A 72,089-nucleotide genomic window follows, 5' to 3' on the forward strand; every position below is an offset into this window, starting at 1 on the left:
CAGGAAGTTTTAGTGGTGTTCCATCTGGAGTCACCCTAGAGGGGGAGGCCGATCAGGTGGCTGTCATGCCCGATTCTATGCTATTCCGGCCAGACCAGATGCTGTTTCTTTAAACGTAGTGATCACAAGTATTGTCTCAGTTTGCCACGGAGAGGCCTTTATATTATTTGACTTTAGTTCCACTTATTTGTATGTCTCATCATATTTTGCTCATTATTTGGATATTTCTCCTGAGTCCTTAGTCTCATCTGTTAATGTCTCTACGTTCGTGTGTAGTGACCATTGGGAGTCTGGAGATTAGAGTTGATCTTTTATTGCTTAGTATGATTGATTTTGATTTGATCTTAGGTATGGATTGGTTGTCTCCATGTCATGCTGTTATAGATTGTCACTCTAAGACTGTGACGATGGCGATGCTGGGGTTGCCGAGGATTGAGTGGAGAGGTTCTCTAGACTATGTTCCCAGTAGAGTGATTTCATACTTGAAGGACTAGCGGATGGTTGAGGAGGGTTTTTTATCTTATTTGCCCTTTGTGAGGGATGTTAGTGCTGATACTCCCACTATTGATTCTGTTTTGGTGGTGCGAGAATTTTCGGACGTATTTCCTGCAGACTTGCCGGGCATGCCGCTCGATAGGGATATTGACTTCGATATCGACTTGGTGCCGGGCACTCAGCCTATTTCTATTCCACCATATCGCATGGCACCAGCTTAATTGAAGGAATTGAAGGAGCAGCTTCAGGAACTCCTTGATAAGGGATTTATTTAGCCTAGCGTGTCACCCTGTGGTGCACCAGTTCTGTTTGTGAAGAAGAAGGATGGTACCATGAGGATGTGCATTGATTATAGGCAATTGAACAAAGTTGCAATCAAGAACAAGTACCCTTTGCCGCGTATTGATGATCTATTTGACCAGCTTCAAGGAGCGAGGGTGTTCTCCAAGATTGATTTGAGGTCTGGATATCGGCAGTTGAAGATTCAGGACTCGAATATTCTAAAGACAGCATTCAGGACCTGTTATGGTCATTATGAATTTCTTGTGATGTCTTTTGGGCTGACCAACGCCCCAGCAATGTTCATGCATCTAATGAACAGTGTGTTTCAACCTTATCTCGACTTGTTTGTTATAGTGTTCATTGATGATATCCTGGTGTACTCTATTAGCCATGAGGAGCATGCCCAGAATTTAAGGATTGTGTTGCAGTGGTTGAGGGAGGAGAAGCTTTATGCTAAGTTCTCCAAGTGCGAGTTTTGGCTCAGCTCAGTGGAATTCTTGGGACACATGGTGTCCAGTGAGGGTATTCAGGTGGATCCAAAGAAGATAGAGGTGGTTTAGAGTTGGCCCAGACTGTCCTCAGCTACGGAGAATCGGAGCTTTCTCAGCTTGGCCGGTTATTATCGTCTCTTTGTGGAGGGTTTCTCATCTATTGCATCACACTTGACCAAATTGACCCAAAAGGGTGCTCCTTTTAGGTGGTCGGATGAGTGTGAGGAGAGCTTTTAGAAGCTCAAGACTGCCTTGACCACAACTCCAGTTCTAGTTTTGCCATCGACTTCAGGCTCTTATACAGTGTATTGTGATGTTTCTCGGATCAGCATTGGGTGTGCGTTGATGCAGGAAGGTAGAGTGATCGCTTATGCTTCACGTCAGTTAAAGTATCACGAGAAGAATTACCCTATTCATGATTTGGAGTTAGCTGCCATCGTCCATGCATTGAAGATTTGGAGGCATTATATCTATGGTGTGTCTTGTGAGGTATTTACGGATCATCGGAGTCTCTAGCACTTGTTCAAGCAAAAGGATCTAAATTTGAGACAACGAATATGGTTGGAGCTGCTAAAGGACTATGATATCACTATTCTGTATCATCCCGGGAAGGCCAATGTGGTGGCGATGCCTTGAGTAGGAAGGCAGTGAGTATGGGTAATCTCGCATTCATTCCCATTGGGGAGAGACCATTTGCAGTTGATGTTCAGGCTTTGGCCAGCCAGTTCGTGAGATTGGATATTTCGGAGCCTGGTCGGGTTCTAGCCTGTGTGGTTTCTCGGTCTTCCTTATATGATCGCATCAGAGAGCGCCAGTATGATGATCTATATTTACTTTTCCTTAAGGACACGGTTCAGCACGGTGATGCCAGAGATGTGACTATTGGGGATGATGAGGTATTGATGATGCTGGTCAGATTTGTGTTCCCAATGTGGATGGGCTACGTGAGTTGACTCTTGAGGAGGCCCATAGTTCGTGGTATTCCATTCATTCGGGTGCCGTGAAAATGTATCAGGACTTGAGGTAGCACAATTGTTGGAGGAAAATGAAGAAGGATATAGTGGAGTTTGTAGCTTGGTGCCTTAACTGTCAACAGGTGAAGTATAAGCATCAGAGACCGAGTGGATTGCTTCAGAGATTAGAGATTCCAGAGTGGAAGTGGGAGCGGATCACCATGGATTTTGAAGTTGGGCTCCCACGGATATCGAGGAAGTTCGATGCTATTTGGGTGATTGTGGATCAGCAGACCAAGTCCGCGCACTTCAATCCAGTTGGTACTACTTATTTTTCTGAGCGGTTGGCTGAGATTTACATCTGAGAGATTGTCCTCCTTCACAGTGTTCTAGTGTCCATAATTTCAGATCGAGGCATGCAGTTTACATCAAAGTAACACTTCGGGTCATTCGGAGGCCGATTTGCTAGGCAAAGACATATTGAAGTAGGGATTTGCCCAAATTGAGGTACGTAATACTTCTAAACTTGGTTCTGAGGGTTCGATACACCAAATGTATGTGTTATGTGATCAGCATTGAGGTGACGCACATGCCAAGTGACGGGCGTGGACCGTGAGAATTGTGACCTGGTCAATTTCATGGCACTGTATAGTGTTTCTATCTTGTTGATATCCGTGTTTTTATCATGTGATAAAGTAATTGAGATGTCACTCATGCAAGATATCATGTTTAGGCTTTATGCCAGTACTGTTGGGACCTATAGTGGTCGTTTCTTACTGTTGTCTTACTGATTTCATTGATATTTCGTACTCAGTCATATTCATTCATTTCATATCATATCTCAGTGATGTATATGTTCCATGATGGATCTTTCCTGGGCCATATGGGCCATATACAGTACTAACGGATTGAGCATTTGAGAGTGTGAGCACATGAGGTTGTCATCATGGTGTGTCAAATACAGCATGTGCATTGGCATGTAGAAGTAGAGAAGTTATATTGTTCATATCATTCAGATTTGCTCCATTTTACTGTTTTGAGATATCTATCGAACTTGAAAGCATGTCTACCTTTCTGCACTGTTATTTTCTATATTGAACTGTGCCGGTTGAGTTCGTTAATACTTTCATTCCAAAGTTTGGATTTGTTACTTATTGAATTGGTTGTACTTACTCTATACCCTGCACCTCGTGTGCAGATCCAGGTGCTTCTGGTTACGGCAGCTGCTGAGTGAGGAGTCGAGATCTTGGAGACTATCGAGGTAGCTGCATGGCATTCGCAGGCCTTGACTCTCCTTCATTATCTTTATTTGTATTTCAGTTCTTATTACTCAGACATTGTAGTAGGCTGTATCCTGGTATAGATGCTCAAGTACTCGCTGACACATCGATTTTGGGAGAGATTTGTATTGCGTTGTGATTTTATTTCGGTTTTCAAAGGGTTTTTCTTAAATATTAACTGCTTCCGTTAAATTTTCAAAGCTTTTAGTTGGTTGACTTGGTTGAGTAGTTGGCTTGTCTAGTTCCACGATAGGCATGATCACGACGGTTGGTTTTGGGTCGTGACAGTAAATTATTTAGTGTATGCACTCAAGAAGGTTTAGCTTTATGTAATGAGATTAAGCTACATCAAGAGATTAAGAAACACCGTCTTAATGAGAGACAACAATTAGGGGAATATTGTGAACAATTTGCTATTGATATTCCTGCAAAAAGAAAACATTCTCATAAGAAAAAGAATTTTCATAGAAAGAAAAAAGGATCTCCTGAAAAAAGATATCAAAAGTCTAAAAGGAGAAAAGATTTTCATAAAGCAAAAAAAAGGTTTTATAAAAGCAAAAAACTCTCAGGCCTGTTATAAATGTGGTAGAGTAGGCCATTATGTCAAGGATTGCAAAGTCAAGGATAAGATCAAAAATCATGACTTAGATGATAATATCAAGGATTCTTTATATAAGATATTATTAAATTCTTGTACCAGAAATAGTCCTGAAATAGTGATAAGGAATCATCAACTGATGAAGACTTACGAGTCCTTCAAGAAGAAAATTATATTTCATCTTTTGAAGATGAGCAAAGACCCTGTAATGAGGGACAATGCTCGAAACAGTGTTGTAACACTGATGATGATCTTTATAATCTTTATTCCTAGTTTTAAGACATGAAGGTCAATCTCTTGACCAATGACAGTATTCTAGAATTGTTAAGGGTGATTAAGGACCCTGAATTAAGATCCCGGATCTTAGACAAGATACCTACAAATACAGAAGTAGGTACGGAGATTGAAGAAATTTCATCTCAAAAGGGACCTTATATTATGTCTGACATTAGGAAAATGTTTAAAGAAAATCACAGCGTAATAGGCTGACTACCGTCCAAGATTTAGGTAAGGAGATTAATAATCTTAAAAAAGAAGTCTTAGAGTTAAAGGCTTCTAATGTAGCCTTAGACAAAAGAATTTTTAAATTAAAAATTCTGACACTGAGAAAGGATTCAATATTGATATTACTGATAAAGGAGACGATATAAGTACGCCAGAAGATGCTGAGAAGAATAAATGTTTAGGAGCTATTGATTTTGCAGAAGATGAATTTTTGCAAAAACTCCTATATTTTACTACCCAAAAATTTTTAATAAAAATAACTCTTTTAATCGATTACAATTTTAAAAGAGAATTTACCCCTTCATTTGACAGCGGTGTTGTCACGACCCAATTTCGCCTATAGGTCGTGATGGCGCCTAACATCACAGCTAGGTAAGCCAACTAGTGAATTAAACATATATTTCCTCATTTAATAAATTTTCGAGTAATTAAACTCTTTTTACTTGCAAGATTTGAGAAAAATATAAAAGGTTCTAATTAAAAAAAAACCAAGAAAATAATTCAAACCACGATTCTACTATGTGTGCCAAGACCTGGTGTTACAAGTATATGAGCATCTAGTAGATTATACAAAAGAAATCCAAAATAATGTATGAACACAAAATAGAAGGAAAAACAAATACAAAGGGAGACACTAGGTGATGCGGAACAGCTCAGGAGAAGCAGCTCACCACTAGGCCTCGGGATAGCGTGGGTGCACACTGGTAGGACCGCCTAAGGTTCCTATCTCAGATCCTGCACAAAAAGTGCAGCAAGCAAAGCATGAGTACGTAAACCCAGTAAGTATCAAGCCTAATCTCGAAGAAGTAGTGACAAGAGGTCGAATTTGACACTCACTATGGGTCAATAACATTAAAATAAAAATATTTAAATAGACATGGATTATTGAATAACAATAATCTTCTTAACAAGCGAGAATAAATAGTTCTTTCAAATTCAATAATTTCCAATTAATCATTTATCTTCACAAGCTGCAATAGGATGTCAAGGTATCGTGTAATTATTATTATTAAGCACGATTTCTGCCGAGGTCGTACGACCCGATCTAGAGTGTCGTGTACACTGCTGAGGGACGTGCGGCATGATCCATAGATACATCTATACTGCCGAGGCGCTCGACCCACTCCACAAGAAAGGAAGACATTTTCTTATGAACCTCCGGAATAAGAAGTTATTATAAGGCTAACACATAAGGATGTACAATTCTATTAACAGTCAAGTAATTTGCACAAAAATTCAAGTATGTGAAATTTCGGTCTTTTTACTATTTCCTCTAACAATTTCCAATATAATTCTACTACTTTAATTAAATAAAGGATGCAATTACTACAAGTAAGTCATGATTTGAGTCCTAAACTACCCGGACATAGCATAATTAGTAGCTACGCACGGACTCTCGTCACCTCGTGCGTACGTAGCTCCCACAATTAGCAACAATTATTAATTTAAAATACGTATGGGATAAATTTCCTCTTACAAGGTTAGACAAGAGACTTACCTTGTCTCAAAGTTCACTTCCCGATCACAACGTCGCGTTAATGCATCAATTCGGTGCCGAAAAATCCGAAACTAGCCAAATATCATATAAAATAATTAATACATGCTTAACAATTCGAATTTAGAGTATAAGACTAATTACTCAACCCAAATTGATAAAATTCCAAAAATTCACCTCGGGCGCACGTGTCCGGATTCCGAAAATTTTGGAGGAAATCGTTATCCATAATCTCAAGAATTCAAATATACAATTTTCATCCCATTCCATAACTATTTTCGTGGTTAAAATCTCATTTTTATCAAAAACTAGGTTTTTCATCTAAACCATTAATTTTCACAATTTACATGTTATAATCTACCCGTAATCTATGTATTTAACTCATAATAGATAGAATTAACTTACCTCCAAGTTGTTAGGTGAATACCCATCTCAAAAATCCCCAAATTCGCCGAAGAATGGAGAAAATGGGCTAAAATATTGCTGAGCCCCGTTTTAAAAATACCAATTTCTAGGGTTTTCTTCAAAATCCCAAATTTCCAAAACTTTTCAAGTCTAGATCCATATATAATCCAAGTATTTAATTTTCAATAGGTGGTAATCACTTACCTTGACATAGATGACTAAAATCTCCCTTCCAAGAGCTCCAAAAATCGCCCAACCAAATGAAAAATAGAGGAAAAATGGCCAAATCCCGTCTTTAAAACTTCACTGCCTAGGTCCGCCCTTCTTCGCAATCGCGGAAAGACCATCCCGATCGCGAAGGCCAAAGAAACAATACCTCCAATTTCCTCTTCATGTTCGCGCCCAAAGTCTGGCGTTTGCGATGCCTTCGGGCCCTACTACTTCACATTCGCGGTTGAAGCTTCGCGTTCGCGAAGGCTAAATGACTCCAGGCCACCGCTCCCTCTCTCTTCTTCGCGTTCGCGTAGCCTTGGCCACATTCGCAAAGGCCTTCCCAACTACTGCCTCAAGTTCGCGTCCACTGCCTCGCCTTCGCGAAGGCGAAATCCCAGTAACCTCAAAGTTCCTCTTCGCAAACGCGGGACTCCCTTCGCGTTCGAGAAGAAGGAAACTAGATACCAGCAACAGCAGTTCCAAAATAGCTCGAATTGATCCGAAACAACCCCAAAACACACCCGAGGTCCTTGGGACCCCGTCCTATCACACCAACCAGTCCCATAACATAGCACGGACCTGTTTGAGGCCTCAAATCACATAAAACAACATTAAAACGATGAATCACACTCCAAATCAAGCTTAATGAGCTTTAGAACTTCAAACTTCTACCTTCGATGCCGAAACCTACCATATCACATCTGATTGACCTCATATTTTGCACACAAGTCATAATTGACATTACGAGCCTACTCCAACTTCCGGAATCAGAATCCGACCCAAATATCAAAAAGTCCACTCCCGGTCAAACTTTCCAAAAACCTTCAAATTTCCAACTTTCGCCAAATGACCTCGAAATGACCTACGGACCTACAAAACCATATCCGAACGCGCTCCCAATACCAGAATCACCATGCGAAACTATTGGAACCTTCAAATCCCGATTCCAAGGTCTTTTACTCAAAAATCACACCTTAGTGAATTCTTCCAACTTAAAGCTTCCGAAATTAGAGTTTTCTTTCTAAATCAACTGCGACTTCCCGAAATTTAATTCCGACCACACGTACAAGTCATAATACCCGAAGTGAAGCTACTCATGGTCTCAAACCGCCGAACGACGCGCTAGAGCTCAAAATGCCCGGTCGGGTCGTTACAATCTCTCCTACTTAAACATACATTCATCCACAAACATGCTAAGAACTGCTCTGGAGTTGTCCGAAATCATTGTTTAACACCTCGGGCACCTACCCGTGCTACCACAATTCAGTTGAGCACATTATCTCGAGCAAATCTGAAGATTCTCCTTTTTATTTAGTCAAATTAGCCTTAGAGCAAAATTCTAACATCTGAAATTCTCTGTCAGGCCTGTTTCCAACATATGAATGATGTATTAATCACTACATGATGCACCAATACATCGTTGCATACCTTCGCAGAATCCACACCATGCACCGCATAATTCACATGACCATAATAACATCCCCTAATAACAACAGCCGAAATCCCACGAATCTGATGCTCACAACACACCTCACGAAGCATATAAGTCTCGTTTCAACTCTCGCAATACTGCCACAATAGAAGGGATGTGTAGAAATTCATAACCAACTTCTGAGTTGATAAATCATTGAGTCCCTTCTCCTCACAAGCATCATTACCCCATTATGAACCAAATAATGATATTCGCTTTTTAATATGCCTCATATAATCTAATCGCACTGATCCCAGGTGCAATATTCTCGTCTCACCCAGTAAAAGTTGTTCCGGCAATAAGCCACCACAAACACTACCAAAGTTCTCATATGATGCCACCATGTGCCAACAATCTACAAACCCGTCTGTGATACATAAGGAAAAATGAACTCCAGAAGGAACTGCTCAACCCACGTGACTAATTAAACAATCGAAAAGATGTTATGAACCTTCCTTAGAAAATGAGAAGCAAAACACACAAAAATAGGTACAAGGAACTATACTCAAGATCACACTGTTGCGGTGTGCAACCCTATCCAACCATGATACCGTTGCGGCATACAACCCGATCCAACCATGATACATGTGGCGGCGTGCCACCTGATCCAAACAACATACCCGTGGCGGCGTGCCACCCGATCCAACCGTATACCCGTGGCGGCGTGCCACCCGATCCACACATGACAATAAATTGGGAAGTACCCATCAAGACAAAATGCTTATACCTACGAAATACTCGAATGTCAACCACAAGCACGCCAAGTGCACAATACCATCCCTGGGGAGACAGATAGTGCCATACGCTACAAAACTCGAGCACGACTAAGGTGCAATAAATGACCTACATCTTGGGAGCCATCATGCTCATATAACACCACAAACTATATGGGATCTCAATACGAGTGCGAATAATCAAATTGCCTCACAACCCACATGGCACAATAGAGACTATACGGAAAGGCCGAAAACAATTTCATCCAAGGCCCGAAGACCCCTCCGAAAACAATACTATGCTAAAATGCACACATCCGGCCTGATATAGAGCCCACATTCACATTTAGATCCATCCATAGACATCAAGTCAATTCTGATTGTACCGCACTGGGCTGATAACCTTTCAAGGATCCACAACACCCATTTTCTTATGACACACAAGAACAGCCGTCAAATCCGGAACAAACTTCGACAATTTACAAGGGTGTATAAGAGTGGTTAACAAGTATTAGAAGTTAAACGAATCAAGGATGTTGTAACCCGTATTTTCGGGTAACACTAGAGGTGATTAATTGTCCCAAGAGGTGATGTTTTAATGTATTTGAATCATATAATATCCATATCATAAGTCTTGAAGTCAAGCGAGTTATGAAACAAAGTCGATAAAAGTTGTCGCAACTTACGTTTATAATTTTACTTAAACTTTAGGTCAAATGTTACTACATTTTTCTCCCAATATACTTAGAATTATGGGGTGATCTACCTATCAAATTGAAGATCTATGAGTCTAGTTTCCAATGCATTAAACCGTTTGTCGATACAATCTCAGAATAGAGAGATATTCGCGTTTTCGTGAGAGTGCGCCATGCAGCTATCTATGGAGCCCACATAGGCGGTTTAAGACATATGGATATATATAAGATACCTCAACCCCGTTTTAAGTCATTATTTTTCAGTATATTCAGACCTTAGAACCCTAAAAACAGTCTCTCAAGGTTCTCTCATGATCCAAGACCCAAACAAAGGGCAAACAACACAAATCAAATGTCGGAAATCCCGTGGCGCTAGTAAGTTTCTTATTCTTCTTGTTGTTGCTGATTTTTTTGTTGTTCCAGCTCGTGTGGGAGGTTGTTTTAAGTGTTTTATGTTCTGTGAATACACCTTCAAGTTTTTAATATCAACCCTAGGTGATTTCAAGTCTTCTAAAGTAATTCTAGTGCCGAAAAATCCGAATTAATTGCTAGTTTCGCTTCCTTGTTCTTGTGGCAGAATTGAAGGGATATTTCGTGGAAAATTAAGGTAAAATTGGAGTTGTTCTTTCTGTTTAAAGGTAAGGAACCTCTTACTCTATATATATTTAAGATTATCCAAGTTGTGGCTAAGTCGTTGATGCTAGAACTTGTGAAATATATATCGAAAGGCTTGGTAGTAATGTTGTTAGTTGGTGGACTGTTTTGGAGGCTCAATATGATTATTAATGATGTTGTTTGGGCTGTTTGGTGATTGTATTGACTTGTGGGAAGTCATATAAATAGGGGAGGTGCTGTCCGTTTCATCGTAAAATAGGTTGCGGTCGATACATAATAGTTACGACGCTTAAACGATAATGATAGTGTCATTTCTCTTATTGTAGACTAAGGAGTCGTGACATTTGCATAGCTTGAGGTTGGGCAGTATATACAAGGTATGTGAGGCTATCCCCTTCATTCTTTTGCACGACTCCGATTGTACATAATGTAATGAACGAGCTCCCAAAGATACTCTACTCTTAGAAGCTAGCAGTACTTACATTGCTGCCCTTCTTATGAAACGATTGATATTGATGTTACTTCTCTTATTCTTATATTATCAATGTTGTTGGTAGTTCCTGATTCTTATAAGATTCTTGATGAAGAGTTAATCCTAATAACGTGTACGAAGGATACCGACCTTACGTCACTCCGAAAGGTTCAAAATGTGATTCCAATGAGTCCAGCATGCATCATATATATGTATCTATTTTACTCTACCGAGCCGCGCTATAGTCGGCCGGGTATGGCACCTATTGTGCAACCACTGATCAGTTGGGTTTTACCGAGCTCCACGTGGCCGGGTACGATTCTACCGAGCCCTATGATGGCCGGGTACGTTTTACCGAGCCTATTATGGCCGGGTACGATATGATGATGGTGATGCCCACAAAGGCGTATGTTTTAAAAGTTTATGTATATATATGTATGTATCATGTATTTCATGTCAGTAGCCCTCAGAGGTACCCAGATGTCACAGGTTGTATATTCTCTATCCCTGTTTACATTACTGTTCTTACTTATGCTTTCTTGCCTCACATACTCAGTACTTTATTCGTACTGACGTCCTTTTTATTTGTGGACGCTGCATGTCGTGCTGCAGGTCCTGATAGACAGGTAGACGTAGCTCCCCCACCACAGTAGGCTGTCCAGTTCAGCGGTTATTGGCGAGATCCCTTCTCCAGACTTGCCGTGGTCTTGGTATGCATTTTTGTTATAGACATTATGGGTATGTCGGGGCCCTGTTCTGGCAATGTTGTAGCACTTATGTTCCTTTAGAGGCTCATAGACAGGTGTCGACTTATGTATGGTTTAGAATGCCTTGTCGGCTGATTTTTGTTGTATAGTCTTTCATGGCATCATGTTAGCTCGTACCTTATATATAGTTTCTTAACAGTCTTGTCGTCCCATGTTATGTATGTTCATGACATTATCTTTCATTGTTGGATGTTCATGATCCATGTCTACTATTTATATTGATCTTGTAGGCCCTTAAAGATAATAAGGAAGGTTAGATAAAATGTACGTTGGTGCTCGGCAAGTATGGCCCGGGTGCTAGTCATGACCCTCCAGTTGGGTCGTGACAAACTTGGTATCAGAGCAAGTCTGTCCTAGGGGATGTCTATGAGCCGTGTCTAGTAGAGTTTTGATTATGGATGTGTAGCGCGCCACATTTATAATCAGGAGGCTACGTGACATCTAGGGTTGTTACCTTCTTCCTGAATCTAGATCGTGCGTAGAGTTGAGTAGTAAGTGTTCATATCTAATATTCACCTTGTTTTCTTTCAGCGATGCCTTCGACTAGGAAGCAAGCAATTAGTAAACGGCTTGATACAGCTGTGGGAGAGGGTAACATTCAGGTGCCTCCAGCCAGAGCAGGCCAAAGTGAGGCTCAGAGTGAGATGCCGTCTCATACCTCTCCGTCTCCTCCAGAGGATATTAGGAGGCACCCAGTACATCCAGTTCCTCCGTCTGGCACTACAGACCACGATATGCACAGTGCGGTGCAGTTGTTGACTAGCTTGGTAGCTGCTCAGGCTCAGAGGCAGAATACCGGTGCTGCTGATAAACCAGTTAGTGCGAGAGTTTGTGATTTTATTAATCTAGACCCTCCAGTGTTTACCGGATCAGACCCCAAGGAGGACCCGCAAACATTTATTGATCAGGTTCATTGTACATTGCGGGTTATGCATGCTAGTGATACGGAGGCAGTAGAGTTGGCTTCTTATCGGTTACGGGATTTAGCAATTTTATGGTATGATAGTTGGGAGAGATCTAGGGGTCTGAACGCTCCTCCAGCCATGTGGAAGGAATTTTCTGAGGCCTTTCTTCGTCACTACTTGCCAGCTGAGATACGACGAGCTAGAGCTGATAAGTTCTTGAACCTTCGACAGGGTAATATGAGTGTACGAGAGTATAGTATACAGTTTGATTCTTTAGCAAGGTATACTCCCCATATGGTGGCCGAGATGAGTGATAGGGTGCACCTGTTCGTGAACGGGTTGGGACCACATCTGATAAATGAGTGCACAACAGCCTCTTTGGTAGAGGGCATGGATATTTCCCGTATTCAGGCTTATGCCCAGACCCTTCAGGATCATAAGTTATATGCTAAGCTCTCTAAATGTGAATTCTTGCTGAACTCAGTAGCATTCCTTGGCCATGTGATATCTGATGAGGTTATTAGTGTCGACACTCAAAAGATCGATGAAGTAAAGAATTGGCCGAGACCTACAACACCGTCAGAAGTCCGCAGCTTCCCGGGGCTAGCAGGATATTATAGGCGGTTTGTAGAAGGGTTTTCCTCTATATCAGCACCATTGACTATGTTAACACAGAAAACTACCAAGTTCCAGGGGTCTGATGCTTGTGAACATAGTTTTCAGGAGCTAAAGAATCGATTGACATCCGCGCCAATGCTCACTCTCCCAGAAGGAACAGAAGGTTATGTGGTATATTGTGATGCCTCAGGTATATGTTTGGGGTGCGTATTGATGCAACGTGGCAAGGTGATTGCTTATGCATCAAGACAATTAAAGAAGCATGAAAAGAATTACCCGACTCATGATTTGGAATTGGCTGCAGTAATATATGCTTTGAAGATATGACGACACTACTTATACGGCGTCCATGTTGACATCTACATAGATCACAAGAGTTTACAATACATCTTCAAGCAGAAGGAGTTGAATTTGAGGCAGCGTAGGTGGCTTGAATTACTGAAAAACTATGACGTCGAGATATTGTACCATCCCGGTAAAGCCAATGTTGTGGCAGACGCTCTCAGCCGTAAGTCAATGGGAAGCTTAATACATATTGAGGCAGGTAGACAAGGGTTGACCAAAGAGCTTCACCAGCTGGCCAATATGAGAATCAGATTGTTGGACTCTGATGACAGAGGTGTTACTGTGCAGAATACAACAGAATCATCTTTGGTAGCCGAGGTAAAAGCACGGCAATATGAAGATCATACCTTAGTAAGATTGAGAGAGGGAATTCAGTATTGTAAGATTACAGCTTTCAAGATCGGAGGAGATGGGACACTGAGATACCAGGGCCGATTATGTGTACCTAGTGTGGCAGGGTTGCGAGAGAAGATTATGATTGAGATTCACCAGTCCCGATATTCTATCCATCCTGGCTCGACAAAGATGTATCATGACGTTAAGGAGCAATATTGGTGGGATAACATGAAGAAGTCTATTGCAGAATTTGTAGCCCAGTGTCCTAATTGTCAACAAGTAAAGATCGAGCATCAGAAACCCAGTGGATTGATTCAGAATATAGAGATTCCGACCTGGAAATGGGAGGTGATTAATATGGACTTCATTATTGGATTACCTCGCTCTTATCATAAGTTTGACTCCATCTGGGTGATAGTTGATCGACTTACAAAATCTGCCCATTTTCTACCAGTTAAGACAACTTACACGGCTGAAGATTATGCGAAGTTGTATATCAAGGAGATTGTTAGGCTTCATGGTGTGCCGGTATCTATTATATCAGACCGAGGAGCTCAATTTACGGCTAACTTTTGGAGGTCTTTTCAGAAGGGTTTAGGCACACAAGTAAATCTCAGCACTGCATTCCATCCGCAGACTGACGGACAGGCTGAACGTACCATCCAGACGCTTGAAGATATGCTACGAGCATGTGTTCTAGATTTCAAGGGGAATTGGGATGACCATCTGGCACTTATAGAATTTGCCTACAATAATAGCTACCATTCCAGTATTAAAATGGCCCCGTATGAGGCACTGTACGGGAGGAGATATAGATCACCAGTTGGATGGTTCAAAGTCGGTAAGGCAGAATTATATGGGCCAGATTTGATTCACCAAGCCATTGAGAAGGTGAAAGTGATACAAGAGCGACTGAGGACGGCACAAAGCAGACAAAAGTCTTATTCCGATGTCCGACGTCGTGATCTGGAATTTGAGGTTGGTGATTGGGTTTTCCTGAAGATCTCGCCGATGAAGGGTGTTATGCATTTTGGGAAGAAGGGTAAGTTGAGTCCGCGGTATATTGGGCCGTACAAAATTCTTCGACGAATTGGACAGGTTGCTTACGAGTTAGAATTGCCATCTGAATTGGAATTTGTCCACCCGGTATTCCATGTATCTATGTTGAGGAAATGTATTGGAGACCCTTCTCGGGTCGTCCCTATCAAAGATGTACAAGTTACAAAGGATCTATCATATGATGAAGTGCCAGTGGCTATATTAGATCGACAAGTCCGCAAGCTGAGAACAAAGGATGTAGCTTCCGTGAAAGTATTATGGAGGAACAAGAATATAGAAGAAATGACATGGGAAGCAGAAGAGGAGATGAAGTCTAAATACCCTTACCTATTCCAGAGTGAAGATAACGAGGATGCCGGGGGAAAGAAGGACGCATTATAAGGTGAAACGGCTCTATGAGGTAAGCAATAGCTTGTGAATACTCTTTTTTTTAATACAAAATGGTGATATGCAGATAATGTACATATCCATAATGCTTTGTATAGTCTTGTAAGGCCATAGGTTAGGTTTAACTGCTTGCAAGTTTGGCTAGTGTCCATTTTATAGGGGAAGCTCAGCCGGAAATTTCCGTCGGAATCCACGATGAGTTAGACACCCCATAAACCCTTACATTCGAGGACGAATGTTCCTAAGGGGGAGAGGGTGTTACAACCCAAATTCGCGTACCTTAGATCACGCCGTAACTTAGTCGACATAAATCCAAGAAGAGATTATCTTTGAGATGATAAGAAGTTAATCCTATTGGTCTTAAACGATACAAGGGTGTATAAGAGTGGTTAACAAGTATAAGAAGTTAAACGAATCAAGGATGATGTAACCCGTATTTTCGGGTAACACTAGAGGTGATTAATTGTCCCAAGAGGTGATGTTTTAATGTATTTGAATCATATAATATCCATATCATAAGTCTTGAAGTCAAGCGAGTTATGAAACAAAGTCGATAAAAGTTGTCGCAACTTACGTTTATAATTTTACTTAAACTTTAGGTCAAATGTTACTACATTTTTCTCCCAATATACTTATAATTATGGGGTGATCTACTTATCAAATTGAAGATCTATGAGTCTAGTTTCTAATGCATTAAACCGTTCGTCGATACGATCTCAGAATAGAGAGATATTCGCGTTTTCGTGAGAGTGCGCCATGCAGCTCTCTATAGGGCCCACATAGGCGGTTTAAGACATATGGATATATATAAGATACCTCAACCCCGTTTTAAGTCATTATTTTTCAGTATATTCAGACCTTAGAACCCTAAAAACAGTCTCTCAAGGTTCTCTCATGATCCAAGACCCAAACAAAGGGCAAACAACACAAATCAAATGTCGGAAATCCCGTGGCGCTAGTAAGTTTCTTATTCTTCTTGTTGTTGCTGATTTTTGTGTTGTTCCAGCTCGTGTGGGAGGTTGTTTTAAGTGTTTTATGTTCTATGAATACACCTTCAAGTTTTTAATATCAACCCTAGGTGATTTCAAGTCTTCTAAAGTAATTCTAGTGCCGAAAAACCCGAATTAATTGCTAGTTTCGCTTCCTTGTTCTTGTGGCAGAATTGAAGGGATATTTCGTGGAAAATTAAGGTAAAATTGGAGTTGTTCTTTCTGTTTAAAGGTAAGGAACCTCTTACTCTATATATATTTAAGATTATCCAAGTTGTGGCTAAGTTGTTGATGCTAGAACTTGTGAAATATATATCGAAAGGCTTGGTAGTAATGTTGTTAGTTGGTGGACTGTTTTGGAGGCTCAATATGATTATTAATGATGTTGTTTGGGCTGTTTGGTGATTGTATTGACTTGTGGGAAGTCATATAAATAGGGGAGGTGCTGTCCGTTTCATTGTAAAATAGGTTGCGGTCGATACATAATAGTTACGACGCTTAAACGATAATGATAGTGTCATTTCTCTTATTGTAGACTAAGGAGTCGTGACATTTGCATAGCTTGAGGTTGGGCAGTATATACAAGGTATGTGAGGCTATCCCCTTCATTCTTTTGCATGACTCCGATTGTACATAATTTAATGAACGAGCTCCCAAAGATACTCTACTCTTAGAAGCTAGCAGTACTTACATTGCTGCCCTTCTTATGAAACGATTGATATTGATGTTACTTCTCTTATTCTTATATTATCAATGTTGTTGGTAGTTCCTGATTCTTATAAGATTCTTGATGAAGAGTTAATCCTAATAATGTGTACGAAGGATACCGACCTTATGTCACTCCGAAAGGTTCAAAATGTGATTCCAATGAGTCCAACATGCATCATATATATGTATCTATTTTACTCTACCGAGCCGCGCTATAGTCGGCCGGGTATGGCACCTATTGTGCAACCACTGATCAGTTGGGTTTTACCGAGCTCCACGTGGCCGGGTACGATTCTACCGAGCCCTATGATGGCCGGGTACGTTTTACCGAGCCTATTATGGCCGGGTACGATATGATGATGGTGATGCCCACAAAGGCGTATGTTTTAAAAGTTTATGTATATATATGTATGTATCATGTATTTCATGTCAATAGCCCTCAGAGGTACCCAGATGTCACAGGTTGTATATTCTCTATCCCTGTTTACATTACTGTTCTTACTTATGCTTTCTTGCCTCACATACTCAGTACTTTATTCGTACTGACGTCCTTTTTATTTGTGGACGCTGCATGTCGTGTTGCAGGTCCTGATAGACAGGTAGACATAGCTCCCCCACCACAGTAGGCTGTCCAGTTCAGCGGTTATTGGCGAGATCCCTTCTCCAGACTTGCCGTGGTCTTGGTATAGATTTTTGTTATAGACATTATGGGTATGTCGGGGCCCTGTTCTGGCAATGTTGTAGCACTTATGTTCCTTTAGAGGCTCATAGACAGGTGTCGACTTATGTATGGTTTAGAATGCCTTGTCGGCTGATTTTTGTTGTATAGTCTTTCATGGCATCATGTTAGCTCGTACCTTATATATAGTTTCTTGACAGTCTTGTCGTCCCATGTTATGTATGTTCATGACATTATCTTTCATTGTTGGATGTTCATGATCCATGTCTACTATTTATATTGATCTTGTAGGCCCTTAAAGATAATAAGGAAGGTTAGATAAAATGTACGTTGGTGCTCGGCAAGTATGGCCCGGGTGCTAGTCATGACCCTCCAGTTGGGTCGTGACATACTCACAGGTGATTCTATGTCACCGTAAATTTAACATGGGTCCGACAATACCATCTCAGTGAAGATTATTTCTTTTATCCACATTTATAAGCTTTAAAGCCAATTCCTTACACTCCAATAAATTTCAAATGCCTGATTTTTTTCATATTAACACACTGTATTAGTCTCAACCGGTTGTAGCAATTTTGTGCCCGCACACACATTATATGTATGCCCATAACCACATCTCTGATCATAATAGCCGTTCATAATTAATTCTAGCCTCCTCAATTAATCTCATATTAATCAAAATCTCGTTTTAAATTTTCACAACACTGACAGAAACACGCGAGGCATGAAGACTCCTCATAATTATTTATCCGAATTAACGAGTCACATTTAACGCCACCTGGCAACTCACCTTATATGCTAAAACTCAATATTTACAGCATGAATATGGCTAAATATGCACAGAAACACATAAAAGAATTATCAAATAAGCCTAACAGGCGTGACTATCTATTAATACTATAGTACAAAATTAATTTCACAAAGGGAGAATTTAAACTCATAAATTTTTCACCACAAGGACCTCATCCTTTTATAACTTCCACCGCGGCTTGTAGCCCAGTTTAATATTTCACATCATATAAAAATGCGAGGATCTCGTCCTCTACTCTGAATCACAAGTATTTTGCACATTGTGCCACTGAAATTTTTCATTCCCTTTCTTTCTTATTTTTAATAAAGTCCGTAAAATAATTTCATAACACATAATGGACCCCATACCGGTAGGGCATATAATTTATAAAATTGTAATCAGTTATCCCAAAATTACATCAAAACCCACTGTAGAGAGTAATAAAAAGTCACTTTTGGACGCATAGCCCACAATAATGTACAAAACAAAAATGATACACACGGGCTAACACTATAAAATCTCCCAACAGGGATAAATATGGTAGTGGATTATAGATTCACTAATCCACCATATAAGGAGCAGGAAAGGAGTTCTCACCTCGATAATCAGAATCGAATCAAAATAAGAATAATGCTTCTTTTGTTGTAAATTAATTCATACATGTAACGACACTATCTGGTGTATCGAAAGGCCCTCTACCCGCTTGTCGCCCACCCCTATTTGGCTGTACACGTGGAGTATTAACTGGAATAAAGCATGTAGCCTGAGTGTTTTGATGAAATTCGCCTCTCCCAAGTCTGGGACAATCTCTCATGATGTGCCTGGTATCACCATACTCATAACAACCCCTCTGAGGTCGCGGCTGCTCGTACTGAGTCTGTGCCGGATAACTGGAATAACCACTTTAATAACCTCGTTCTGGTGGTGCACTAAAAGTATTAACTCGAGCACTACGAGTACTCTGTATTGCGGACTAGACTGACCAACTGCCCGAGCCTCCGCCATGATGAGTCATAGCTGCAGAGTAGAATCCACTGAATCCTCTAGAGTTCCGAGACTTTTGGTCTCTTTAGACTCATTTTCCTCACTTTGAACACGTTCTAACATCATAGCAATCTCTACTACTTGCTGAAATGGAATATTAGTCTTCAATTCTCGAGACATTATTATTGTAAAATCATAATCGAGCCCTTCAATGAATCTGCGAACTCGCTCTCTAACTGTAGGAACCAAGATAGGTGCGTGTTGGGCTAACTCACTGAACCTGATAGCATATTCTGACACAGTCATGGTGCCCTGACGCAACCGTTCAAACTCTGTGCGCCATGTATCCCAGAGAGTCTGGGGAAGAAACTCTTTCAAAAACATTTCAGAAAATTGAGCCCAAGTTGGTGGTGTTGCATCGGCTGGTCTGCCATCTTCATAAGCTTGCCACTATCGATATACTGCTCCTGACAACTGAAATGTAGTAAAGGCAACTCCGCTCACTTCCACTATACCCATGGTGCGGAGAATACGGTGGCACTTTTCTAGAAATCCCTAGGCATCCTCGGTAGCTGTGCCACTGAAGGTAGGTGGACTATACCTCTTAAATCTCTCAAGTCTCTTTTGTTCTTCTTCTGATGACTCTGGCCTGACCTCAGGCTGAACCAGAATAACAAGTTGTACTGGTACTATACCCGAAACCTGACAAATGTGAACTTGTTGCACTGGAGTACGGGCGTTAGGTGTCTGAACTCCTCCCCCAATCTATGAAATATTTGGTGAAACTGAGATCAATCCCGCCTGAGTCAATATACCAAACATGTTTAGGAACTGTGCTAAAGTCTCCTGGAGTCCGGGGGTAACAACAGGTGTCTCTGGTGCCTGTCCCCCAACTGGAGAAACTTGCGGCTCCTCAACTGCCCCTCTAACCCATGTTCTAGCTATGACACGTGCCCTTCCTCGGCCTCTACCTCGGCCACGGCCTCTTGCGAGCCTAGAAGTATGCGCGTGTGTCTGCTCAGCTGATCCGGTAGCACGTGTCCTCACCATCTGTGAGAGAATAGAGATACAAAGGCTCAAATTCCAAATTCAACAAATTTTGCACGACCGGAATAAAGATAAGTACAGACGTCTCTATACCGATTTGCAAGACTCGTTTGTGACTCGTAGAACCTATGAACCTAGAGCTCTGATACCAACTTATCACGACTCAAAATCCCACCTCAGGTGTCGTGATGGCACTTAGTCTCTAAGACTAGGTAAGCCAATTTCAATTTCATTTCTACAATTACTTTTAAATAGATAATCGAAACCCACAGCGGAAATAATTATAACAACCTCCCAAGACTCGTAATACTAAGTCACGAACTCTAACTGAATACATACAATGATCTCAAGGATCGAATATACAATACTGTTCGAATAAGAGTTGACAGTACAATAAAATAGAAAGACTCAATGGGGCTGCGACAACCAAGCAGCTCTACCTTGAATCCTTGCGATCAACACACTAACTCTGCCCGAGTCTGATATCTCCAATGCCTGGCTCTGCACAAAAATGTGCAGAAGTGTAGTGTGAGTACACTACAGTCGGTACCCAGTAAGTATCAAGACTAACCTCGGTAGAGTAGTGACAAGGTACAGTCAAGACACTCACTAGTTTAATAACCTGTGCAATATAGTAAACAAAAATAATGGAAAATAAATGGCAGTGATAGCAACAATAATCAACTAGTGATGTAAACAACAAGGCAACACGAACATCATAATTATTACTCAATGTAATGACCCAACCGGTCATTTTGACTTTTAGAACCCTGTTTCCCTAAATAAAACTCCATGTGTGTGCTTTTATTAATTTTATGACTTGCGGGGATGGTTGGTTCGGGATTTGAAAGTGTTCGGGTTGAAATTGGAACACTTGGTTCCTTAATTTGATTTTAAAAGCCCAAGTTTTACTTCGGTCAATATTTTGAGAAAATTACCCTGGAATCGGGATTTGATGGTTCCAATAGGTTTGTATGATGATTTTGGACTTGGGCGTATGTTCGAATCGGTCTTTGGACAACCGTGGAGAGTTTCAAAGCTTAATAGTGAAAATCAACTATATGAAGGTTTAATGTTCTTTAAATTTGGTTTGGAGTAGGTTTTGGAGTAATTGAAGTCCGTTTGGAATTCCAAGCCTGAGAATAGCGCCGTATGGTGATTTAAGACTTGCACGCAAAATTTGGTGTCATTCCAAGTAGTATAAATATATTTCGGCCCGTTCGGAGTAAGTTTGAAGAATTTGAAAGTTCTATGTTAAATCAATTTGGTCTGAGGTATGTTTCTTAGTTTTGATATTATTTTACATGTTCATGAGGGTTTGAGCGAGTCCGTTTTATGATTTTAAACTTGTTGGTACGTAAGGCGGGTCCTCGGGGCCTTGGGTGTTAACCGAACAAAGCTCGAATCAATATTGGACCTTGGAGCAGTAGCTGAAGCTTCCAGCTTCTGCTGCAACCGAACCTGCGCTTAGCCAGCCGCAGGTGCGAGGCCGCAGGTGCATGAAAAGCACCGCAGAAGCAGACTGGGCGTAGATGCGCAGGTACAACCGCAGAAGCGAACGTGGCCGGCTTAGGGGGAAGCCGCATCTGCGACGCATTTTCCACATATGCGGAGCCGCATAAGCGGCTTGCAAGCCGCAGATGCGAAAGGGTTGTTTGGCAGAACCCTTAAAGAACGGGGAAACATCCATTTTTGCCCATTTCTCACCATTCTTGGGCGATTGTGGAGCTTTTTGAGAGGGGGATTTCAACTAGCAACTTGAAGGTAAGTTAATTCTACAAACTTTGAGTTAAATACATAGATTATGGATAGATTATAACCTGTAAATTTGTGAAAATCAAGGGTTAGAGGAAAAACCTAGATTTGTAAAAATGAGATTTTCACTACGAAAATGGTTATGGAATTGGATGGAAATTGTATATTTGACTTCTTGAGATTATGGGTAACGATTTCCTCAGAATATTTCCGGAATCCGGGCACGTGGGCCCGGGGTGAATTTTAGGAATTTACCATTTTTGGATAGGGTAATTTATTTAATAGTATAATTTCGAATTATTGAGCATCCATTAATTATTTTATATAATTTTGGATAGTTTCGGATTTTTCGGCACCAAATTGACATTTTACGCGACATTGTGATCGGGAAGTTGGCTTTGAGACAAGGTAAGTCTCTTGCCTAACCTTGTAAGAGGGAATTTACCCCATAGGTGATTCACATTAATAATCAGCTTGTAAAGTTAATTGATAAATTGGGAATTATTGAAATGTAAGGAATTAATTATTTCTGCTTGTTAAGAAAATTATTGTTGTTCATCTAAAAATCATGTTTAATTCAATATATTATTGACCCATAGTGCGTGTCAAAGTCAACCTCTCATCACTACTTCTTTGAGATTAGGCTTGATACTTACTGGGTACACGTTGTTTACGTACTCGTGCTACGCTTCCTGCACTTTTTGTGCAGGACCTGAGACAGGTACTATTGGAGGACCTATCAGCGCGCACCCACGTTATCCAGAGGCTTAGTGGTGAGCTGCCTTTCTGAGCCGTTCTGCAGCAACTAGTGCCTCTTCTTGTATTTATATTATGTCTATTTTATTTCAGACAGTATTTAGAATTTTGTATAATCTACTAGATGCTCATACACTTGTGACACCAGGTCCTGGCACGCACTAGTAGAATTTGTGGATTTAATTATTTTACTTGGGATTTAATTTATCTTATTTTCTCATATCTTTCTTAATTTTTGGAATTTCGAAGAGTTTGATTAGTCGGAAAAGTTTTAAAGAAATGAATATATGTTTAAATCATTAGTTGGCTTGCCTCGCTGGGATGTTGGGCGCCGTCACAATCTATAGGTGAGTTTGGGTCGTGACAACATGGTATCAGAGCACTAGATTCATGTAGGTCTCACAAGTTATAAGCAGGTCTAATAGAGGCTTGCGGATCGGTACAGAGACATCTGTAATTATCTTCAAGAGGCTATAGGGTGTTAGGAAAACTACCTTTCTTCATCTCCCATCGTGCATATAATGTAGTACTGAATATCTTTCTCTTACTCTCTTACAGATGGTGAGATCGTGCTCTAATGAAGTCCCAGACCAGGGAAGAGCTACTCCCCATGATGTAAGAAGCTGGGGCAGTGGCCGAGGGAGGGCTCCAGCCCGTGGTAGGGGACGAGAACGTCCCAGAGTTGTTCCAGTTATGCCACAAGTGGGTCGAGCAGAGGATCCTATTATTAAGGAACAGGGCGAGGTGCCCGTAGCAGAGCCAACTCCTGTGGATTTTACGTCTGCACTGGGATTCTAGGAGGTCATGTGCCGTATGCTACGGTTCATGGACACTATGACTTAGACCGGTTTATTTCCGGGAGACCCAGCCACATCTCAGGCGGGCGGGGGAGCACAGACCCGTACCTTACAGGCTCATGGGTAGGCATATGCTGTTTATTAGACCAAGGGTGCACTACCCGTGGGTGTAGTCCAGCCAGTGGCAGCAGCAACACTTGAGCCCAGACCAACTGCGACTGCCGAGCCGCAGAAGCTATTGGACCGATGGACTAGACTACATCCTCCTATCTTTGGGGGTGAGCGACATGAGGACCCCCAGGATTTCATTAATCAGTGCAGAGACAGACTACATAACATGAGGATATTGGAGTCTCATGGGGTAGACTTTGCTACTTTTTTCAGCTGAAGGGCAGAGCCCAATGGTGGAAGTCTTATCTTCTTGGCAGACCAGCAGATTCTCCTCCCATGACTTGGGATAGGTTCACCCGTATTTTCCTGGACATGTGCATTCCACCCACCTAGACGAAAAAGTTGCGGTTTCAGTTTGAGCAGCTCCAGCAGGGTCAGATGTCAGTGACCGATTATGAGGCAAGGTTCTATGAGTTATCTCGCCATGCACTTATGATACTCCTTACTGAGGTGGAGAGAGTGCAGAGGTTTGTTGCGGGTTTACTTACTGGCATTCAGGCCACTATGGCCCGAGAGGCTGTGATGGGGACTTATTATAAGTTGGTTGTGGAGATAGCCTGAAGGATTGAGGGTATGTGTCAGCGTACTCGAGAGCAGGTTGTGAGGGATAAGTGATTTAGATATTCTGGAGAATTCAGAGGCCCCCATATCCAGCACCACCGCATCGTCGGGGTGCCCTAGTGCGACCTTATTTCAGTGCTATGCCAGAAAGTTCTTATCGCCTACCAGCTATTCAGGGTTCTTCTAGTGGGTATTCAGGTTACCAGGGCCAGACTTCTAGTCAGAAGCCCATCACACTGAGAAGTTATTATCAGTGCGGGGATTCGAGTCAAATGCGGAGATTCTGCCCCAGGCTTCGGGGTAAACCAGTGCAGCAGGGTCAGCAGCCTATGATTACCGCACTAGTTGCTCCACCAGTCATCTGACCACCCATAGGTGGAGGGCAGGTGGGTATGGGCCGTCATAGAGGTGGAGGCCAGCCAGGTGGAGACCAGCCAATTTGCGCTCCAGCCCGGTTTTATGCTTTTCCGGCCAGACCAGATGCAGAGGTCTCAGATGCAGTGGCTACATGTATTATTTCTGTTTGCGGCAAAGATGCCTCCGTATTATTTGATCCAGGATTGATGTATTCATATGTGTCCTCTCTATTTGCTCATTTCCTGGGTGTTTCTTGAGAGTCCTTGAGTACTCCTTTTTATGTGTCCACTCCTGTGGGCGATTCTGTTATTATGGATCAGATCTATCGGTCCTGTGTTGCTAGATTTTGTGATTATGAGACTAGAGCTGATCTTCTGCTACTTGATATGACCGACTTCGAGATTATGCTGGGCATGGAATGGCTATCCCCATATCATGCCATCCTAAATTGCCATGCTAAGACTATTACGTTGGCAATGCCGGAATTTTCTAGTTTGGAGTGGAAGAGTTTGTCTGTCAGCGCATCTAATCATGTTATTTCCTTTATAAAAGCTCAACATATGGTCGAGAAGGGTTGTTTGGCTTATCTAGCCTATGTTTGGGATACTAATGTAGAGACTCCGACTATTGATTCAGTGCCTGTATTTCGGGAGTTCTCCGATGTATTTCCTTCAGATCTTCCAGGCATGCCACCATATCGTGATATTGATTTTTGTTTTGACTTTGTTCCAGATACCCAGCCTATATCTATCCCACTATATCGTATGGCTCTGAAAGAATTAAAGGAATTGAAAGAACAGCTTGAGGAGTTACTTGCAAAAGGGTTCGTCAGACCGAGTGTATCTCCTTGGGGTGCACCGGTATTTTTTGTGAAGAAAAAGGATGGAACTATGCGAATGTGTATTGACTATCGCCAACTGAACAAAGTCACCATTAAGAACAAGTACCCGTTGCTGCATATTGATGATCTATTTGACCAGTTGCAGGGTAATAGGGTGTTTTCTAAGATCGACTTGAGGTCGAGGTACCACCAGTTGAAGATTCGGGATTCGGATGTTCCGAAGACTACTTTTCGGACTAGATATGGTCATTATGAATTTCTGGTGTTGTCTTTTGGTTTAACTAACCCCCCGACAGTGTTTATGGATTTGATGAACAAGGTATTCAGGCCATATATTGATTCGTTTGTCATTTTCTTCATTGATGATATTTTGATTTACTCACACAGTAAGGAAGAGCACGAGCAACATATGAGAGTGGTGGTTTAGACAATGCAGGAACAAAAGCTATATGCTAAGTTCTCCAAATGTGAGTTTTGGCTAAATTCTGTAACATTCGTAGGGAATATTGTATCGGGCGAGGGCATTAAAGTTGATCCTAAAAAGATCGAGGTAGTTTAGAATTGGCATCGTCCCACTTCTGCGACTGAGATTAGGAGTTTCCTAGGTTTAGCAGGTTATTATCGTCGGTTCGTGGAGGTCTTTTCATCTATTGCTGTACCTTTGACCAAATTAACCCAGAAGGGTGCTCCGTTCCAAGGGTCTGATGATTGTGAGGTGAGCTTTTAGAAGCTCAAGACAGCATTGACTACAACACTAGTGTTAGTATTGGCTTCCGATTCGGGGTTTTATACAGTGTATTGTAATTCTTCACGCATTGGTTTGGGTTGTGTATTAATGCAGGAGGGGCAAGTTATTGCATATGCCTCACGTCAGCTGAAACCGCATGAGAAGAATTACCCGATACATGACTTGGAGTTAGCTGCAATTGTTCATGCTCTTAAGATTCAGAGTCATTATCTTTTTGGGGTGTCTTGTGAAGTTTACACTAATCACCGCAATTTGCAGCATTTGTTCAAGAAGAGGGACCTAAATTTGAGGCAGCGCAGATGGCTTGAGTTACTAAAACATTATGATATTACTATCCTGTATCATCCGGAAAAAGCGAATGTGGTAGCCGACGCCTTGAGTAGAAAGGCGGAGAGTATGGGTAGTTTGGCTTTCATTTCAGCAGAGGAGACACCATTAGCTTTGGATATTCAATTCTTGGCTAACAAACTTGTGAGGCTAGATATTTCACAGTCCAGCCGAGTTCTTGCATGTGTTGTGGCCCAATCTTCACTATTCGAGCACATCAAGGCTCGCTAGTTTGATGATCCACACTTAACGGTTCTTCGAGAAATGGTACTACGGGGAGGTGCCAAGGAAGTTTCTATTGGCGAGGATGGTGTTCTACGACTCTAGGATCGTCTATGTGTTCCTAATGTGGATGGACTGAGGAAAAAGATCCTAGAGGAGGCACATAATTCTCGGTATTCTATTCATCCAGGTGCTGCAAAAATGTATTGTGACTTGAGGCAACATTGTTAGTGGCGGCGGATGAAAAAGGACATAGTTGAGTATGTAGCTAGGTGTCTAAATTGCCAGCAAGTTAAATATGAGCACCAGATGCCAGGTGGCCTACTTCAGTAGATGATTATACCAGAGTGGAAATGGGAACGCATTATTATGGAGTTTGTAGTTAGGTTACCACAGAACTTGCGGAAGTTTGATACAGCTTGGGTCATTGTCAACAGGTTGACCAAGTCGGCACACTTTATTCTGGTTGTGACAGTATACTTCGAAGAGGTTAGCCCAGATTTATATACAGGAGATAGTTCGGTTGCACGGTGTGCCAATTTTTATCATATCTGATAGAGCCCCTCAGTTTACTTCACATTTCTGGAGATCACTACATTGTGAATTGGGGACCCGCATAGAGCTTAGAAATAGCTTTTCATCCGTAGACCGACGGGCAGTCGGAGCGGACAGTTCAAATTTTGGAGGATATGCTTAGGGCATGTGTGATTGACTTTGGAGGTCAGTGGGATAGTTTCTTGCCTTTGGCCGAGTTTGCTTATAACAATAGTTACCAATCCAGCATCGAGATGGATCCATTTGAGGCTTTATATGATCGTCGATGTTGTTTGCCCATCGGATGGTTTGAGCCCGGTGAGGCTAAGTTACATGGTACTGATTTGGTAAAGGATTCCTTGGAAAGGGTAAAATTAATTCAGGAGTGACTTCATACAGCACAGTCCAGGTAGAAAAGTTACACGGATCAGAAAGCGCGTGATTTATCATTTATGGTGGGTGAAAAAGTTCTCTTGAAGGTTTCGCCGATGAAGGGAATCATGAGATTTGGAAAGAAGGGAAAGTTGAGCCCAAGGTTTATAGGACCATTTGAGGTGTTGAGACGAGTTGGGGAGGTTGCTTATTGTGACGACCCGATCGGTTGTCTTGAGAGTTATAGCCCCGATCCCCTATTAACTGTTTTCCCCATATCTATTTCTGCTATTGTGACTTGCTGGGAGGTTTCGTTTTGGTTTTTGAAGTTTTTTGGGACACTTAGTCCCTAAACGAATGCTTAAGCCTTAGGATTTGGACCGCAGCCAGAACTTGGTGAAGACGACTCCGGAATGGAGTTCCATCAGTTTCGTTAACTCCGTTAGGTGATTTTGGACTTAGGAATGTGTCCGAATTGTGTTTTAGAGATCTGTAGCTCATTTAGGCTTGAAATGGCAAAAGTCAAAGTTTTGGAGATTTTGACCGGTAGTGGATCTTTTGATATCGGGGTCGGATCCCAATTCGGGAAATTGGAGTAGGTCCGTAGGATTGAATATGACATGTGTGCTAAATTTGGGGTCAATCGGACGTGGTTTGGTTGGTTTCGACATCAGTTGTCAAATTTGGAAGTTTCAAGTTCTTTAAGTTTGAATCGGAGGATGATAAGTGATTTTAGCATTGTTTGATGTGGATTGAGGGCTCGACTACATCCGTATGGTGTTTTAGGATTGGTTGGAATGTTTGGTTAAGGTCCCTGGGGCTTCGGGTGTGTTTCGAATGCTTAACGGATTGAGTTTGGGACTTATGCAATTGCTGAAGCTGCTGCACCTGGTGTAATCGCACCTGCACACTTTGGGCCGCAGGTGCGGTGCTGCAGAAGCAGTTTTGGCCCGTCAAGCTGGGGCCGTAGGTGTGGTGATAGATTCGCAGAAGCGGAAGAAGAGCGCAGGTGCGGGCCCGCAGATGCAACCCTTGTTCGCAGATGCAAACCTAGTTCCCCTTAAGTGATTTTCACACCTGCGATGGTATTTCCGCAGGTGCGGTACCGCAGATGCGGATGAAAGCTCGCAGAAGCGAGATCTCTGGCAGAAAAAGGGCTAAGTGCGAGGGTTTGATTTCATTCTTCATTTTTGGACTTAAGAACTCGGGATTTGGCGATTTCTCGACGGATTTTCAGAGGAATCTTTGAGGTAATGATTCCTAACTCGTTTTTGGTTGTATTCCATTAATCTATAGTTGTCTTCTCCATTTAATTTCGGATTTGGGGTTGAAAATTTGGGGAAAAGTTGAGAAAAGTTCTTAGGCCGAATTTTGGGATTTTTATCAGGATTTTGGTATCGGATTTGAGTAATTTTGGTATGAGTGAACTCAAGAGTGAATGGGTGTTCATATTTTGTGACTTTTACCCGATTCCGAGACGTGGGCCCGGGGAGACCTTTTGGGGTGATTTTCTAATTTCTAGCTTTAGCTCTGATTTCATTAATTAGATTAATTTCTTATAGTTATATTTATGGTATGTAATTGATTTAGGCTAGATTTGTGCCATTCAGAGCAGGATATTCGTGGAAAAGATATTGTTATCGATTGATTGAGCTTGGTTCGAGGTTAGTGGCTTGCCTAACCTTGTGTGGGGGAAATCCCCTTAGGATTTGGTGTTGTTATGATATGTGAGTTCCATAACGCGAGGTGACGAGTGCGTACACGGGCTATTTGTGGAAAAACCTAATTTTTACCGAGAAATAGCTTGTTTTCATCTTATCTGAGTATACTAGCATGTGTAGTTATCCTGTTAGCCTAGAATAGCATGTCTACATGTCCTAATTGCCTATTTAAACTCTTTGCAGCATGTTTAGTAAATCCCGCTTCTTTATTGACTTGTACTTAGTCTAAATTATAGGTTTCTTGCTCTAACTGTTATATTCATTTGTTTGAGCTGGGTTTTTAGTTTGGGACTATGGGACAGTATCCCTAGAGATCCCCCCTGCATATTTAATTTTGAGACTACGAGGCAGTTCGTTGTGAGATCTCCCTGCACATTTACTTTTGAGACTACGAGGCGGTTCCTTGGGAGTTCTCCCTGCATATTTACTTTTGAGACTACGAGGCGGTACCTCGGGAGATCTCCTTGCACTTTTATTTTGGGACTACAAGACGGTATCTCGAGAGATCCCCTACTTTTTATCCATGTGTTCTGCGTTGCTTCTTTGCTATGTTTTCCTTGTTTAAATTACAGTCTCTTATTATATTGTTATACTCTCCTGCTTATTTATTATATGCCACTAGGGCCTTGACCTGACCTCGTCACTACTCTACCGAGGCTAGGCTTGGCACTTACTGGGTACTGCTGTGGTGTACTCATGCCCTTTTCTGCACATGGTTTTTGTGTGCAGATCTAGGTTCCTTTTACCAACTTCGTCCTTAGTTGCAGTCGCTGCTGTTTTCGGAGAACTTCAAGGTACATCTGCCCGCGCCCGCAGATCCATGGAGTCCCCCTCTATCACCCTATGTTGATTCTTCTCTTATTTCTACAAACACTGATGTATAGAACAGTTAGAACTTCGTAGAAGCTTGTGACTTATGGTGTTCCGGGTCTTGGGAGTGTCATATATATTTCGAGAGTTGATTATTGTATTGCCGAGCGACATCTCAATTACGGTGGCAGAATTTGGGTCGTGACAAGTTGGTATCAGAGCCAAGGTTCATAGGTGTCGTGAGTCACAACCCGGTTTATTAGAGTCTCACGGATCGGTACGGAGACGTCTGTACTTATCTTCAGGAGGCTATGGAATTGTTAGGAAAACTTATGCTTCTTTGATTCCTTGTCGTGCGAAATTTGTTGGCATCAAAAATTCTAAACTTCTATAATCTATTCTTTCTCACATATGGTGAGGACCCATACCCGAGGATATGATGACCAGGCACCCATGCCCCCTGCAAGAGCCGCTAGAGGCTGGGGTCGGGGTAGAGGAAGATGACGCGGTGCAGCCAGAGCACCCGTGCGAGCTGCGACAGAGGAGCCCCCAGCAGCTCCAGCTGGAGGGCAGGCACCGGAGGTTCCTATTGCTGCACTAGCCCTCTAAGAGACTCTAGCCCAGTTCAAGAGCATGTTCACCACCTTAGCTCAGGATGGATTGATTCCATTAGCTCCCGCCACATCTCAGGCCGGGGGAAGGGCATAGACTCCCACATCCCGTACTCCTGAGCATAGGGTCCAGGTTAATCAGGCCTAGAGTTCATTCCTATGCCGTCGGTAACTCCGGTTCAGCATGAGACTAGGACAGCCGCTTCTGAGGCGGGGCAGCTCAGACTTGAGAGGTACAAGAAGTACCACCCACCTACTTTCAATGGATTGGCTACAGATGATGCTCGAGGTTTTCTGGAGAAGTGTCATCGTATTCTCCGTACTATGGGCAGCAGAGATGAGTGAGGTTTCTTTTACCACTTTCTAACTTAGAGGAGCAGCCTATTAGTGGTGGCGTGCTTATGGGTTGAGTAGTTTGTATGAGGCAGTTACACTTACATGGACTCAGTTCTCTGACATGTTTTTGAGAGAGTATGTCCCTCAGAGCCTTAGGGACTCATGGCACGCAGAGTTTGAGCAGCTACACCAGGGTGCTATGACTATGTTAGAGTATGCAGTCCGCTTTAGTGATTTGTCCCGACATGCACCGGCCTTGGTTGCCACAATTCGAGAGAGGGTTTGACGGTTTATTGAGGAACTCCACCCCAGTATCCGGATTAGTATGGCCAGAGAGTTAGAGATGTATATCCCTTATCAACAGGTTGTGAGTATTGCCTGGAGATTGGAGGGCATGCTTGCCCGGGACCGAGAGGAGAGAGAGGCCAAGAGGTCTCGAGAGACTGGTTCTTATTCTGGAGCTCGTGCCCCAGCAGCTCGCCATGGTAGGGGTTATGTAAGTCACCCCATTCATTCAGCCATTCCAGCTGCCAGTGGTGTTACATCCCCTTCTAGACCCCAGGAGCCTTATTATGCACCGCCAGTATCTAGTGTGCCTCCTGCTTAGGGTGCTTTGAGCGACCAGTCCAACAGACCTGGCCTGAGTCAGTTGCAGCAGCCACAACCTCCGAGGGGTTATTTTGAGTGTGGCGATACACGCCATATGGTGAGGGATTTCCCCATACTTAGGAGGGTTGCACCTCCGCAGACTTCTCAGCCACCACATGCTCCACCGGGTCCTCAGCCCATGATTCCAACACCAGCTACTGCCCCACCTGCTCAGCTAGCTCGATGTGGAGGTCGGGGAGGTTGAGGTCGCCCTAGAGGGGGAGACCAGGCCAGGAATTATGCTCTTCCGGCTCGTACAGAAGAAGTTCCTTCCGACTCTGTCATTATAGGTATTGTTCCAGTCTGTCATAGAGATGCATCGATATTATTTGACCCTGGCTCTACATATTCATATGTGTCCTCTTATTTTGCCCCGTATTTGGGCGTATCTCGAGATTCATTGAGTTCCCCTATTTATGCGTCAACTCCTGTGGGAGATTCTTTTGTTGTGGACAGCGTGTATCGGTCGTGTTTTGTTTCTCTTAGTGGTTTTTAGACCATAGCCGATTTATTATTGCTTAGTATGGTATACTTTGATATTATTTTGGGCATGGATTGGTTGTCGCCCCATTATGCTATTCTTGATTATCATGCTAAGACCGTGACGCTGGCTATGCCAGGTTTACCGCAATTATAGTGGAGAGGTACCTTGGAGTATACTCCCAGCAGAGTTATTTCATTTCTTACAGCTCAAAGAATGGTTGAGAAGGGGTGTAATGCGTATCTAGCTTATGTGAGAGATGTCAGTATTGATACCCCTACAGTTGTGTCAGTTCCAGTAGTAAGGGACTTTCTAGATGTCTTTCCAGCTGATCTTCCGGGCATGCCGCCCGACAGAGATATTGATTTTGGTATTGATTTGTTGACGGGCACTCAGCCCATCTCTATTCCTCTATATCATATGGCTCCCCCTGAATTGAAGGAGTTGAAGGAGCAGTTACAAGAGTTGCTTGATAAGGGCTTTATTCGGCCCAGTGTGTCACCTTGGGGTGTTCCTGTCTTGTTTGTGAAGAAAAAGGTTTGTTCTATGTGTATGTGTATTGATTATCGCCAGTTGAACAAAGTTACAGTAAAGAATAGGTATCCATTGCCTCGTATTTATGACTTATTTGATTAGTTACAGGGTGTGCCAAGGTGTTTTCCAAGATTGACTTACGTTCAGATTATCATCAGTTGAAGATTCGGGAGCCAGATATCCCCAAGACTGCCTTCAAGACCCGATACGGTCACTATGAGTTTCTTGTTATGTCTTTTGGGCTGACCAATGCCCCAGCAGCCTTTATGCATTTGATGCACAGTGTGTTCCAGCCTTATCTTGACTCCTTCATCATTGTGTTTATTGACGACATTCTAGTATACTCCCGGAATCGGAAGGATCATGAGCAGCACCTGAGGACTGTGCTTCAGACTCTGAGAGAGTAGAGGTTGTATGCAAAATTTTTGAAGTGTGAGTTTTGGCTAGACTCAGTGGCATTCTTGGGTCATGTAGTATCGAGTGATAGGAAAAAGGTAGATCTGAAGAAGGTAGAGGTTGTGCAGAGCTGGCCTAGACGGTCATCAGCTACGGAGATCCATAGTTTTCTTAGGTTGGTGGGGTATTACCGTTGTTTTATTAAGGGATTCTCATCTATTGCAGCACCTATGACATGGCTAACCGAGAAGGGTGCTCCGTTCAGGTGGATAGTGGAGTGTGAGGAGAGCTTTCGGAAGCTTAAAACAGCTTTGAGTACAATGCCAGTTTTGGTATTGCCTATAGGTTCGGGATTCTACACTGTATATAGTGATGCGGAGCGCCTTGGTCTTGGCGCGGTGTTGATGCAAGATGGTAGGGTGATTGCCTACGCGTCTAGACAGCTGAAGGTGCATGAGAAGAACTATCCTGTGCACGTCCTTGAGTTAGCAGCTATTGTTCATGCCCTGAAGATTTGGCACCACTATTTGTACGGTGTTACTTGTGAGATTTACACTGATCATCGGAGTTTGCAGCATCTGTTCAAGCAAAAGGATCTTAATTTGCGTCAGCGGAGGTGGTTGGAGCTACTTAAGGATTATGATATCACCATTTTGTACAACCGGGGGAAGGCCAATGTGGTGGCTGATGCTTTAAGTCGCCGGGCGGAGAGTTTGGGGAGTTTAGCATATTTTCCAACATCAGAGAGACCCTTAGCATTGGATGTTCAGGCCTTAGACAATTAGTTTGAGAGATTGGATATTTCTAAGCCGAGTCGAGTGTTGGATTGTGTGGTCACTCGATCTTCTCTTTATGATCATATTAGGGAGCGTCAGTATGATGACCCCCACCTGCTTGTCCTTAAGGACACGGTTCAGCACGGTGATGCTAAGGAGGTCACTATTAGGGATGATGGCGTATTGAGGATGCAAGGCAGGCTATGTGTGCCTAATGTAGATGGTTTGCGTTAGTTGATTCTTCAGGAGGATTATAGCTCGTGGTACTCCATTCATCCGGGTACCGCGAAGATCTATCAAGACTTGAGGCAGCACTACTGGTGAAGGAGGATGAAGAAGGACATAGTGGAGTATGTGGCTCGGTGCCTAAATTGCCAGCAGGTGAAGTATGAGCATCAGCAACTGGGTGGGTTTGTTCAGCAACTAGAGATTTCGTAATGAAAATGGGAGCGGATCACTATGAATTTCGTTGTTGGACTCCCACGGACTCAGCGAAGGTTTGATGCAGTTTGGGTGATTGTGGACTACATATTCTTCCAAGCAATTGGCTCGAATCTACATCCGTTTGATTGCCAGGCTTCATGGCGTACCGGTATCTATCATCTCTAACCGGGGTACGCAATTTACATCATAGTTCTGGAGGGCCATACAACATGAGTTGGGTACTCGAGTGGAGCTGAGCACAATATTTCACCCTCAGACGGACGGACAGTCCGAGCGCAACATTCAGATATTAGAGGATATGCTCAGTGCGTGTGTAATGGAGTTTGGAGGGTCGTGGGATCAGTTCTTACCACTTGCAGAGTTTGCCTTCAACAACAGTTATCAGTCGAGCATCCAGATGGCACCGTATGAGGCTTTGTATGGTAGACGGTGTCGGTCCCCACTGGGTTTGTTCGAGCCGGGCGAGGCTAGATTATTGGGTACAGACTTTGTCCTGGATGCCCTGGATAAGGTGAAGGTGATACCAAGTCTAGACAGAAGAGTTATGCGGACCGGAGGGTTCGCGATGTAGCATTCATGGTTGGAGAGCGGGTCTTGCTTCGGGTATCGCCTAAGAAGGGCGCTATGAGGTTCGGAAAGAAGGGCAAGTTAAGCCCAAGGCACATTGGTCCTTTTGAGGTGTTGAGGCGTGTTGGGGAGGTTTCTTATGAGATTGCCTTACCTCCAGCCTAGCAGGAGTCCATCCGGTATTCCACGTTTCTATGCTCCAGAAGTATCACGGTGATCCGGCTCATGTATTGGATTTCAGCTCAGTCCAGTTGGACAAGGATCTATCGTATGTTGAGGAGCCAATAGCTATTTTGGATAGGTAGGTCAGAAAGCTAAGGTCAAAGAATATTGCTTCAGTAAAAGTTTAGTGGAAGGGTCAACCGGTCAAGGAGGCGACTTGGGAGACCGAGCAGGATATGCGCAGTCATTATCCTCATCTTTTCACAGCTTCAGGAATGTCTCTATACTCGTTTAAGGACGAACAATTGTTTTAAGAGGGGGAGGATGTGACGACCCGGCTGGTCGTCTGGAGAGTTATCGGAGGATGATAAGTGATTTTAGCGTTGTTTGATGTGGTTTGAGGGCTCGACTAAGTCTATATGGTGTTTTACGACTGGTTGGTATGTTTGGTTGAGGTCTCAGGGGCCTCGGGTGTGTGTCGAATACTTAACGGATTGAGTTTGGGACTTATGCAATTGCTGAAGCTACTGCACCTGGTGTAATCGCACATGCGCACTTTGGGCCATAGGTGCGGCGCCACAGAAGCAGCCATGGAGCTGCAAAAGCAGTTTTGGCCCTGTCAAGTTGGGCCGTAGGTGCGGAGATAGATCCGCAGAAGCGAACACGCAGAAGCGGAAGAGGAGCACAGGTGCGGGCCCACAGATGCGGCCCTTGTTCGCAGATGCGAACCCAGTTCCCCTTAAGAGATTTTTGCACCTGTGATAGTATTTCCGCAGGCGCGGTACCGCAGATGTAGTTGAAGGCTCGCAGAAGCGAGATCTCTGTCAGAAAAAGGGATAAGTGCGAGGGTTTGATTTCATTCTTCATTTTTGGACTTGAAAGCTTGGGATTTTGCGATTTTTTGAGGGACTTTCAGAGGAAGCTTTGGGGTAATGATTCCTAACTCGTTTTTGGTTGTATTCCATTAAACTATAGTTGTCTTCTCCATCTAATTTGGGATTTGGGGTTGAAAAATTTGGGGAAAAGTTGAGAAAAGTTCTTAGGCCGAATTTTGGGATTTTGATCGAGATTTTGGTATCGGATTTGAGTAATTTTGGTATGACTGAACTCATGAGTGAATGGGTGTTCATATTTGGTGACTTTAACCCGATTCCGAGATGTGGGCCCATTTTGGGGTGATTTTCTAATTTCTTGCTTTAGCTCCGATTTCATTAATTAGATTAATTTCTTATAGTTGTATTTATGGTATGTAATTGATTTTTGCTAGATTTGGGCCATTTGAAGCCGGATATTCGTGCAAAAGGCATTGCTACCGATTGATTGAGCTTGGTTCGAGGTAAGTGGCTTGCCTAACCTTGTGTGGGGGAAATCCCCTTAGGATTTGGTGTTGTTATGATATGTGAGCGCCGTGTACGCGAGGTGATGAGTGCGTACACATGCTATTTGTGGAAAAACCTGATCTTTACCGAGAAGTAGCTTGTTTTCATCTTATCTAAGTATACTAGCATGTGTAGTTATCCTATTAGCCTAGAATAATATGTCTACGTGTCCAAATTGCATATTTAAACTATTTGCAGCATATTTATAGGTTTCTTGCTGTAACTGTTATATTCATTTGCTTGAGCTGCGTATTTACTTTGGGACTACGGGACGGTATCCCAGGAGATCCCCTCTGCATTTTTACTTTTGAGACTACGAGGCGGTTCCTCAGAAGATCTACCTGCACATTTACTTTTAAGACAACGAGGCGGTTCCTCGGGAGTTCTCCCTGCATATTTACTTTTGAGACTACGAGGCGGTACCTGGGGAGATCTCCTTGCACTTTTATTTTGGGACTACGAGACGGTATCTTGAGAGATCCCCTACTGTTTATCCATGTGTTCTACGTTGCTACTTTGCTATGTTTTCCTTGTTTAAATTACAATCTCATATTATATTGTTATACTCTCTGCTTATTTATTATATGCCAGTAGGGCCTTGACCTGACCTCATCACTACTCGGCCGAGGTTAGGCTTGGCACTTACTGGGTACCGCTGTGGTGTACTCACGCCCTTTCCTGCACATGTTTTTCGTGTGCAAATCTAGGTTCCTTTTACCAGCCTCATCCTTAGTTGCAGTCGATGCTGTTTTCTGACAACTTCAAGGTACATTTGCCTGCGCCCGCAGATCCTTGGAATTCTCATCTATCCCCCTATGTTGATTCTTCTCTTATTTCTATAGACACTGATGTATAGAACAGTTAGAACTTTGTAGAAGCTTGTGACTTACGGTGTTCCGGGTCTTGGAAGTGTCATGTATATTTAGAGAGTTGATTATTGTATTGTCGAGCGGCATCTCAATTGCTTATTAAAATATCTGTTACTGTTAGTTGTTAATTTTCATGTTTTTTTTCATTTTATTTTCGCAAGTGTTAGGCTTACTTAGTCGTAGTGACTAGGTTCCGTCACGACGATTCACAGAGGGAGAATTTGGGTCGTGACACTTATGAGGTTGCTTTGCCTCCCAGTCTATCAGGAGTTCATCCGGTTTTTCATGTATCTATGCTCCGGAAGTATCATACCAACCTATCGCATGTGTTAGACTTCAGCACGGTTCAACTAGATAAGAGCTTGGGTTATGAAGAGGAGCCAATTGTCATTATTGATAAACAGGTTCGCCAGTTGAGGTCCAAGAAGATTACTGCAGTAAAAGTTCAGTGGAGGGGCCAACTAGTCGAGGAAGTGACTTGGGAGGCCGAGGAGGACATTCAAAGAAGATATACACATTTATTCAGCACTCCAGGTATAATTCTAAACCCGTTCGAGGACGAACGTTTGTTTAAGAGGTGGAGAATGTAATGACCCAATCGGTCATTTTGACTTTTAGAACCCTGTTCCCCTAAATAAAACTCCCCGTATGTGCTTTTATTAATTTATGACTTGCGGGGATGGTTGGTTCGGGATTTGGAAGTGTTCGGGTTGATATTGGAACACTTGGTTCCTTAATTTTGTTTTAAAAGCATAAGTTTGACTTCGGTCAACATTTTGAGAAAAGGCCCCCGAAATCGAGATTTGACGGTTTCAATAGGTTCGTATGATGATTTTCGACTTAGGCATATGTTCGAATCAGGTTTTGGACAACCCGGGAGCGTTTCGCAACTTAATAGTGAAAATTAACTATTTGAAGGTTTAATGTTCTTTAAATTTGGTTTGGAGTAGGTTTTGGAGTAATTGAAGTCCGTTTGAAATTCCGAGATGGAGAATAGCTCCGTATGGTGATTTAAGACTTGCACGCAAAGTTTGGTGTGATTCCGAGTAGTATAAGTATATTTTGGCCCGTTCGGAGTAAGTTTGAAGAATTTGAAAATTCTAAGTTGAATCAATTTGGTTTGAGGTATGGTTCTTAGTTTTGATGTTGTTTTACATGTTTCGAGGGTTCGAACGAGTCCATTTTATGATTTCAAACTTATTAGTACGTTCGGGCGGGGCCTCGGATGTTAACCGGATGAGGCTCAGATCGATTTTGGACCTTGGAGGAGCAGCTTCTGCTGCAACCGCACCTACGCTTGGCCAGCCGAAGGTGTGTAAAGCACCGCAGAAGCGGACTGGGCGCAGATGCGCAGGGACAACCGCAAATACGATGTATAAGCTGCAGAAGCTGACGGGGCCGGATTAGGGGGAAGCCACATCTGCGATGCATTTTTCGCAGATGCGGAGCCGCAGAAGCGGCTTGCGAGCCGCAGATGCGAAAGGGTTGTTTGGCAGAACCTGTAAAGAACGGGGAAACAACCATTTTTGCCCATTTCTCTCCATTCTTGAGCTATTTTGGTGCATTTTGAGAGGGGATTTCAACTAGCAACTTGAAGGTATGTTAATTCAACAAACTTTGAGTTATGTATATAGATTATGGGTAGATTATAACCTATAAATTTGTGAAAATCAAGGGTTTGAAGAAAAACCTAGATTTGTATAAAAATGAGATTTTAACCACGAAAGTGGTTATGGAATTGGATGGAAATTGTATATTTGAGTTCTTGAGATTATGGGTAACGATTTCCTCCGAAAATATTTGGAATCCGGGCACGTGGGCCCTGTGTGAATTTTAGGAATTTACCATTTTTGGATAGAGTAATATATTTAATACTCTAATTTTGAATTATTGAGCATGTATTAATTATTTTATATAACTTTCGGATAGTTTTGGATATTTCGGCACTGAATTGAGATTTTACGCGATATTGTGATCGGGAAGTGGGCTTTGAGATAAGGTAAGTCTCTTGCATAACTTTGTAAGAGGAAATATACCCCGTAGATGATTCACATTAATAATTATTGCTAATTGTGGGGGGCTACGTACACACAAGGTGATGAGAGTCCGTGCATAGCTACTAATTATGCTAAAGTCCGGGTAGTTTAGGACTCAAATCATGAATTACTTGTGATAATTGCATCTTTTATTTAATTAGATTACTGGTATTATATTGAAAATTGTTAAAGGAAATAGTAAAAGATCGAAACTTCATATACTCAAATTTTGTGTGAATTATTAAATTGTTAATAGAAAATGAACATCCTATGTGTTAATATTATAATAACTTCTCATCCCGGAGGTTCAATAGAAAATGTCCTCCTTTCTTGTTGAGCGGGCCGAATGCCTCGGCAGTATAGATGCATCTATGGATCGTGCCGCACTTCCCTTGGCAGTGTACACGACACTCTGGATCGGTTCGTACGAACTCGTCAGAGATCGTGCCTAATAATAATAATTACACGATACCTTGATATTTTAATTTCTGCTTGTGAAGTTAATTGATAAATTGGGAATTATTGAAATGTAAGGAATTAATTATTTCTGCTTGTTAAGAAAATTATTGTTGTTCATCTAAAAATCATGTTTAATTCAATATATTCTATTGTAATATTATTGACCCATAGTGAGTGGCAAAGTCGAACTCTCGTCACTACTTGTTCGAGATTAGGCTTGATATTAACTGGGTCATGACACTTAAACGGATAAGAAACACAAGTAGAACCAATTAAACAAGTCCTTCAAATATAAATCTTTCACATATAATTTTTTCGAATAAATACCTTTCGAATATATTTCTTTCGAATAAATATCCTTTGAATATAAAACTCTTTCAAATAAAAATCTTGCAAATATACTCCTTTCAAATAAATATCTTTTGAATATAAAACTCTTTAAAATAAAAGTCACTCTGTGACACCTCGTTTCATAATCATAAAATACGGGTCTCAGCCCACTTTCATATTTTCACTGCACCTCATGCCCATATTTCTGTCAACATCGCACGGACAACTCACGCGCCAATAATAAAAATCATTATATTTTTCCAGCACATTGTGCCCACATTTCATATCACATCTGTACGGACAATTCGCGTGCCAATAACATAATCATTATATTTTCTCTGGCACCTCGTGCCCACATTTCATATCACATCTGCACGAACAGTTAACGTGCCAATAACATAATACGCCCGACAATAGCCACAAACGTACAATTTCAAAATGAATCAGACTATTATCAAGTTACCAACAACAAGACAAGTTGCACAAGAGATAAAAATAAAGACCAGGAAAAATCAAAACATCATATAAAAATCACAAACAAAATAATGCCACATCATCAAGTATCATCCCTGATAATAGCCACCCATATCTCTCCTATAGCCACCCATATCACTCCATAATAATAGCCACTCTTATCCCTCCGCCCCGACAATATCAATAGCCACCCTTATCGCTCCTATTGCCACCCTTATCACTCCGCCCAAACATTATCCCAACACATATAACCACAGTGAAATGCCACCCTTATACCCACATAATATCAATAGTGGAATGCCACCCTTATATCCTCATAATAATAACTCAAATCATACAACAATTTACACTGAATATTATCACGACAACACAATGCAGTAATTCATATCATAATTTTCCCGTAGGTCACAACCAATTTTAAAGACACAAAAATTCCCTTAAGTTTACAGTAAGTAGCCCGAGGCTCCACACAATGTACACAAAACCTCAAATACAACAACAACAGAGATGGAAAAATAACTCAGTATAGGGCAACGCCTTCATTAATCCAAATTATTGACAATTATATTAACGCCTCAATTTAAACTTATTTAATTAATTATTTACATATGGAAAATCCATAATATAATTATTTCCAGGAAATATCAAATAAACAAATTCACAGAATTCACATAAAAATTCAAGTGACAATCACACCAAATTATCATATAAAAACAAATTCGACAAATAAGGATTGAGGCATAGCAAATAGAGAATTTAATAAATGCCAATAATTATCCAATTTACTACACAAAAATGCCTAAGACTTTAACCCAATAAATTTTGCACATATAAGCCAGAGTGCGTACTCGTCACCTCGCATACACGGCTTTACACATTTCACAAATAGCACGTAAGACTCGATGCTTAAGGGATAATTTGCCCACTCATGTTTAGGCAAGATACTTACCTTTTTGAAGTTAGGCCGATATTTTAAAATAGCCTTCTTGGTTGAATTGACCTCCGGACAACTCAAATCTATCCAAATTGATTGTATAACTCCATTAAAATTCTTCGGAAATAATTTCGCATAGTAAAACGTCAACTTAAAATTTTGCATAAAAAAGTCAACCAAAGTCAAAGCAGGGCCCGCCTCTCAGAAACCGGTAGAATTTTTACGAAATCCGAACACCCATACCGTTACGAGTTCAACCATACCAATTTTATCGAATTCCAATAACAAATCATCCTCCAAATCTTGAATTTTCGTATTTGAAAAGTTTTAAAAAATCTTGATTTCTTCCATTTAAATACGAAATAAATGATGAATATAACCGTAGATTCATGAAATATAATCACATTAGGATATAGAATACTTACCCCAACCAAGCTTGTGAAAACTCCCCCCAAAATCGCCTAAATTCGAGTTCCAAAAATCTAAAACGAAAATGGCGAAATGACCATTTTTTGTCCTTAATGTTTCTATCCAAAACCGCTTCTGCAGAACAAATTGCGCATCTACGGTCTCGCTTTTGCGATAAAATGTGCTTCTGCGATGATCATTGCCCAGCCAAAGAGCTCGCACCTGCGGAGAAATTTTCGCTTCTGTGTTAGTCCTGATGTTTTTCATATTAACACTGTGTTAGTCTCAACCGGTTGTAGAAATTTCGTGCCCACACACACATTATACGTATTCCCATAACCACATCTCCGATCATAATAACCGTTCATAATTAATTCCAGCATTCTCAATTAATCTCATATTAAACAAAATCTCGTTTCAAATTTTTACAGCACTGACAGCAACACGCGAGGCATGAAGACCTCATAATTATTTATCCGAATTAACGAGTTGCTTTTAACGCCACTTGGGCACTTACCTTATAGGTTAAAACTCAATATTTACAGCACGAATATGGCTAAATATGCACATAAACACATAAAAGAATTATCAAATAAGCCTAACAGGCATGACTCCCTGTTAATACTATAGTACAAATTTAATTTCACAAAAGGGAGAATTTAAACTCATAAACTTTTCACCTCAAGGACCTCGTCCTTATATAACTTCCATTGTGGCTTGTAGCCCAGTTGAAATATTTCACATCATATAAAAATGCAAGGATCTCGTCCTCATTTCCGAATCACAAGTATTTTTCACATTGTTCTACTGAGATTTTTCATTCCCTTTCTTTCTTCTTTTTAATAAATTCCGTGAAACAATTTCACAACACATAATGGACCCCATACCGGTAAGGCATATAATTCATAAAATTGTAATCAATTATCCCAAAATTACATCAAAACCCACTATAGTGAGTAATAAAAAGTCACTTTTTGACTCATAGCCAACAATAATGTACAAAAAAAAAATGATACACACAGGCTAATACCATAAAATCTCCCAATAGGGATAAACACGGGAGTGGAGTGCAAATTCACTAATCCACCATATAAGGAGCATGAAAGGAGTTCTCAAAATAAGAATAGTGCTCCTTTTATTATAAATTAATTCATACATGTAACGACACTATCTGGTGTATCGGCCTCAGCCAATTCATAGCAATTATATTAACGGGTCGGGCCTCCCTCTCTTGGGCTCCCTCTACCGGCCTATCCTCCACCCCTAACTGGTTGTGCACGTGGGGTATTAACTGGAATAAAGCATGTAGCCTAAGTGTTTTTATGAAATTCGCCTCTCCCAAGTCTGGGACAATCTCTCATGATGTGCCTAGTATCGCCACACTCATAATTATCCCTCTGAGGTCACGGCTGCTCGTACTGAGTCTGTGCTGGATAACTGGAATACCCACTATAACAACCTTGTGCTGGTGGTGCACTAAACGTATTAAAGGGAGCAGTACGAGTACTATGAATTGCGGACTGGGCTGACCAATTGCCCGAGCCTCCCCCATGATGAGTCATAGCTGCAGAGTAAAATCCACTGAATCCTCCAGAGTTCCGAGACCTTTTGGTCTCTTTAGACTCATTTTGCCTCACTTCGAACACGTTCTAACTTCTGGCAATCTCTACTACTTGCTGAAATGGAATGTTAGTCTGCAATTCTCGAGCCATGCTTATTTCTAAATAATAATCAAGCCCTTCAATGAATCTCCAAACTCGCTCTCTAACTGTAGGAACCAAGATAGGTGTATGTCGGGCTAACTCACTGAACCTGATAGCATATTTTGACACCGTCATGGTGCCCTAACGCAACTGTTCAAACTCTGTGTGCCATGCATTCCAGAGAGTCTGGGAACAAACTCTTTTAATAATATTTTTGAAAATTGAGCCCATGTTGGTGGTATTGCAACGGCTGATCTTCCCTCTTCATAAACTTGCCACCATCAATATGCTGCTCCTGACAACTGAAATGTAGTAAAGGCAACTCTGCTTACTTTCACAATACCCATGGTGCTGAGAATACGGTGGCACTTTTCTAGAAATCCCCGGGCATCCTCGGTAGCTGTACCACTGAAGGTAGGTGGACTATACCTCTTAAATCTCTCAAGTCTCCTTTGTTCTTCTTTTGATGCCTCTAGCCTGACCTCGGGCTGATTCGGAATAACAGGCTGTACCGGTACTATACCCGTAACATGACAAATATGAACCTGCTACTCTGGAGTACGGGCAGTACGAGTCTGAACTCCTCCCCGAATATGTGATATATTTGGTGAAACGGAGATCAATCCCGCTCGAGGAAATGTACCAAACTTTTTTAGTAACTGTGCTAAAGTCTCCTGAAGTCCAGGGGTAACAACATGTATGGTGCCTCTCCCCCAACTGGAGAAACTGGCGGCTCCTCAACTGCACCTCTAACCGATGTTCTAGCTATAACATGTGCCCTTCCTCGACCTCTACCTCGGCCACGGCCTCTTGAGGGCCTAGCAATATGCGCGGGTGTCCGCTCAGCTAATCTAGTAGTACGTGTCCTCACCATATGTGAGAGAATAGAGATACATAGGCTCAAATTCTAAATTCAACAAATTTCGCACGACCAGAATGAAAGAAGTGGAAATTTCCTAACAATTCTGTAGCCTCTCAAAGATAAGTACGGATATCTCTGTACCGATTTGCAATACTCTACTAGACTCGTTCGTGACTCGTAGAACCTGTAACTCGTAGAACCTATGAACCTAGAGCTCTGATACCAACTTGTCACGACTCAAAATCCCACCTAAAGTGTCGTGATGGCGCTTAGTCTCTAAGACTAGGTAAGCCGATTTCAATTTCATTTCAAGCCATTTTTTTAAAACAGATAAACGAAACCCACAATGGAAATAATTATAACAACCTCCCAAGACTGGCAATACTGAGTCACGAACTCTAACAGAATACATGCAATGATCTCAAGGATCGAATATACAATATTGTTCGAATAAGAGTTGATAGTACAATAAAATAGAAAGACTCCAAGGGACTGCGACGACCAAGCAGCTTTACCTTGAATCCTTGTGATCAACACACTAACTCTGCCGAGTCCAATATCTCCAATACCTGGCTATGCATAACAATGTGCAGAAGTGTAGTATGAGTAGTGACGAGGTAAAGTCAAGGCACTCACTAGTCTAATAATCTGTGCAATATAGTAAACAAAAATAATGGACAATAAATGGCAGTGATAGCAACAACAATCAACTAGTGATATAAACATCAAGGCAGCAAGAACATCATAATTATTACTCAAACGAATAAGAAACACAAGTACAACCAATTAAACAAGTCCTTCAAATATAAATCTTTCACATATAATTCTTTCGAATAAATACCTTCCGAATATATTTCTTTCGAATAAATATCCTTTGAATATAAAACTCTTTCAAATAAAAATCTTGCATATATACTCCTTTCAAATAAATATCTTTTGAATATAAAACTCTTTCAAATAAAAGTCACTCTATGACACCTCGTTCCATAATCATAAAATACGGGTCTCAGCCCACTTTCATATTTTTACTGCACCTCGTGCCCATATTTCTTTCAACACCACACGGTCAACTCATGTGCCAATAATCAAAATCATTATATTTCGCCGGCACCTTGTGCCCACATTTCCTATCACATCTGCACGGACAGTTCGCGTGCCAATAACATAATCATTATATTTTACTGGCACCTCATGCCCACATTTCATATCACAGTTGCACTGACACTTCACGTGCCAATAACATAATCCGCCCGGCAATAGCCACAGGCTCATAATTTCAACATGAATCAGACTATTATCAAGTTACCAACAACAAGACAAGTTGCACAATAACCACCCTTATCTCTTCTATAGCCACCTGTATCACTCCATAATCATAGCCACCCTTATCTCTCTGCCCTAACAATATCAATAGCCACCTTATCACTCCTATTAATAGCCACCCTTATCACTCCGTCCAGACAATATCCCAACACACATAACCACAGTAAAATGCTACCCTTATACCCACATAATGTCAATAGTGGAATGCCACCTTTATGTCCTCATAATAATAACTCAAAGCACACAACAGTTTACAATGAATATTATCACGACAACACAATACAGCATTTCATATCACAATTTGCCCGTAGACCACAACCAATTCTAAAGACACAACAAATTCTCTTAAATTTACAGCAAGTAGCCGAAGGCTCCACACAATGTACACAAAATCTCAAAAATAACAACAACAGAGATGGAAAATAACTCAGTATAGGGCAACGCCTTCATTAATCCAAATTCTTGATAATTATATTAACGCCTCAATTTAAACTTATTTAATTAATTATTTGCATATGAAAAATTAATAATATAATTATTTTCAGAAAATATCAAATCAACAAACTCACGGAATTCACATAAAAATTCAAGTGACAATCACACCAAATTATCATATAAAAACAAATTCGACAAACATGGATTGAGGCATGGCAAATAGAGGATTTAATAAATGCCAACAATTATCCAATTTACTACACAAAAATGCCTAAGACTTTAACCCAATAATTTTTGCACATATAAGCCGAAGTACGTACTCGTCATCTAGCGTACACGGCTTTTCACATTTTACAAAGTACAAACTGTCACCAGTCCAAACGCATTTGAAATCCTAGCAGATGAGTAGGGCTAAAATACAAACTCTTCAAATATGAATGATCCTAAATTGTTGCAGCAAATAATTCCAGCTACTACCAATGACAAACATAAACGAGGTAGTGTGTTTTTTCTAAGGACTTGAGTGTTCGACGTAATGTTTCGGAGAACAATTTAGCTAGGATGTTAAAGGGTGATCAGGTAATATTTTCCAGTATGCCTAAGCTGCATTTTTCCATTTCACATAAATAGGTAGGGATGTTCGTTGCAGACTCATTAAGCCATTAAAAGTGAATGAATAAAAGACTTAAGACAAAACATCAATAAGAATACAATAGGCCTTTAAATATTACTAAGTTCTCTTGCATAGCTAAGGATAGTGAATTATTCTTTGATGAATCTGTTGCAGAATGCCTTTTATATCACTATTAGTAAAAATCAGTACATCTTCATCAATCAATAGATGCGGTTCACCTACAGAAGTAAATCAGTGTATTTTTTCTGGAATACTACACAACCAGTTCAAATAGTTTTGGCTCGAGATAGATGTCCCGGTTAATTGAATCAGGCAAAACTATCTTTGACCATTTTATTTTCCTAAGTCAAAATCAAAGCAGAAATTTTGGAATAAAGAAGTTTCCAATCATCGGCAATAATATATTACTAATTACTTTTTCGTCCAAAATAGAAGCAAAAGATAGAATCATGGTTTCCCACTAACAAAATAAGAGAAATACGGAAGATAGGCACAAGAACACTCCCTTGTAAACACAAGGTAAAGGGAGACTTATAAAGAGATAATCTAATGTATTCGATTATGATTCAAACCCAACCAATTAAACTCTCCAGGAACTCCACTTTCGAAAGATCAAACTCTAATGTATTCCTTGACAAATAAATTAACCTAATTTTCTTATTCTTCCTAAACAAGAAAGAAACATCACCTTCTAAATAGTTCCTTGAAAACTCAAGTATTGTAAATTTCAAATTGGCTAAAGATTTTGGTACTGGGCTAGTGAGGCTGTTATGTTAAAGGTATAGATTTGGGATTTGTCCCCTGAATTTTCCGAATGATTCTAGAATTTGTCCAGTGAGTTTATTGCGGTCTAGTGGATTGTTGATAAATTACGATGTTCAGAAAGTGATGATGGGATTGTTCTAGTAAATTGGTTGTAGTTTAATTCAAGCAAGGTTAAATTCTTTAGTTGATTAAGAAATCCAGAAATATAAAAAAAGCGCCTAATTTCACAATAATACTGCAAGATTAGAACTTACTTTGAGAAGAAGAAGAACAAAACCGTAAGATTGTAGAGAGGAACACAAGACCTGATGCTTTACAGAGTTCAACTGCCCAATTTCAAGTAAGTGATGTATGATAAAATAGAAAGAAAAGTGGGTTGGAAACAATTATGGGTTGGGCAAACAAAGAGGGGAAAGTGACGCGAGTGGGCTAATTGTGAGGAAAAAGTTAGCGTTATTTTCTTATTTTTAACGACCAGATTTATGACTTTTAGGGACTGAATATTATCCCTTTGTTAATATCAAACTAAAAATTAACTTTAACAACTGGAAAAAAAAGTTATCGTTGTTGATACACCTATAACGACCGAATTCATATCCCTTCATTATAAATGGTCGTTAAAAGTCAAAATTCGTGTAGTGATTGTTCCTAAACTCCATAGCCTCTGAAAGATAAATACAGATGTCTCCATATCGATCCTCCAGACTCTACTATGCCTGCTCGTTACTCGTGAGACCTAGGCAACCTAGTGCTCTGATACCAACTTGTCACGACCTGAAATTCCCACCTTCAGGACCATGATGGCGCCTAACATTTCACTCGCTAGGCAAGCCAATGTTAGACAAATTCTTAAGTAAATTTTTAAGTAATTCAAATACTTAAACCAATTAAACTGAAATGAAACTAAAATGAAGTACGAAGTGGCATAATAACCAACATATCTAAGTACAACCCCAGATCTGGAGTCACAAGTGCATGAGCTACTAGAAGTTCTACAAATAGAGTCTGAAATAAATACAAATATTTAGAATGAAGTGAATAGTAAATAAGGAAAGAGGAAGGGAACTTCAATGTCTGCGGATGCCAGGAGATCTACCTCGAGTCTGCAAATGTGATAATCCGAGCTTATGCACATCACGTACAGCTGGGACCAGTACCAAAATCTGCACAAGAAGTGCATAGTGTAGTACGAGTACAATCGACCCAATATACTCCGTAAGTGTCGAGCCTAACCTCGATGATGTAGTGACGAGTATATGACAGGACACTCACGTAATTAGACCTATATAAATGAGGATATATGTGCAACATAACAACAAATAGAGATTTAATACGTACGATTGGGAGGGGACATATGAAAGGAGAACATGACACGATAGCTACAACATGAATGGCAGCATACTACAATCAAATAAATCATCAACCAATGAAAACGGATGAACATAATGAATAAAGATGGCACGGCATTACCCCTCGTACATTTACTCTCAACCTCACCATGAAACAATAATAATGGCACGGCATCACCCTTCGTACTTTTACTCTCAACCTCTCCATGAAAATATGGCATGGCATTACCCTTCGTACTTTTACTCTCTTCCTCACTATGCATTAATAAATAAATGAAGCAATAAGCGGCACGACATCACCCTTCGTGCTTTAGTACTCCCCCTTACCATGTATTAATGAATATAAAAATTTGGGAGATAAATAATGCAAGAATAAACCATATGTCAATAATGGTTCCAAGATGCCAAACCTCAACTTCCAAAAATACTTAACCATCACAATTAATTCATAAATGCGTAAAGAATGATCAGATAAGTAATAAACTAAACTAAGCATGGATGTCATAATTAAAGAAGTAAAATAAATTACAAGAAAACAAATCCCACCCGCATGCTTTAACCAAACAACAACGCATAAGTCCTCGTCACCTCACATATACATTATACCCACACATTCGAACACGTAGCAAATAGGCAAACAAATACTAATCCCTCAAGTCAAGGTTAACCACGACAGTTACCTCACTCCGCAATCAACTTAGAGCTCTACCGGGGCCTTTTCTCTAGAATCCGCCTCCAAACCAATCATATCTAACCAAAATCGACTCGATAACGTAAAATAATGCTACGAGAATCAATTACAATACATAAAGTTAGGATTTTTATACTTTTTCCAAAAAGTCAAAAAATTCAAACTAGAGCCCCCTTGGTCAAAACCCGAGATTCAAATCAAAATCCGATTACCCATTCATCCCCGAGCCCGGTTATGTAATTTGTTTTGAAATCCGACCTCAATTGGAGGTCTAAATTCAAATTTTACAAAATCCCTAATTCTACTCAAATTCCCAATTTCCACCATGAAAATTCTAGGTTTAATGATGCAAACTTATGAAATATAATGGGTAAATGAAAGAAGGTAGGTTAAGGTCACTTACTGTAACGACCCGACATGTCATTTTAAGAATTAAGGCTCCATTCAGTGACTTAAGGTCTCAAACAGCTTCGTAATGTGTATTATGACCCGCGTGTATGGTCGAGTTTGATTTTTGGAAGATTCGTTATTTAATTTGACAGAACAATTCTCATTTTTGAAGCTTAAATGGAAAGAGTTGACCGGAGAGTTGACTTTTAAGCAAACGACCCCAAAATGGAATTTTTGATGACGCCAATAGCTTCGTATGGTGATTTCAGATTTAGGCGTATGTCCGGATTTTGATTTGGAAGTCCGTAGGGCAATTCGACGCATTTTTGCGAAAGTTGGAAATAGAAGATTTTTTGAAAAATTCGACCGAAGTTTGAATTTTTGATAACGAGGTCGGTTTTCAATTTTGGAAATTGGAACAGCTCCATTACGTCATTTATGACTCGCGTGCAATATTTGAAGTTATTCCTGATTTATTTGATACGTTTCAGTGCAAAATATAGAAGTTGGAATATTTGAAAACTCATAATTCGATTCGACGAGCGATTCATAATTTTGGTATTTTTTGACGTGGTTTGAAGACTCGACTAAGTTCGTATCGTAGTTTAAGACCTGTTGGTATAATTGGTTAAGGTCTCGAGGGCCTCGGGTGGATTCTGGATGGCTAACAGATCGATTTTGGAAATTTTGAAGCTGCTGAAATTCTGCTGTTTCTAGGCAGCAACTGATACCTTAGCTTCTGTGGCAACTTCATCACAGAAATGACCTGTACAGAACTGGAGGAAGGTCGCAGATGAAAACAACCTTCCGCACCTGCGCAATCGCATGTGCGATGTTTTCTACGCTAAAGCGACGACGGAACGCAGAAGCGCAAATGTGTGCGCACCTGCGATCATAGCAGAAGCGAAAATATCTCCGCAGGCGCGAGCTCTTTGGCTGGGCAGTGATCATCACAGAAGCACATTTTGTCTCGCAAAAGCGATACCGCAAATGAACAATTTTTTCCGTAGAAACGGTTCTTGACAGAAACATTAATGACCAAAAATGGTCATTTCGCCATTTTTGTTTTTGATTTTTGGAGCTCGGATTTAGGCGATTATGGATGGAGTTTTCACAAGCTTGGTTGGGGTAAGTGTTCTATATTCTAAAGTGATTATATTTTACGAATCTATGGTTATATTGATCATTTATTTCAGATTTAAATGGAAGAAATCAAGATTTTTGTACAACTTTTCAAAAATGGAAATTCAAGATTTGGAGGACGATTTGTTATTGGAATTTGATAAAATTGGTATGGTTGAACTCGTATCGGAATGGGTGTTCTGCTTTCATGAAAATTCTGCAGGGTTCCGAAAGGTGGTCACGTTGACTTTGGTTGACTATTTAATGCAAAATTTTATGTTGGCGTTTTATTATACGAAATTATTTCTGATGAATTTTAATGAAGTTATACAATCAATTTGGATAGATTTGAGCTGTCCGGTGGTCAATTCAGGCAAAAAATATTTTGGAATATCGGCCTAACTTCAAAAAGGTAAGTATCTTACCTAGCCTTGAGTGGGGGAATTATCCCTTAAGTATCGAGTCTTATGTGATTAGCTGGTATACATTGATGATTTCGCCCACAAAGGCCGAGATGATATGGCGGGATGCCCTCAGAGGCTTGATGATGTTATGTACTCATATACCTATGCATGGTATGACATTTGCACGCATATGCATGACATTATAAATGTTTCACGATTCAAAGAGTTATTTATACTTACATGTTGAGTTCTTTATACCATGTTTCTTTCATGCCTTACATACTCGGTACTTTATTTGTATTGATGTCCCTTTTGCCTGGGGACGCTGCGTTGCATGCCCATAGATCCCGATAGATAGGTTGACAGTCCTCCTGGTAGGCTATCGGCTTAGCGGAAGGTGTTGGTGCACTCCACTTGCTACGGAGTTGCCTATTTGGTCAGTATGATTTGGACATGTATTGATTGGTATGGGTGGGCGCTGTCCCGACCTTTATGATGTTTATGTACTCTTAGAGGCTTGTAGACAGATGTCATGTATATGGATACTTGTATGGCTTTATCGGCCTATGTTTTGAGTGCAAAAATGATCATGTCGGCCTTATAGGCTCGTATGTCATGTGTATAAGTTTCTATATCATGTTAGGCCGTCTTATGTCTAGTATTCCCTTATGTTTTATTCCAGTTATCTCGTGATGGTCCTTCTGGCCCATTTACCTAAGATGGTGTGATAAGAAAGATATGTTACGTTGTTACTCGGTTGAGTAAGGCACTGGGTGCTCGTCGCGGCCCTCCTATTTGGGTCGTGACACTTTGGCAAACTGAATCCTAACCCAAACTTAGGAGTGGCTATTTCTCAACCTCAGTTGGGACTCAGTAAGACCATGTTTCATGGCATCACCCTTCATGCTTTTACTCTCATCCTCATCATATAATATAATAAATGCAATGGCATGGCATCACCTTTCATGCTTTCACTATCTTCCTCACATGATATGATAAATGCAATGGCACGGCTTCACCCATCGTGTTTTACTCTCAACCTCACATGATATGATAATTGATAATACAACAATCAAGTGCACGACATCACCCTTCGTGCTTTAATCCTCACATTCACGCAATCAATGACAACAATATGCAAATATGGCAGGGCAACACCCTTCGTGCTTTTCACTCTTCCTCACCAAGCAATATTAATAACCCAAAATATCAAGCAAGGTGTCACGATCCAAAAATCTAACATGTCGTGATGGCGCCTATCATAATACTAGGCAAGCCGACAATCACCACTAACTATGCATTTTTAGTTAAAAACATAATAAAACAGGTTTAACATTAACAAATTCTCATAAATAACCGATAAGAAAATACCGCGACTCAATACAAAATCCCCCAAAATCCGGGTGTCACTGAGTACATGAGCTACTGAAAAGTCAACAAAGTCAAACTGCTAATACAATTGTCTAGAAAGATAGAACAATGCTAAATAACTTAAAAGAGGGAGAGTTGAGGTGTGCGGATGCCAAAGTAGCTACCTCAAAAGTCTCCAAGAAAAGGAAGCTCCAAATCTAGAAACCATCATGTCCAGAAGTACCTGGATCTGCACACGAAGTGCTGAGTGTAGTATGAGTACAACCAATACAATCTACTCAATAATAAACAGAACTAACCTTGGGCTAAAAGTAGTGACGAGCTCATATGGGTACAGTCCAAATCTAGATAATAACAGTAATAACTCAGAGAGAAATCCAATAATCAATTTATAGACAGCACATAAATGTAGACATGCTTTCTAGTTTTTAACAGTTTGAGCTCAACATAGATAGAACATGCAAAGTATGACCAATATGAGGAATGTCACTTCTCTATATCTACATATCAAGTATGCATGTCAACTGTAATGCAACACAACGATAAAGTCATATACTCATACTCTCAGAGTATTCACCCTCACGCAGCACGCTCAATCACTCGGTACTCCCAATCACTCAGAACTCTCAATCACTCGGCACTCGCACTCGGCACTCTGAAGGGGCGGATCCTGCCCAAGCACTAATACAAGCCAATCATGTCATGAATCAATAAAGCCTGTTGCAACGTGCAACCCGATCTCATAAATATCACTCACAATCAGGCCCTCAACCTCACTCAGTCATCAATCTCTCCAGTCTCTCAGGCTCTCAAATCTCATGACAATCAGCCCAAACAATGATAATATGATGTAACAATAATGGCAATGGAGAATGGGATATGATATGCAAATGATAGATGTGACTGAGTACATACTTTCAAATTAAGCAAATAATTCAACAACAAAACGACCTTTATGGGTCCCAACAGTACCAGCAGATAGCCTGAACATGATTTCTAACATGAATCACAACTAAATTTATCTAACACATGGAGAATATATGGAAAATATCAATATTAGATGACTACACAGTTCCACGGAATCAACCGAGTCACAATTACTATGGTGCACGCCCACATGCCCGTCACCTAGCATGTGCGTTACCTCAACACCAACCACATAACACGTATTTCACGGATTCATATGCTCAGAACCAAGTTTAGAAGTGTTACTTACCTCAAACTGCACAAATATCTACTCCAACAAGCCCTTGCATTGTGAATCGTCCTCTGAACGACTCGAATCTAGCCACACACAACTTAATACAATCAACACAAGCTATAAGAATCAATTCCGTATGATAAAGATAGGTTCTTTAACAAAAGTCAAATCAACCAAATGTCAACCCTGGACCCACGTCTAGGAATCTAACAAAATTTACAAAATTCGAACACCCATTCACCAACAAGTCCAACCATACCAAAATTACCCAATTCCGATATCAAACTGTCACTCAAATCCCCAAATCTTACTCTCCAATCCCTAATCAAAAATTCCCCAAATTCCACCTTAAAAGCACATAATCTAGGTGGGAAATTCAATGGGTATTCAATATTAATAGATAAAAACGATCAAAAGTTGCTTACCTCTTGAAATCTAGTGAAACCCCTCTCAAATATCGCCTCCAACCGAGCTTGCAAAGTCCAAAAATGAGAAAAACCTCAAAACCTTCGATTTTATGAAGTCTGCCTGGCATCTCGCACCTGCTAGTCAAATATCTGCTTCTGCGGAACCGCACTTGCGGAACTCACTTAAGTCCCTTCACTCCGCAACTGCGCCCCCAAGACCGCATCTGTGGAAGAGCTTTTGCGCCCAAATGTATGCTTCTGCGGAAGAGCCTGACCACCTCATCCTCACCAATTTCTGCTTCTATGACCTCCCTTCCGTAGGAGCGACTCCGCTTCTGCGGACCACCTCTCGCACTTGTGACCCAGCAACCCCCAGCTCCCCTTCGCACCTACGCATCGCCAGTCGCACCTACGACACCGCACCTGCATCCACTCCATCCGCAGGTGCGATGGCACCAGACATCACCACCTTCAACAAATCTTCTAAGTCCAATTTCAATCAGTTAACTATCTGAGGCCACCTGGACCTCAACCAAATATACCAACAAGTCCTAAAATATCATATAAACTCACTCGAAGCCTCAAATCACATCAAACAACACTAAAATCATGAATCGCACATCGATTCAAGCCTCATGAACTTATGAACTTATGATTTCTAAAACAATTGCCGAAACATACCAAACCAAATCCGATTGACCTCAAAGTTTGCCCACAAGTCATAAATGACACAATGAACCTATTCTAACTTCCGGAACCAAAATCCAATCCCGGTAGCAACAAAATCAACCCTTGGTCAAACTTCTCAACTCTCCAAACTTCAACTTTTCCAAATTTCGCCAATTCAAGCATAAATAATTTACGGACCTCCAAATCAACATCCGAACATACTCCTAAGTCCAAAATCACTATATGGAGCTATCGGAACCATTAAAACATCATTCTGGAGTCATTTACACATAAGTGAACATCCGATCAACTCTTTCAACTTAGGCTTCCAACCTTGGGACTAAGTGTCCTAATCTATTTAGAAACATATCCGGAAACAAACCAACCAACCCAGCACATCACATATCAACAAATGAGCATAGAATAAGCAATAAATAGGGGAACAGGGCTACAATACTCAAAATGACCGGTCGGGTCGTTACATTCTCCCCCTCTTAAACAAACATTCATCCTCTAACAGGTCTAGAATCATACATGGGGTCTCAAATAAGTGTAGATAGTTGCTCCGCATCTCCCGCTCAGTCTCCCAAGTAGCCTCCTCGACTGGCTGCCCTCTCCACTGCACTTTTATCGAAGCTATATTCTTTGACCTTAACTTCCGAACCTGCCGATCAAAAATGGCCACCGGCTCCACATCATAAGTCAAATCCCCATCTAACTGAACCATGCTGAAGTCCAAAATATGAGACGGATCACCGAAATACCTCCGGAGCATGGAAATGTAAAACACTGGATGAACGTTCGATAGACTAGGCAGCAATGCAAGCTTGTAAGCCACCTCTCCAATCTTCTCAAGCACCTCGAAAAGCCCAATATACCGAGGGTGCAACTTGCCCTTCTTCCCGAACCTCATAACATCCTTCATGGGCGAAACTCTGAGCAATACCTTATCTCCCACCATGTAAGCAACATCACGAACCTTTCGATCGATGTAACTCTTCTGTCTAGACTGTGTCATGCGAAGCCGATCCTAAATCAACTTAACCTTTTCCAAAGCATCCTAAACCAAATCAGTACCCAATAGCCTAGCCTCACCCAGCTCAAACCAACCAACCAGAGACCAACACCGCCTTCTATACAAGGCCTCATACGGAGAAATTAGAATACTCGATTGGTAGTTGTTGTTGTAGGCAAACTCTGCAAGCGGCAGAAACCGATCCCAAGAACCCCCAAAATCCATGACAAAAGCATGTACCATATCCTTTAGTAGCTGAATGGTGCGCTCGGACTGTCCGTCCGTCTGAGGGTAAAATGTTGTACTCAACTCAACCCGTGTGCCTAGATCTTGCTACACTGCTCTCCAAAACTGTGATGTGAACTGCATACCCATATTTGAAATAATGGACACCGTCACACCGTGAAGGCAAACAATCTCGCAGTTATAGATCTCAGCCAACCGCTCCGAAGAATAGGTAGTCCCAACTTGAATGAAATGTGCAGACTTAGTCAACTGGTCCACAATAACCCAAATAGCATCAAACTTCTTCAAAGTATATGGGAGCCCAACTACGAAGTCCATGGTGATAAGCTCCCATTTCCACTCCGGAATCTCAAGCCTCTGAAGCAAAACTTCCTGGCCTCTGATGCTCGTACTTCACCTGCTGACAATTCAAGCACCGAGCTACAAACTCCACTATGTCTTTCTTTATCCTCCTCCACCAATAGTGCTGCCTCAAGTCCCTATACATCTCCGTGACACCCGGATGAATGGAATATCGTGAATTGTGGGCCTCCTCAAGAATCAACTCACGTAGCCCATCCATATTGGGCACACAAATCCGACCATGCATCTGCAACACCCCATCATCCCCAATAAAAACCTCATTGGCATCACTGTGCTGAACCGTGTCCTTAAGAACAAGCAAACGGGGATCATCATACTGATGCTTTCTAATGCGATCATATAAAGAATACCGAGAAACCACACAAGCTAGAACCCAACTAGACTCCGAAATATCTAACCTCACAAACTGATTGACCAAGGACTGAACATCTAATGCAAGCAGTCTCTCACCAACAGGAATAAATGCAAGGCTACACATACACACTGCCTTCCTACTCAAGGCATCGGCCACCACATTGGCCTTCCCGGGATGATATAAAATGATAATATCATAGTCCTTTAGCAGCTCCAACCATCTCCGCTGCCTCAAATTTAAATCCTTTTTCTTGAACAAGTACTGAAGACTCCGATGATCCATAAATACCTCACATGACATGTCGTAGACACAATGCCTCCAAGTCTTTAATGCATGAACGATGGCTGCTAACGCAAAATCATGAACGGAGTGGTTCTTCTCATGAGGCTTCAACTTGCGTGAAGCATAAGCAATTACTCTAACCTCCTACATCAAGACACACCCAATACCAATCCGAGAAGCATCACAATGCACTGTATAAGAACCCGATGCTGAAGGTAAAACTAAAACTGGAGTTGTGGTCAAGGGAGTCTTGAGCTTCTGAAAGCTCTCCTTACACTCATCTGACCACCTGAATGGATCACCCTTCTGGGTCAACCGGGTCAAAGGCGCTGCAATGGATGAGAAACCCTCAATGAAGCGACGATAATATCCGGCCAAGTTGAGAAAACTCCGAATCTCAGTAGCTGAAGACGGTCTGGGCCAACTCAAAACCGCCTATATCTTATTTAGATCCACCTTGATCCCCTCACTGGAGACCACGTGCCCCAAGAACGTCACCGAACTGAGCCATAATGCACACTTAGAGATCTTGGCATAAAGTTTCTCCTCCCTCAACCTCTGTAGTACAATCCTCAGATGTTGTGCATGCTCCTCATGGCTACATGAGGACACTAGGATATCATCATTATATACTATGACAAACAAATCAAGATATGGCTAGAACACACTATTCATCATATGCATGAATGCTGCTGGGGCATTGGTCAGCCCAAAAAGACATCACAAGGAACTCATAGTGGCCATAACGAGTCCTGAATGCCGTCTTTAGTATATCCGAATCCCGAATCTTTAACTGGTGATACTCAAACCTCAAATAAATCTTAAAGAACACCCTAGCTCCTTAAAGCTGGTCAAATAAGTCATTAACGTGTGACAAAGGATACTTATTCTTAATTGTAACTTTGTTCAACTGCCTATAGTCAATGCACATCCGCATAGTACCATCCTTCTTCCTCATAAACAGAACCGGTGCTCTCCAAGGCGACACACTAGGCCAAATGAACCCATTATCAAGAAGCTCCTGAAGCTGCTCTTTCAATTCCTTTAACTCTGTTGGTGCCATACGGTACAGAGGAATAGAAATGAGATGAGTGCCTGGCACCAAGTCAATACCAAAATTAATATCCCTGTCGGGTGGCATGTCGGGAAGGTCTACAGGAAACACATCTGAAAAGTCTCGCACTACCAGAACAGAATCAATAGTAGGAGTATCGGCACCAACATCCATCCGTGAGCCATCTGCTTGGTTTGTTATTAGCGGGAGTCTGGACTCCTCGGCCAACTTGAGAGAAAGTTTGTGCTATAGGGAGCACACCGTCCTAGGTCACACTCTCCATAAGGCCCACCAAGCGGACTAGGGTGTCCCGAAGTATTGGGGTGGCAATTAACCCCTCTGGGATCTGAGCTAGTCCAACTGCCACAACCGGAATAGGAATATGCTCCTCCTACTCGATCTGAGGCTCTGTAATAGTTGCTGCTACTCGAGCTAAGTCCAATCATTCCTAGTTGTGCTCTTATTAAGTCCATCTTCATTAGAGGAAGTTGAAACATGTTCATGTCCCTCAACCTTAACAATTGCAGCACTCAAAAGAGATATTTGTGCACCAGTGTTGGCCTGGATACTTGCTGATTTTTCAACTGTTTCAGCAGGTGCTGCAATAGGTTCTAACTTGAACTCCAGCTCTCTTCTCGTGCACATCTCTTACTTTCTGCATATTGGACTGCCCCTGGACATAAATCTTTTGCCCAGCATCTGTAGCTGTAACAGCCTTAGATACCTCTCGATAAACCCTAGGATCACTATCAATCATCAAATCATGAGTTACCTTACCTAGAACTGCATGAACACGAACTGTAGCATCCCTAGAAACTGCTGTAGGCAGAAGCTTATTTATACCATTCCTTGCAACATTAGCCTCCAATTTTGAACCAACAACATCTAGTTCAATTCCGAGTTGCTTTCTACAGTGTGAGGAAATGATGTTCTAATTTGAATTAATGATTTCGTCCCTTCGCAAATAGGTTACTAGTTAATTAATACTCAATTCTATATATGTGTTGACCCATATGGCGTTTTACTGATTTTTTTTTTACAGATGTTAGAAATGCTTTTGCTTTAGGTCCATTCCATTAGAAGATAAAGAAAGTCTTTACTTAAGTATTTTTTTGGTAATGAAATGTTTTAGATTTGGTCGAGAAAGTTCATATACTAGGCTATATATATATTTGCAGCTCGACACAACATTGCTATATTGATCTTTTTTAAGTCTAGCATATGCTACAACGTTAATTTGAAGCTTTGGATCCTTATAATTAATTTCTCTATTGTGTTAGTTAAATTTACCGAGGGTCTATCAGAAACAATCTTTTATGGGATTACATTGTGTATGTTGTTGTTGTATGAATATTCAAGAATGCATTTTTTACTTATTTATTTTTTTCTTTTTCTCCATGCATATGTGAATAATACTTCATTAGATCAAATATTGGTGAGTGATGTAATTGTAATAATTATTATTCCTTATGGATGTGATTGCCTTTAGATTCCTCTCTTCTATTAGATAACACTAACACTTTCGTTATAGCTATATATTGACTATAGATTTTAGATAGTTTTGATGTTGCTACATTTACTCTTACAATGGTTCTTTGTATTATCTAGTTATGATCTTTTGCCAAGGGGTAGTGGATGTAGAATTTTCTCTGTTACAAGTTGTAGAGATGGAGTGTACTGTCTTAAGAGAACAAATAAAAGATAGAGCATTCTTTAGTTTCTATACCAAGATTAGATTCTAAAGGTAATTTAAGGTACTATTTTCTTAATCAACAACCACACTATAAGAGCATCAATACAGAGTAAATTCTTCTTTAGTTTCTCTGATTTGTAGCTTATTTATAAAATCGTCATCAAAAAATATTCTCAAGTACCCGCTTAGCTCTTTTGAACTTCCGATCTATTGATAGTTGCATCTTAGATTGTTCAAGTTCCTTTAGTGATCAACTGTCCAGTTGCATTAGCGTATTGCTCAACATCAATAGTTACATCAGTCCTTTCGATCAACCACAAGTGCTTTTTCATTCTTCTAAACCTGAGAACACCTAACTACAGTAGCATCAACAGGACCTATAGCAGCACTAGAACCACCTGTTATAGGCAGTAGCTTACAAACATCGGATCCTTTAGCTACAACATCTCATTCTTGCCCCTCATTAGCCACAACAGAAGCTTTAAAACCTGCTGATTTATCAGCTGGTCCACCAGCTGCAATAGTGAGTTAATCACACCCTGCGACTATCACCGCCCAATTACCATCCAGCTTAGGATTAGTTTATAATGCTGAGTTCATATACTTGTAAAGCCTCACCAAGACTGTAGTAGCACGAACATTACCTGTAGGTTTAGATTGACCCTTTGCCACTTTTGAAACATCACCTACAGGAATAACTGGACCACTATTAGTTAGTTCGTTTCCAGCTTTTGCGACTTGTTGCTGCCCAGATGCCTTCTTAGCAACAACTGTTGTATTTCGCATATTATTAACATCAGATCCTTGATGAACTACAATGGACTTGTTCCCATTATTATTAGCAGCATCCAAACCTGTTCCTTCAACTACCTGCTGTTGTTATTAATCATCCAACAATTCCCTATTCCTTACACTATCTTGAGTCCTTGACAAAATCAAAAGACATGTATTCTCATCATGCCCTTGACGCCTACAACAAGTACAACATAACGGCACTTGTCATCACAAGGACATCATATTAGTCCCTAAAAGGAAATTATTGATCGTGTCCAACATGACGAAGATACCCCTGATTATATTAATTTCTTGTTGATTTGGCCCATTATTATTAGTAGTATAATTTTCATAACCCATTCTTATTTAGCAGGGGGAACAAAGGGCGATCTGATCAAAACCTCAAACTCTAGAAAAAACGTCTAATTCATGTCGTGACCATACCAAAATTAGTAGAATAGGCATGTTCATCAATTTCAACTTGTACTTTTTAACTTCCAATTTTTTATCTTTATATTATACTTTAGTATGATATTCTTTAGATGTTTATTCTTTGTTACTAAACTAACATAAATTTGTTATTTTAACAGATCAAAAATTTGAAGTCCAAAGAACCTATCCTTGAAGATCAAGTTGAAGTATAAGAGGTTTTTGGTTTGTGAGGAATGATTTAAGGACATTGTCTCATGTACATATATATGCTGCAATTTTACTTTTTCTCTGTTTAGGAATTGTTAAAAATGATGTGTTACAATTTGGATTGGTTTCTTGTAAATATGGTACTTTAGTTTCATTATACTAACAAGATATCAAGTATTTGGTTTATTTTCTAATGTTGTTGAGCGTGTATGAAAGCATATAAAGAATTATTACTATTCATGTAATTTACATTTTATTTATTATAATTTATTACATTTTCATATTAGCAAAGTAAAATGTGGTCATTAAAATTCTTTAACGAAAGGTTTCTCAAACAGATAAATGATCATTAACGAAGGGAAGTTTGGCTATTAAAAGTAATTATACAATCAACGAAGGGAATATCGGTCACTAAAATCACTTGAATTGACTTAATTAGTTTTTGTGATTAGAGTTTTTTAACGACCGGATAACATTTTAGTGAGGGAAAAATCATGTCGCTAAAAAGCATGTATAACGACCAAAAATTATGTTGTCGCTAAAGAACCTTTAACGACCATATTGTAAAACCGGTCTTTAACTTTTAACGTTGGAGATTTTAACGACCGGTTACAACCAAATTTTATTCGGTCGTTATCAACTTATAACGACCGGAATTGGACTTTTAACGACCAAATTTCTCCTCGCTAAAGGCATATTTTGTTGTAGTGAACATATTTTGTTGTAGTGAATTTCACTTATATTCTCCTCTGTCGTGCGATTGTATTCTATTATTGATGATTGAACTCTTCTATTCTTGTTCTCTCATAGATGGAGAGAACACGTACTGCATCTAAAACTGGACAACAGCCGGAGCCCCTAGTGGCAGCTCCTACTAGGGGCAGAGGTCGAGGCAGGGCTCAGCCTAGAGCTTGAGTAGCAGTACTAGCAGTGGAGCCTCAGGTAGATTTTGATGAGAAGGTTCCAGCTCAGACTGTACCTGTTAGACCAGCTCAGGTCCCAGAGGGGTTCATCGCCACTCCAATGCTTCAGGATGTTCTAGTCCATTTGGTGGGCCTTATGGAGAGTGTGTCCCAGACCGGTACATTTCTGGTAGCACCAGCCGTCTCTCAGGCTGGATGAGGAGAACGAACTCCCTCTACTCACACTCCGGAGCAGATGGCTCCCCAGTATCAGACTCTAGCAACCCCCGCCAGTTGGGGTGGTTCAGCTGGTTGTTGCGGCACAGGCCGGTGATAGACCCGCCATGTCTTCTAAGGCTATATTGAGATTGGACAAGTTTACTAAGCTCTTTCTAGTTCACTTCAGTGGTGCACCTTCTGAACACCCACAGGATTATCTTGACCGCTGCCATGAGGTGCTACAGAACATGGGTATAGTTGAGACCAATAAGGTCGATTTTGATGTGTTTCGGATGACGGGTTCCACCAAGAGGTGGTAGAGAGATAATATGTTGACCAAAATAGCTTGGTCACCTGCACTTACTTGGGATCAGTTCTCACAGCTATTTCTAGAGAAGTTCCTCCCTATCACATTGAGGGAGGATTACCGCAGGCAGTTTGAGCATCTCCAGCATGGCAGTATGACTATTACTCAGTACGAGACCCGTTTTGCGGATCTAGCTCACCATGCCCTTATCTTGCTTCCTACTGAGAGGGAGAGGGTGAGGAGATTTATTGATGGACTCACTTAAACTATCAGGTTACAGATGTCCAAGGAGACCGGGAGTGATATTTTCTTCCAGATGGCTGCAAATGTTGCTAGGCGAATCGAGATGGTTTTTGTTCAGGTGAGGGGGCAGAGGTCTGATAAGAGGCCTCGTCATTTTGGTAGGTTCAGTGGTGCCTCATATGTAGGCCGGGGTACCTTTGGTAGAGGCCATCCTCCCAGGCCTTTTCAGTCAGCGCTCCAGGCATCTCATAGTGGATCAGGGAGTCGCGACCCTTATGTGTCTCATCCCGACCAGCTAGCCTACAATGTATCACCGGCTCCCATTAGTGTACCTCCACTCCAGAGTTATCAGGGTGGTTACCCAGGTCGACAGGGCCAGTTACAGGGTCAGCAGTCACATCAGCCAACGGCCTGTTATACTTGTGATGATCCGAGGCACATTGCTAGATTTTTCACATGGGCAGCATGTAGCACATAACAGTAGGGTTCTCGTGCTATGGTTCCGGCACCGATTGCTCTACCGCCCGCTCAGCCAGCTAGGGGCAGGGGTTAGGCAACCAGAGGTGGAGATCAGGCCGCCAGATATGGGGGTCAGGACGTTAGAGGTGGAGGCCAACCAATTAGAGGTTGTCCTAAAAACATGGTTCAGAGTGGTGGGGCCTAACCTCGATGTTATGCTTTCCTAGCTAGGCCTGAGGCTGAGTCATCTGACGCTGTTATCACATGTATTATTCCAATTTGCCATAGAGATGCTTCAGTTCTATTTGATCCAAGCTCTACTTATTCCTACGTGTCATCCTATTTTACTTCATATCTGGTTGTGCCTCATGATTCTTTAATTGCTCCTGTGTATGTGTCCATACCTGTGGGAGATTCTATTGTTGTAGATCATGTCTATCATTCGTGCATGGTTACTATTGGAAGTCCTTAGACTAGCGTAGATCTCCTATTTCTTGATATGGTAGATTTTGATGTCATCTTGGGTATGGATTGGTTGTCACCTTATCATGCTATATTGGATTATCATGCCAAGACGGTGACCTTAGCCTTGCCGGGTTTGCCTCGATTAGAGTGGATGGGGACTCCTAGCCATTCTACCCGCAGGGTTATCTCTTATGTGAAGGCTCGACGTATAGTTGAGATAAGGTGTCTAGCTTATTTGGCTTATATTCATGATTCCATTGCGGAGGTTCCTTCTATGGATTTAGTACCAGTTGTTCATGAGTTTCCAGAAATATTTCCTGTAGATCTGCCCGAGATGTCACCCGACAGAGATATTCACTTCTGTACTGATTTGGCTCCGGGCACTCAGCCCATTTCTATTCCGCCGTACCGTATGGCCCCGCTAGAGTTGAAAGAATTGTAGGAGCAGTTGCAAGATTTGCTTGATAAGGGCTTCATTAGACCTAGTATCTCGCCTTGGGGTGCGCCCGTGTTGTTCGTAAAGAATAAAGATGGTTCAATGCGAATGTGCATAGATTATTGACAGTTGAACAAAATCACCATCAAGAACAAGTATCCATTGCTGAGGATTAATGAGTTATTTGATCAGCTTCAGGGTGCCAAGGTGTTTTCGAATATTGATTTGAGGTCTGGCTATCATCAGTTGAAGATTAGGGCATCCAATGTCCCTAAGACAGGTTTTCGGACTCTGTATGGGTATTATGAGTTTCTAGTAATGTCATTTGGGTTGACAAATGCCCCTTCAACACTCGTGGACTTGATGAACCGGGTGTTCAAGCCCTACTTGGATTTCTTTGTGATTGTATTTATTGATGATATCTTTATCTACTCCCGCAGTCGATAGCCAATTATGTGCCAAGTTTTCAAAGTGCGAGTTTTTGTTAGACTCAGTCGCCTTTTTAGGGCACGTCGTATCGGCAGATGGCATAAAGGTGGATCCTAAGAAGATTGAGGCAGTTCAAAACATGCCTAGACCCACTTCAGCCACAGAGATCTGACGTTTCCTAGGTTTGGCAGGTTATTATTGCCGGTTCATGGAGGGGTTTCATTTATAGCATCCTTATTGACTAGATTGGCCCAGAAACGTGCCCCGTTCAGATGGTCAGACGAGTGTGAGTTGAGCTTTCAGAAGCTCAAGACTGTTTTGACTACGGCGCCTGTGTTGGTGTTACCCACAGGTTCAGGATCTTACACGGTGTATTGTGATGCATCTCGTATTGGGCTCGGTGTGGTATTGATGCAGGATGGTAGGGTGATTGCATATGCATTGCTGCAGTTGAAGGTTCATGAGAAGAATTACCTTGTTCATGACTTAGAGTTGGCAGCCATTGTTCATGCGTTGAAAATTTGGAGGCACTACCTTTATGGCGTGTCGTGTAAGGTATTCACGGATTATCGGAGTCTGCAATATTTGTTCAAGCAAAAGGATCTCAACTTGAGGGAAAGGAGGTGGTTGGAGTTGTTGAAAGACAATGATATCACCATTTTGTATCACCCCGGGAAGGCCAATGTAGTGGCCGATGCCTTGAGTAGAAAGGAGGTGAGTATGGGAATCCTTGCATACATTCCATTTAGAGAGAGACCGCTTGCATCAGATGTTCAGGCTTTGGCCAGTCAGTTCATGAGGTTAGATGTTTCAGAGCCCAGTCGTGTTCTAGCCTGCACAGTCGCTCGGTCTTCTTTGTATGAGCGCATCGGAGAGAGGCAGTATGATGACCCTCATTTTCTTATCCTTAGGTACACGTTACGGCACGGCGGTGCCAAGCAGGTAACTATTGGAGATTATGGAGTTTTGAGGATGCAGGGTCATATTTGCGTGCCCAATGTGGATGGGCTTCGTGAGTCGATTCTTGAGGAGGCCCACAATTCACGGTATTCTATTCATCCGGGTGCCGTCAAGATGTATCAGGACTTACGGCAATATTATTGGTGGAGAAGAATGAAGAAGGATATAGTTGCATATGTAGCTCGGTGTCTAAATTGTCAGCAAGTAAAGTACGAGCATCAGAGACCTGGTGGTTTGCTTTGGAAGTTAGAGATTCCTGAGTGGAAGTGGGAGCGTATCACTATGGATTTTGTTGTTGGACTCCCACAGACTTAGAGGAAGTTCAACGCGGTATAGGTCATTGTGGATAGGCTGACCAAGTCAGCACATTTCCTTCTCGTGGCAGTTACCTATTCTTTACAGCGGTTGGCCGAGATCTACATCCGCGAGATCATTTGTCTTTATGCTGTGCCCTTTATTATCATTTCTGATCGAGGTATGCAGTTCACCTTGCACCTTTGGAGGGCAGTACAACATGATTTGGGCACGCAAGTTGAGTTGAGCACAACATTTCATCCCTAGATGAACGGATAGTCCAACCGCACTATTTAGATATTGGAGGATATGCATCGCGCTTGTGTTATGGATTTCACAGGTTCTTGGGATCAGTTCTTGCCGCTTGCGGAGTTTTCCTACAACAACAACTACCAGTCAAACATTCAAATGGCTCCCTATGAGGCATTATATGGGAAGTTCGAGCCGGGGAAGGGTAGGTTGTTGGGTACAGATTTGGTACAGGATGCCTTGGATAAGGTCAAGATTATTCACGATCGACTACGCACAGCTCAGTCTAGGCAGAAGAATTATGTCGAATATAGAGTTTGTGATGTTGCATTCAGGGTTGGAGAAAGAGTGTTGCTCCGGGTTTCGCCAATGAAGGGTGTGATGAGGTTCGGGAAGAAGGGCAAGTTGAGCCCTAGGTATATCGGACCCTTTAAGATTCTTGAAAGACTGGGTGAGGTGGCCTACAGGCTTGCATTGCCACCTAGTTTATCAGTAGTCCATCTGGTGTTCCATGTGTCTATGCTTTGGAAATATCGCGGCGATCCGTCCCATGTGTTAGATTTCAACTCAGTCCAATTGGATAAAGATTTGACTTATGAGGAGGAGCCGATGGCTATTCTATCCCGGCAGGTCCGACAGTTGAGGTGAAAGAGTTATCCTTCATTTCGAGTGCAGTGGAGGGGTTAGTCGATCGAGGCAGCCACTTGGGAGTCATAGTCGGACATGCGAAGTAGATATCCACGCCTTTGCACCAGTCCAGGTACTTTTCTATGTCCGTACGAGGACAAATGTTTGTTTTACAAGTGGAGAATGTGATGACCCGATAGGTTATCTAGAGTTTTAACCCTTAATTCTATTTTGCAAAATCTGAAATAGATCCGTTTAGCCTTCCTCGATTTGCGTGCGTAGTCCGTATCTATTTCCGGAAGGCGTTTATGTTAAATTTTTATTTAAATTTGAATTCGTGCTTTAAAACTCATTTGAGTTGATTTTGGTCAATATTTTGAGAAAACGGACCCGGATCCGCATTTTGACGGTCCCGGCGGGTTCGTATCGTGATTTGGGACTTGGACATATGCTTACAATCGAATTCGAAGGTCCCTAGCTTGAATTATTGCAATTTGTTGAAAATTATAGGTCTAAAGGCTCAAATAATTCATAAATTTGATGGTAGTTTGACTTTGTTGCTATCGGGTTCGTACTTCGGTTCTGAAATTGGTATAGGTCTGTTTCAGTATTTATGACTTGTCTGCAAAATTTTATACAAAACGGAGTTGATTTGGCGTGATTTGGATGTCCGGTTGTTAAAATGAAAGTTCTTAAGTTTCTTTGAAAAATTCATTTGTGCTGGTGTCCGATTCGTAGTTCTATATTTTGGTATTTTGATCGCGCGAGGAAGTTCGTATGATGTTTTTGGACTTGTGTGCATGTTTGGTTTGGAGCCCCGAGGGCTCGGGTGGATTTCGAATAGGCCGCGGAGAGATTTCATACTTGGTAGAATAACTGATGCCTCGTTTGTTACTGGTGCTCTGTTGCAGGTCTCGCATTTCTGAGCCTCGCTTTTACGAACAAGGCTTCATATTTGCGAGCAGGGGCTGGCTGGGGGAGTCTCGCATTTGCGAGATAAAAGTTCACATTTGCAAACTTGCTATTTCTGCTTTTGCGAAGGCAGATTTGCATTTGCGACTCAGCATGTTTCTTGCCAATCTTCGCATTTGCGAAGAGGTGGTCCGCACTTGAGAGGGCTTGGGGTTCGCATTTGCAACCAAAACATCGCATTTGCGATGACTGGGTTTCTAAGAGGAGTTCACATTTGCGACATCTTTCTCGCAATTGTGATGCTCGCAATTGCAAACAAATTGTCGCAATTGCGACATCCGCATCTCGGTAAAACTGAGTTTGATGGGATTTTAGCACATTCTTTCAAATTCTTAGCCCTAAACACCTTAGAGGTGATTTTTCTAAGAGCTTTTCTTCCTCAATTCATTGGTAAGTGACCTTAACCTACTTTCTTTCATTTACCCATTACATTTCATAAGTTTCCATCATTACACCTAGGATTTTCACGGTGGAAATCAGGAATTTGGGTAGAATTAGGGATTTTTGTAAAATTTGAATTTAGAGCTCGAATTGAAGTTGGATTTCGAAACAAATTATATAACCAGGCTCGGGGGTGAATGTGTAATCGGGCTTTTGTTCGAATCTCGGGTTTTGACCAAGCGAGCCCGGGGTTGACGTTTTTTGACATTTTAGGAAAAGTGTAAAAATCCTAACTTTATGTATTGTAATTGATTCTCGTAGCATTATTTGATGTTATCAAGTCGATTTTAGTTAGATACGATTGATTTGGAGGCGGATTCTAGAGGAAAGACCCTGGTAGAGCTCTAAGTTTATTGCAGAGTGAGGTTAAGTGTCGTGGTGAACCTTGACTTGAGGGATTAGGATTTGTTTGCTTATTTCCTACGTGTTCGAATGTGTGGTTACAATGTATATGTGAGGTGACGAGTACTTATACGTTGTTGTTGGGTTAAAGCATGCAGGTGGGACTTGTATCCTTGTAATTTATTGCCTTCTTTAATTATGACATCCATGCTTAGACTAGTTTATTACTTATTTAATCGTTCTTTCCACATTTATGAATTAATTGTGATGGTTGAGTATTTTTGGAAGTTGAGGTTTGGCATCATGGAACCATTATTGATGGTTTATTCTGGCATTATCTATCTCTCAAATTTTTATATTCATTACTACATGGTAAGGGAGAGTATTAAAGCACGAAGGGTGATGTCGTGCCGCTTATTGCTTCATTTATTGATTAATACAAAGTGAGGAAGAGAGTAAAAGAAAGAAGGGTAATGCCGTGCCATATTTATCGTTTCATGGAGAGGTTGAGAGTAGAAGCACGAAGGGTGATGTCGTGCCATTATTATTGTTTCATGGTGAGGTTGAGAGTAAAAGCACGAGAGGTGATGCCGTGCCATCTTCATTCATTATGTTCATCTGTTTTCATTGGTTGATGATTTATTTGACTGTCGTATTCTGTCATTCCTGTTGTAGCTATCGTATCATGTTCCCCTTTCGCATGTCCCCTCCTAATCATACGTATTAAATCTCTAATTGTTGTTATGTTGCACATATATCCTCGTTTGTACAGGTCTAATTATATGAGGGTCGTGTCATATCCTCGTCACTACCTCGTCGAGGTTAGGCTCAACACTTACGGAGTACATTGGGTCGGTTGTAGTCATACTACACTCTGTACTTCTTGTGCAGATTTTGGTACTGGTCCCAGCTGTACGTGAGGTGCATCAGCTCGGATTATCACATTTGGTGACTCGAGGTAGATCCACTGGAGTTTGTAGACCTTGAAGTCCCCTTCCTTTTTACTTATTTACTGTTCACTTCATTCAAAATAGTTGTATTTAGTTTAGACTCTATTTGTTGAACTTCTAGTAGCTCGTGCGCTTGTGACTCTAGATCCGGGATTGTACTTAGATATGTTGGTTATTATTACACTTCGTACTTCATTTTAGTTTCATTTCAGTTTAATTGGTTTAATTATTTGAATTATTTAAAAATTTGCTTAAGAATTTCTCTAACATTGGCTTTCCTAGCGGGTGAAATGTTAGGTGCTATCACGGTCACAATAGTGGGAATTTCGGGTCGTGACACTGCGCTATGTTGTATGTATCATATCTACTTCAGTTTATTTCAGTTTCATGTTCTGTTTTAAAATTGTTAAAATGGTTAAATAATTTTCTAATGTTAGCTTGCCTAACAAGCGGATGTTAGGCGCCATCACGATCCCACAGTTGGGATTTTGGGTTGTGACAGTTATACTTGTAAAGAATGTCTAATTTTTCGTATTTGTGAACGAGTTGAATATGATATCTTTTGAGTTATTTACTTTTAATGTCACCATTTCATCATGTGTTGTTATTGATTATTGGTGTTGAATGCTGACTTTCTCCCGAGCTCGTCACTGCTTTAAGCCCGAGTTTAGGTTTGTTACTTATTGAGTATATGGGGTCGGTTGTACTCATACTACACTCTGCACTTTATGTGCAGATTCGGGTACTTTCAGGCGCGGTGATTGCTAGAGTTCGCACCAATTTTAGCTCGTGGAGACTACGAGATAGCTGCTATGTCATTCGCAGACCTTGAAGTTCTTTTTTGTTTATTTTTGTTATCACCGTTCTATCATTCAGACAGTTTTGTATTGAGGATTGACTCTGTATTTTTTAGATGCTATAGTACTCATGTACTTGTTGACACCAGATCATGGGATGGTTGTAGCTACATTATTGCTGTTATTTAAAATATTTTATGATTATCCCGTTGTCAAGATTTATTTAGTCCCACTATTGTGATTATTGATATTATTTAATTATTGGCTTATCTAGCAAGCGATGTTAAGTGTCGTCACCGTTCCAGCGAGAGTTTGGGCTATGACACCCTAAATTCTACCGAAAACCTACAATTTGTACTCTAAAAATCCTAGATTCGACTATGAAATTCATGAAAAAGTAATGGAAATAGATTAAAAACAAGTTAAAGTTACTAACCTATAAGTTGGGAAAACATTGCTCTTCAAAAATCGGCTCTATGGAGTCTAGGGTTCAAAAATATTGTAAAATGAGCTAAGTCCTAAAAGTCCCACATTTTACCCAGCTGCAGGTTCGCAATTACGATGTTCGCAAATGCGAACCGCTGATCGAAAATGCGATCAGTGCCTAAGCTCTACATAAGTCGCAAATGAGACAAAAGCCTCGCACTTGAGAAGTCCCCATCCATCGCAAATGCGGTCAAAGCTTCATATTTGTGAAGCTGACTAGCCCAGCCCCTATGTCGCAAATGCGACACTGCCATCAAAATTTCTATACATACCATCTCGAAAATGTGATCATTTCTTCGCAATAGTAAAGTCCCAGTCCCCGGTACCGTATCGCAAATAAGAGCCCAATATCGTAAATGTAAGGCTCGCATTTGTGAATAGGTCTTCACAAATGCGAGACATGCAAGTTCACAACACCATATTTTTCTAAGAAGTTCAAAAACATCGGCAACCCATCTAAAACTTACCCGATCCCCTCAGGCTCCAATCCGAATATCCACACAAGTGTGATAATATCTTATAAACTCACTCGCTAGCTCAAGTTAGAAAAATAACACCAAAATTAAAGAATCGATCATTAAAACTCAAAATTTTCAAGTTCAAAACTCATTTTTTCAACTCTCACATAATGCGCCGAAACGGCCTCCGGTTA

General features: G+C 41.2%; 1 long non-coding RNA gene across 1 annotated transcript; it reads right to left on the reverse strand.

Annotated features, from left to right (window-relative positions):
* Nucleotides 1-45,076: 45,076 nt before the first annotated feature.
* Nucleotides 45,077-48,223, reverse strand: LOC117276871 (uncharacterized). Its single transcript, XR_004507129.2, has 2 exons — nucleotides 48,089-48,223; nucleotides 45,077-45,246 (listed from the first exon to the last, which is right to left on the reverse strand). It is a non-coding gene; the product is annotated as an uncharacterized lncRNA (long non-coding RNA).
* Nucleotides 48,224-72,089: the final 23,866 nt, after the last annotated feature.

The sequence above is a fragment of the Nicotiana tomentosiformis genome, chromosome 2, assembly GCF_000390325.3.
Source record: "Nicotiana tomentosiformis chromosome 2, ASM39032v3, whole genome shotgun sequence".
Classification (NCBI taxonomy): Eukaryota; Viridiplantae; Streptophyta; class Magnoliopsida; order Solanales; family Solanaceae; genus Nicotiana; species Nicotiana tomentosiformis.